Source organism: Dicentrarchus labrax, unplaced genomic scaffold, assembly GCF_905237075.1.
Source record: "Dicentrarchus labrax unplaced genomic scaffold, dlabrax2021, whole genome shotgun sequence".
NCBI lineage: Eukaryota > Metazoa > Chordata > Actinopteri > Moronidae > Dicentrarchus > Dicentrarchus labrax.
In genome coordinates this window covers 19,331,515-19,385,042 of record NW_026136708.1, presented here as the reverse complement: position 1 = coordinate 19,385,042, position 53,528 = coordinate 19,331,515, and the positions used below count along the sequence as shown (strand labels likewise).

General features: G+C 39.4%; 5 protein-coding genes across 6 annotated transcripts in view; 3 read left to right on the top strand and 2 right to left on the bottom strand.

Annotated features, from left to right (window-relative positions):
* Positions 1–15,057, top strand: part of LOC127368011 (serine/threonine-protein kinase D3) — a 42,609-nt gene extending 27,552 nt beyond the window's left edge. The window contains exons 6-19 of one of the 2 annotated variants that reach the window (XM_051408406.1): positions 658–850; positions 988–1,065; positions 1,598–1,781; positions 2,823–2,946; positions 3,465–3,542; positions 6,537–6,813; positions 9,069–9,121; positions 9,680–9,752; positions 10,059–10,165; positions 10,327–10,488; positions 11,259–11,357; positions 11,492–11,759; positions 12,437–12,522; positions 12,980–15,057. In XM_051408406.1, the coding sequence (XP_051264366.1) occupies positions 658–850; positions 988–1,065; positions 1,598–1,781; positions 2,823–2,946; positions 3,465–3,542; positions 6,537–6,813; positions 9,069–9,121; positions 9,680–9,752; positions 10,059–10,165; positions 10,327–10,488; positions 11,259–11,357; positions 11,492–11,759; positions 12,437–12,522; positions 12,980–13,153 (1,956 nt within the window). In that variant the 3' untranslated portion in view covers positions 13,154–15,057. The remainder of the gene's footprint in view (positions 1–657; positions 851–987; positions 1,066–1,597; positions 1,782–2,822; positions 2,947–3,464; positions 3,543–6,536; positions 6,814–9,068; positions 9,122–9,679; positions 9,753–10,058; positions 10,166–10,326; positions 10,489–11,258; positions 11,358–11,491; positions 11,760–12,436; positions 12,523–12,979) is intronic. The other variant, XM_051408407.1, reaches the window with a different exon arrangement.
* Positions 15,058–16,539: 1,482 nt separating this feature from the next.
* Positions 16,540–28,705, bottom strand: ndufaf7 (NADH:ubiquinone oxidoreductase complex assembly factor 7). The gene is made up of 10 exons (XM_051408415.1): positions 28,321–28,705; positions 27,207–27,367; positions 25,699–25,779; positions 25,042–25,152; positions 24,324–24,537; positions 23,558–23,616; positions 22,727–22,840; positions 18,686–18,829; positions 17,206–17,379; positions 16,540–17,043 (listed from the first exon to the last, which is right to left on the bottom strand). Exons 1-10 carry the CDS (start codon positions 28,397–28,399, stop codon positions 16,822–16,824), a joined length of 1,359 nt encoding a protein of 452 aa, XP_051264375.1. The 5' UTR covers positions 28,400–28,705; the 3' UTR covers positions 16,540–16,821.
* Positions 28,706–29,069: 364 nt separating this feature from the next.
* On the top strand, positions 29,070–38,329 carry cebpz (CCAAT enhancer binding protein zeta). Its single transcript, XM_051408402.1, has 17 exons — positions 29,070–29,322; positions 30,013–31,523; positions 31,676–31,907; positions 32,047–32,212; positions 32,539–32,627; positions 33,142–33,195; positions 33,377–33,479; positions 33,669–33,728; positions 33,862–33,928; positions 34,146–34,252; positions 34,506–34,566; positions 34,714–34,910; positions 35,066–35,101; positions 35,436–35,531; positions 35,664–35,731; positions 36,217–36,298; positions 37,622–38,329. Exons 1-17 carry the CDS (start codon positions 29,116–29,118, stop codon positions 37,780–37,782), a joined length of 3,297 nt encoding a protein of 1,098 aa, XP_051264362.1. The 5' UTR covers positions 29,070–29,115; the 3' UTR covers positions 37,783–38,329.
* LOC127368032 (protein CEBPZOS) lies at positions 36,566–40,366 on the bottom strand. Its single transcript, XM_051408439.1, has 4 exons — positions 40,204–40,366; positions 39,348–39,465; positions 39,210–39,254; positions 36,566–37,909 (listed from the first exon to the last, which is right to left on the bottom strand). The coding sequence occupies exons 2-4, from the start codon at positions 39,463–39,465 to the stop codon at positions 37,827–37,829; spliced, it is 246 nt and encodes an 81-aa protein (XP_051264399.1). The 5' UTR covers positions 40,204–40,366; the 3' UTR covers positions 36,566–37,826.
* A 5,122-nt stretch (positions 40,367–45,488) lies between these two features.
* On the top strand, positions 45,489–48,986 carry LOC127368016 (hepatocyte nuclear factor 3-beta-like). The gene is made up of 2 exons (XM_051408416.1): positions 45,489–45,641; positions 47,619–48,986. The coding sequence occupies exons 1-2, from the start codon at positions 45,567–45,569 to the stop codon at positions 48,822–48,824; spliced, it is 1,281 nt and encodes a 426-aa protein (XP_051264376.1). The 5' UTR covers positions 45,489–45,566; the 3' UTR covers positions 48,825–48,986.
* The last annotated feature ends 4,542 nt before the right edge of the window (positions 48,987–53,528 follow it).

Here is a 53,528-nt window from a genome sequence, read left to right as displayed (position 1 = left end):
CCTGATCATCATGTAGGCATTAGGGCAGTGTATTGGCAAGAATCTGATGATACGTACCACGATACAGTGGTTACAATTCAATATATTGCCATATATTGCGATACTGGGAGCAACACAATATATATTGTGATTTTAAAAAAAATCTAATTTTAGGCAAACATACATATATAGTACTAAGAACACACCACAATATACATAAAATCTGAGTAAAACAAATTCTGCTTTTGTTTGCGTTTGTATTAATCAGTCAGTCTCTGTAACAGCCAACATTATAGCCCTCTGTTCACATTTACAACACTGCTATCTAGTGGTTTGTCGTTTGAATACAAAAATCATTACACAACATATTGTAATTTCGATTTTTTAACACTCTACCTTCACTGTCTATCTACCAGAGAGCTTTGACAAGTTTAGTTTACTTCTGTCAAAAACACGGGACAAATTTAAGAAATAAAATAATGTTTGCTTATGTTGTGAGTTTATGAAAAAATGCAATTGGCTTGTTATCAGATACTTTTAATGCTCTCGGAATCATCCTAAAAAATCCAGTATCGTCCAGGCTATATCTGTAATAACTTGTTTAAAATATAAATTGTTTGAGTTTCTTCTCCATTTCTTCCAACGTTTTACCTTCCGTTTTTCCCTCCCTGGTTGAAGCAGCGCCCCCTCCTGGGTGCCGGGAAGCGTAACTCCCTGCTGAGCGGCCGTCCAATCTGGATGGAGAAGATGGTCCTGGGTCGGGTCAAAGTCCCTCACACCTTCTCCGTCCATACCTACACTCGTCCCACCATCTGCCAGTTCTGCAAGCGTCTGCTTAAGGGCCTCTTCCGCCAGGGGATGCAGTGCAAAGGTGATGATATATTCTAAAATATTTAATTTAAACTATTATAAATATTTTTATGTATAATTCAACCAAATAAGTTGGCTGGGTTGCCCCTAAAATTTATGATGAATGTTTGATTACATTGCTCATCTCTTCTACTTCAGATTGTAAATTTAACTGCCATAAGAGATGTGCGGCCAAAGTACCTCGAGACTGCCTCGGTGAGGTCGACTTTAATGGAGGTGAGTTTGTGCGCACCTGACACCAGTTATCCTCACTTTAATCTATACTTACATTATTACAAAGTCTAATATCACATCTGTAAATTTTGAATATATATATATTTATTCATTTTTAGTAAATTGCGGTGATATCTGTATAGAAGGATCCAAAAATGCACAGAAGCAGCAATGTTGTACGTTAGCCACCCAATAAAAACAAGAGCCGTAACTTTACCTTTTTTCTATTTGTCAATAACAAATATTGTATTAGTTACTGACAGCAACACATTTTATACTTGCAATTGTATATTTTCAGAATTACCATCAGGATTCACATCAGACGAAGTGAAAACCCTTAAACTGTGTGTGTGTGTGTGTGTGTGTGTGTGTGTGTGTGTGTGTGTATTCTGTTTCATTTTGTTGTAAAGCACTTTAAACCTGTGCTATTAAAATTAAGTCTCTGGAGATAATATATTGTGCCGTTTTCGTTCTTTTTTTGCAGCCATTTGAGGAACTGCTGCTCTAAAGTACTTTTGACTTTGTTTTTCCACAGAACCAGCCAGTCCCAGTTTGGACTCCGAGGCGACGATGGAGGTGGACAACTGTGACGTCAACAGTGACGGCGGTCACAGCATGGACGAGCAGGACGAACTGTCCACCCCCGACGACAAGCTCTTCTTCATCGAGGGTCCCTGCACGGACGGTGAGAAGGATGACGAGACGCTCAGAGCCATCAGGTGAGTTCAGAATATGATGGATGGATACTACTTAGAAAGTGGACACTTCAAGATGTCAGTTTCTTCAAACTATAAACCATTATAGAAATTCATTCATACTTTGGATCCAGTATTTGCACAAGTCAATTAGTTTTTTTAAATAATCAGCACTTCTCTCACCAGAAGAGTTAAGAAGTTAGAAATGTTAAAAGTAGAAGATATCATTTGAAGACAAGCTTTAAATTTAGTGGTCATTAAGTCAATCAGCTTTACTTGCTCTGTTATCAGTAGCTTATGGTGGCCAGTATTAGCTAATTGTATCCAAATATTGCAGTATAACGCATATTACTTAGTCAGTCCACTAACTTTATATTTTTAACTTAACAGAGTGCTTCAAGAATTAGTCCTAAAACCCAGAATGAGTTATTATTTTTGCACCTCCAGTTCCACTTGCCTCAAAGTCAATGAGTTTCTTGAATGTGCTTTTGGTTAGATGCCTGAAATAAGATCTGTGGTAAACACAAGCATAAGAAATAGTAACGTATAGTACTGATAGGTTGGAGATAAAGCAGGGGGAGAGGCCACAAAGAGCCTTAAAAGTAATCAGTAAAATCTTAAAATTAATTCTAAAACATACTGGGAGCCAGTGTAAAGAGAATAAAACAGCAGTGATGTGATCATGTTTCTTGCTTCTGGTTAAGAGCCTGGCAGCTGAGTTCTGTAGAGTCTGGAGCTGATCAATAGATTTTGGGTTCAGGCTGTCGCAATAATCCAGGCGTGATGAGATTGAAGGCATGTAAAATGATCTCTGTGTCTTAAAATGTTGAGAAAGATTGGATTTTTGAAATGAAGATGATAAAAAACACTGTTGCTGAAGCTGTACGGACAAGCAGGAAGAACTGTCCACATTCCCCATTTTGAAGCTCTTATGCGCCGTAAAAACAGCGTCTAGTGTGTTTAATGAGACGTCAGAGGTCATTAAAGGTCAGCACACCAAGATAGTTTTTTAATAAGGTGACTGTATTCTAAATTATGGTTTGTTGTTCATTTGTTCACATGCAGCCCGTGCACCAGCAGTAACATCCCTCTGATGCGTGTGGTTCAGTCCATCAAACACACCAAGAGGAAAAGCTCCACAGTGGTTAAAGAGGGCTGGATGGTCCACTATACCAGCCGCGACAACCTGGTGAGAAGAGATACCAAACATACAAACACAAACACAAAATATGTATGTGTGTGTGTGTGTGTCTGTGAATCCCTTGTGACTGTGTAGCCACTTTGAATTCAGGGCGGGAATGGCGGACTCCATTCTGTGAATGAAAACACATTGATGCAGACCATAATTATAACTATAAAATGGGGTTTGAAGGATTATAAGCATAAAAAGTGCTCATTATAATGAATGGCTCCTTTCAGTGATTATTATTATGAAAGTGGTACTTTAATGTTGCAGCTGGTCATGGTGGAGCTACCTTTTAATTATTTTTATATACTGTTAGGTAGAGTACTCTTAAATAATTCATAATATTTTATAAACTGATCACGTTTTGTTCGTAAAATCTTACAAACACAGTAAATGTAGTTGAGTAAAAAGTACAGTATTTAGTATAAAGTGAAATACTGACCAGTCCTGTGTATATGTAAATTAAACACTTTTGAATCTATAAAGTTTTTATCCTGATGAACTTAATTTTGTCTTTCCAGAGGAAGAGACATTACTGGAGGCTGGACAGCAAGAGTCTGACTCTGTTTCAGAATGAAAGTGGAGCCAAGTTTTACAAGGTAGGAGACCCAGTCAGAGCAGATCTGGTTTCAGCTGCTCGGCCAAACAAAGCAGCAACGTGAAGAGAAGAGTGGAGGGAGTCAGGTTCATGCAGTAACAGCCACGAGACATTAACACACATCACTGTTTAATTATAACCAGATCATTCGCTGTAATTATTCTTATCAGGTCTGGATGTTTGCAGTAAGTTGTAACCTTCCACTAAGGGAAACAATAGTAAAATTAACATTTCAATGCATTTCTAAAACAACATTATTTTAAAATAGTGATGTCCCAGCAGGATCCATTTAGTAGCTGTTCTGGAGCTTTTTTAGTTGTATTACACAGACTCACTCAGTAGATGGAGTTTGCCCAGTTGACATGAATTTTTCTGAGCTTTTTAAAATAGTAAATGGGCTTTGTGGTGAGCTTTTGTTAATATTTACATTATTTATTCTCATTCACTCAATCATGCAAACAAATATCAGGATTCAGAATTACTTGTTCAGTCACTGAAATCATAAAATAGAACAACAGAGCTCAATGTGACGACTTCAGATATGTTGTTTAGTCCAGCCAACAATCTAAAACCATAGGCTGCATAAAAGTGGACGTAGTCTCCGTGGTGTCACCCAAAGGTTTCTGAAGAAGCTCAGTGAGGTCACTCTGGCCGGCCCCTAATTATGCATTTCTTTAAGCCTTGATATAATTTCAATGGTTGAGTTATGTAAAAAATCAACCCCACCTACAGTCATGAACAAGGAAATTAGCTGTCGAGATCAAAATCATTCTTTGAACCAGGCTGTTAACATTTCTTCTTTAAAGTAAAGGCATTTTAATGGGGACTTATGGAGATTGACTTGCCTTTGTAGTGAGCCTCAAGTGGCCATTCAGGGAACTGTAGATTTTGGCGTTATTTGTCAGCCACAGAGTCTGCCGCTTGTCCAAAGCCAAACAATAATTCACAAAGCTATAAGAATATGGAGCCCGAATGGTCACAGTGGAACTAATTCTGCGTTCCCTTGCAATAACTTTCCCTCTAATCCATCCCTCTGAGCCGTATTATTAGCCAGTATTTTGTATTAGACCACTGCCGGTTGTGCCCAGAGTGCGATTGGGCACAACCTCAGCTGTGGCTGCTCTGGCTGATGGAGCCTCGCTCTCTCACCGACTGCTGCAGAGCCCGGTTCTGTAGCTGTGATGGTGACGATAGCAGTGGGACGACAGAGCTTTGTCTGTTTCTGTCGCTGTGATTGTGGCTGTAGTCATGGCGGTGCTTTCTTTGTTATCATTATAGCTGTGACACATTACTTTATAATGGCTGCAACAATAACTACATGCAGGGGTGGTGTGTTTACAGTGAATTGACGTAGTTATGTTGGCTGAGCATTGTGAAGCTACTGTATTCCTGAACTGTCTTGTGGTATATTGGTAACACAGCTGTTTATCTGATAGAAGCAGCGCGGGTTCATACTCGTATGGCTCAACAATGCTTTCTTGGCTGCTCTTTATAGCAGCAGTAAGATAAGATAAGGCCTTTATTGATCCCCAGAGGGGAAATTCAGGTGTCGCAGCAGCACAAGGACAGAAATAAGCACTGATAAAAAGAGAAAGTAAAAGATAATAAAAAGAAGTCACAGTACAGCTCCTGTAGCCATAGCATCGTAGATTCAATCACAAATGCAGCCCGAGCAATGATCATATCCACAGCTTCAACTTCCACGGCCAGGCAGAGCAGCTGTATGCTGCAGGAGGAGTAATAAGCAATAAATAAAATAAAATAAATAAGCAGGCGCTCATTATCAAACAGAGAAAATCAGCAAATTATCACATTTGAGAAGCTGGAACCAGAGAATGACTGGAACTTTTTTTATTAATGAATCAACAGTTCGATACTGTTGCTGTAATCACTTCCAGTTTTCTATACATGATTTTGAATGGTGGTTAAGCTGAATTAGTAGAGTTGTCCTCTACAGTTTAAGTGGAGACCCGCCAACCATTTAGAAACCTGGAGGAATTAAACAGAAGGTTTAAGATTGAACTAAAACAAAATCAGGTGGTAAAATTTTTCTGACATTTTGATCCAATTTAAAATTTTGAGAAAAGGAAAAAAATGTTTCCTTGAAATATCAAATGATCACATTTGAATTCAGGTCAGTACAGCTGCAGCTCTTTTCATTCTGTATCATTTTCCTCTCTCATACTCCACCTCCTTTCATCTTGTGTCTGCCGGCGACCTGCTGACCTTTACCACAAAGCGCTGCAGAGACCTTCCTTTGAAGAGAAAGCGAGAGCGGGTTGAGGGAGGGGGACAAGGCAGAGGGGGAGATTTGTGGTGGTTTTTGGGACCTCGGGTCGCTTCCCTGCCGTCTCTCTGGCCTGTCGCCACGCTGCCTCGTGCCCAAAGTGGCTGAGGCACGTCCTGCCTTTTAATCAGAGCGGCGGGATGAATAGATGCTGATCGGAGTTTGTGGTTAGGGGTGAGGAGGGGGGCGGCGGATGAACTTGGCAAAACACAAAACGTTCAGATGACACTGAGGGGCACGAAGACACCGCTGGGCCGATCGTGCTCCTTTTTATATGTTTGATCTGGCAGAGGTTTTGGAGGGGTGGGGTGGTTTTTTTGGGGGGAGGAGGGGGTGCACTCTGCCAGAAAAGGAAGGAAGGAAAGTTTCAAACACTGAAACTCAAAGAGCGTCTCACAGTTCAGCAGAGAGAGGAGAGGTGTTAGGATGGAGGGAGCTGGAACAGTGTCTTTTGGATAATTTCAAGCGCTTCTGGGTGCTTCTTATTGGAGGAAATGACTCTTAAGATGGTACAGTTTTACCAGAATTTGAAGGGGGGAGATGTACAAGCTCAGAGGTTTGGGTTTATGAGCTGAAAGTGGAGGTATGTCCAACCAGAAGAACATTTTTTTTGGTGATTATTTTGGTCTTTTTCGGGACTTTTATGACCTACGACAGCAGGAATCTAAATGTTCTATGTGACTTTTTATTTATCCTAACAAACAACAGGAGATCCCACTGTCCGAGATCCTCCAGGTGGAGCCGGCGCAGGACTTCGGCAGCCTGCCCCAGGGCAGCAACCCTCACTGCTTCGAGGTGATCACAGACAACATGGTGTACTACGTTGGGGAGAACAACGGCGGCCTGCACCACAACCCTGTTCTGGCGGCGACCGGCGTGGGGCGCGACGTCGGCCAGAGCTGGGAGAAGGCCATCCGACAGGCGATGATGCCCGTCACTCCCAAAGCGAGTGTCTGCACAGGGCCCGGCCAGGGGAAGGTCCACAGTGAGTAACTGCCAGAAACGTCCACTTTAGTCCAACTTCATGTTCTCTTGCTCTATTCAGTTTTTCTTCTAGCAAACTGAACTCAAATAGAAGGAAATTGTGCATTTGTTCGGCACTCTTTCGATTTTGTTTTACAATAAGACGCCTATTTACAATGTGTCCTTGGGGAAGCATTAACAGAACAAGACTGGCCCCAAAAATTATCCCTGAGGGACTCCACGAGCTGTCAGGGCTACAGGGGGGGATACTGTTAAAGGAGATTTAAAAAAAACATCTATTCTGATATTAATAAATGCAGATTTTGTTTTATTCTCATTAGAAAGGCCTCTCAGTTGAGCTTTATGAGGAACTGAACCCACAACACTGCATGTCTTTTACCCTTTGACACAGCAGTGGAGTCATTTCTCAAATCAGATTAGACTCTGATATGTTTTTATGGATGTATTTGTCTGGTAAGAGTTTTCAAATATTGTTTCAGGGGACAACTGTTATACAACACCACCACCTCTACACACACACACACACACACACACACACACACACACACACACACACACACACACACACAGAGAGAGACTGACCGCCTGCTGACATTTTAACATGATTGAAGGGATTTCAGAGGATTTTCCGCTCTGATTCATCTCAGGTTAAAGTGTCTTTTTGTCTGAAAATAAGAGTTTTAAGTTCCCAGAATGAGATCTTTAGCACTAAATGACTAAATGGACCTCATGGCTTTAAAAAAAATCACCATTAACTATTATGGAAGACTTTCATTATTATAAAACAGTTGTACTTAAGAGGATGCAGTCAGCTGCGTTTTCCACCTGTTGAGTAATTAATGTCAAGCTTCTGTTTCTTTCCAAAAATAAATGTTTGGTTTTCCATTTTCCATGAAATTACAGCAACACACATCAATAAGTTAATGGACAGATGATGTAACAAGGCTTTTTTTTTTAATCATCTCAATGCCAAACACTGCAATAGTACATAAACCAATGCACTGAATTTATACTATTAGTTCTTTAAGAATAAACAGTAAGGTCTACATATTTTTCCTCATCCAGGAAACTGTGGAAAAAGTGAGAATATAATAAACAATAAATTACAAAACATTACCCCAAAACACAGACTGTGGTGGATTGAAGGAAACAGACATTTCCTAACCGAGCATAATAAAATAAAGTCAGGACTGACATTCAGAATAATTTGGCTCTTCCTTAATGTTTTTGTGATGTTAAGCTCCTCTTAGTAAAATGTAACACTTCCTGAAGATGTTTCACAATTTTTTTTAATACTCTTTTTATTGGTTTTTCATTTTTATAAGCACAAACATTAGAAAAAACAACAACAAACAAACCAGACAACAAAACACACGTCCTGACTCCATCTCTGTACTTAAAGCCCACATGTGACATTGATATAAATCTTCTAACCCTCGGAAAGAACGTAAATAAGCATATTTCCCCAACTTCCCCCAAAAAACAATTCATTTCCTGCGACATATACAAAATAAAAGCACTCCAGGCAGATTGGTAAAGTAACCACAAACAATACCAACAGCAATCATATAAAAAGTCACAAGAAGCCTCTTCCATTAAGGTCAGTGGGGGTCCTGCAATTTAAGAATTTGAACTACAGATCTGGACTTCCCACAGTTTACATTTCGATCGATGAAGTTATGTAAACTCTCTGATTGATGACCTAACCGATGACCTGTTACAGCAGACTGTTGGTATCGATCGCAGAGGGATGACCCGATCAAAGTCCGACCAGCGATCTGAAATCATTATCAGCTCATCAGTGGAAATTCACTCGCACACCAAACGCGCCTTCGGCCTTTTAATGTCATGCCGAATTAACATTAGCAGCAGTTTGTGAGCGTCTCCTTTGTATTTACACGTAATTAAACACAGAGAGAAAGAGGGAGACAGGAAATGGAAGCTTTAATTATTGTGAAATCTGGAAAATGATTTGGAGGTCGTCGTCGCAGCTGGAAACATCCTCATGTTCTTTCATCATGTGTTGAACAAACAAATCTGTAGGTTTGATCTCAGCTGGAAATCTCCTCTGTCGCCTTTTTCTTTAACAAACAAGGAAACATAGGAAATGAGATTTTAATGATTTGAAGGTTAGAAAAATAAAACCTCACACGTGTCTGCTGTAAGTGAGGGAGTTTACGTGTGTGTGGTTTATGGGTTGCAGTATCTGTGGCTTGTACATTTTTATAATGTAATGTGTTTTTTTTGTCTCCTCAGAGGAATTATCTATCAGCATATCAGTGTCCAACTCCCAGATACAGGAAAATGTGGTAAGTCATCACTTATATTATCTTCTTACAGAAGATTATTATGTGGTTATGACAAATGTCTCATATGATGAACCAAACCCAACATGTTCTGTGTTGAATTTTCTATTTAATAATTAATCATTTAAGTTTGGTTAGAGAGATACCAGTGGTTAGAGTTTTCTACAGCATCTGATTTCTGAGTTCAGACAGATTTTTTTTCTACTTACGGAGTCCTAGAGCGACAAACACTCAAACATTTAACTGAATATATATATAATATTTACTGTAAAATGGGTTGTAAGAACAGATGCTTATGTTTTCTTAACATCCAGTTTAAGAAATAAACAAGATTAAAGTCTACAGGCTTTGATATCGACCCCATGAGACTGTAATGCTCATTACACTGATTCTTTGCGGACATACAGCCAATATAGTTTACCAGCTTTATAGACATCTGGTGTAAACTAGCTAGCAACGGACTCACAGACCTTTTATGTCATTAGTGTGTCATTTGTCAGGATGAAGACATTTGGATTCACCCGTTTACATATGTGTTTGTCTGATGTCTGTGTTGTTCAGGATATCAGTTCAGTGTATCAGATCTTTGCCGACGAGGTCCTCGGCTCTGGACAGTTTGGGATCGTCTATGGAGGTGAGTCACATGGCAGAAAACTTGGTCAAATTAAACACAACCGCACTGGCAGCACTTACAGTTCAGACCAAATGAAAACAGTCTGAGTCTGATGCAATCATGTCATCCTCTTAAATCTGCCAAAAAGAGGCTCACAGCGTTTTATTTTGACAGATTGACTCCACCCGTCTGTCTGAACATGTGGGAAATGCAGATTACGGCATTTGTGGATCATCATTGTGTTTCCCTTTATTAAGTTAGCCATTGCAGATTAATGAAAATGTCAGTAGAGAGCTAAAATGTTAGCTCTCTCCTCGTCCTCTGCAGGTAAACACAGAAAGACCGGCAGAGACGTGGCGATCAAAATCATCGACAAAATGAGGTTTCCAACGAAGCAGGAGAGCCAGCTGAGGAATGAAGTGGCCATTCTCCAGGTGCGACGCTCCGAGTGATTAAAATGATATAAAATCTGATGAAATCTAACTGAAATTCATCTTTGATTTCTTATTTTACATGCAACTGAAAATAAAGTATTCAGAGAAGGAAACTGTACTAAAACTATGTTTAAATTTCCTCATTATTATGTTTCTGACAGAACCTTCACCACCCGGGGATTGTCAACCTGGAGTGCATGTTCGAGACGCCCGAGCAGGTGTTTGTCGTCATGGAGAAACTTCACGGGGACATGTTGGAGATGATTTTATCCAGCGAGAAGAGTCGACTGCCTGAACGCCTCACCAAGTTCCTGGTCACACAGGTCAGTGACAACCAGGAACCTTCTGAATGATGGCGTCCAACATTTGATTATCGTCCCTACTCTGAAAGTCAAAGTAACAAACCCACAGAGTTGCGAGCACTATAAGTATGAAAGTCTTTCTCGAGCTGAGTTTCTGGGGGATGAAGTTACACCATTGGTTGGTTGAGTGTTGGCCATTGCTCTTTCAAAATGAATAGGTGCCAACATTATTTATGTATCATAACTCCAGATTCCGTGAGTACAGCCGCACCCCTCTGAGGCAATCTCTAGTGGGTTCATCCCCTCATTATCACAGCACTGAAGACTTTTAATTTACACCCACGTACTGTGTGGGCCCCTCCTCGGTCTCACAGTGCGCACAAGTTGGACCGAACAGTCGGCTCCCAAGAACAGCTTTTCCTTCGGCGAGTTAAAGTAACCCAGTAGGGCCCACAGTTTAAAGAGGCTTCGTCCTTTAAGGCGGGACCCACAAGCACAAACACACCCGCTCTACAAGATATCAATAACCAGTCCATACCTGCCCATCGGGAACAACCTGAGGTTCGGTGTCTTGATCAAGCCAGAGATCCAACCGCCGGTTTTGATGCAAGAGAATTTTGACAATCATTAGTCATCAGACATTTTTTTTAAAGTTTTTAGAGTCTGTGTGTGTGTGTGTGTGTGTGTGTGTGTGTGTGTGTGTGTGTGTGTGTGAATGACCATAAGATCGATTACGGTTCAATGCCCCAACTGTTGTGTGTAAAATCAGCTTGTACATGTTGTGTCCATAGATCCTGGAGGCCCTGAGACATCTGCACTTCAAGAACGTCGTCCACTGTGATCTGAAGCCTGAGAACGTTCTCCTGGCCTCAGCAGAACCCTTCCCTCAGGTTAGAACAAATCGCCTCAAATCATCATCGTTTCTTCTCTTTTTGTCGCTTTAAATGTTTGATGAGACTTCAGAGCTCAGCAGAACAAATCACAACTTCAACAAACTTCAACATTCGCCTCTCTCGTCCTCCAGGTGAAGCTCTGTGACTTCGGCTTTGCTCGTATCATCGGGGAGAAGTCGTTCCGTCGCTCGGTGGTCGGCACTCCGGCCTATCTGGCGCCCGAGGTGCTTCGCAGCAAAGGCTACAACCGATCTCTGGACATGTGGTCGGTCGGCGTCATCATCTACGTCAGTCTGAGCGGGACGTTTCCCTTCAATGAAGACGAGGACATCAACGACCAGATCCAAAACGCCGCCTTCATGTACCCACCCAACCCCTGGAAGGAGATCTCAGAGGAGGGTAAGTTTGGGCTCTCGTATGATAAAGTTTGTGACAAAACTCCTCAACATCCAGCTAATAAATGTGGAGCTGCAACGATTAGTAGATTCATTGAGCGACAGAAAATTAATTGGCAACTGTTTTATTAATCAATTAATCGTTTAAAAATCCTCTGGTTGCAGTGTTTTTCTCAGTTTTATATTATTGTAAACTGAATATCTTAATGTTTTGGATCTCGGGTTGCACAAAATAAGACGTTTGATGACGTCAGCAAGTAAATGTTTTACATTTTACCCCAAAAATGAGTCAAGAAAATAGTCTTCGGATTAATAATAATTGTTGCAGCCCTAAATAAATGCAAGTTTATTTTAGTACCAGTGTATCTCTATGTGTAGCTGTTGTCCTTTAAACAGCTTGTAGTGCTGAAGAGAAAAATAAATTGAGACCAGAACAGATAAGTTGACTAGATCTCAGATTTACAATTAAACTCAACCTAAACGTGAAAAAGTGTTTATGTTTTTAACGATACTTATTTTTAAAGGTTTTAATGTTGTTTTTTAATTAATTAAATACATTTCTCCTTTACTTCTCCCCTTGAGACATGGCTTTAAGGCTTTAAACTTAAGCTTTAAACGACTAAAGAAGCTTCCAAGCGAAGAGAGAGGATTTTGACTCTGAGTGTTTGTTCTTCCTCACAGCCACAGACCTCATTAATAACCTGCTGCAGGTGAAGATGAGGAAGCGCTACAGCGTGGACAAGTCACTGAGCCACCCGTGGCTGCAGGTAACCCAAGCTGTTTTTCTTTTTTTTTTTTTTTTTACAAACCTTAGGCTGCATCCACACTACTACGTTTGCGCTTTTGTCATCAAGGAATGACCTGTATGTACTCAAATAACAAGGTTAGTCAGCGAAATCACACCTTAGTTAGAAAGCAATTACTTATTTATCTGAAGTGTTGCGGTGATACAATATGCTGCTTGTGTAAGAGCACAGTTTTTCCTTACAGGGCAAAGTCTCATGCTCACATGCTCATACAGTATGTAAAAAGCAGATTAGATACATGCTTACATGTTTACATGACCAAGAAATCTGATACGTTTAGTTTTAATTAGTTGTTTGAAGCTATAAAAAGGGGCTTCAGAATCTCACCTTTAAAACTGCCCACTGTGAGTGTGATGTTTTTACCACTCTTTGGGTTGAAGTTTGGGGCTGTTTGTTTACTGTCCTCGTCATCTTGCAGGACTACCAGACCTGGCTGGACCTCAGGGAGTTTGAGACGCGGCGAGGCGAGCGCTACATCACCCACGAGAGCGACGACGCACGCTGGGAAGAGCACGCTGACGAGAGAGGCCTGCACTACCCCAAACACTTCATCATGTCGCCCAACCTGGACGACATGGAGGAGGACCCCTAGAGACCCACGGAGGGTAGACATTTCACACAAAAGGAAGCAGCAACACCGAAGAGTCCCTCAACGGTTGCGTCGGACGAGTCCATGGAAACTGTCACCATGGAGACTGCGAGCTTTCCCTAAGATGGCGGCAGGAATAACGTTTGTTCGTGCATCGCCAGGATGCGGCGGTCAGGCAGCTGTGTGAGGACATTGTGACATGCTCACTGCGGCGATAATTCAGGTCCAGAGAACTTTAATTTTAACACATCTTAACTTTTTTTTTCCTGTTTCACTGCATTCTTCAATAAGCCAGGAAAAACACCCTGGAGGCCAAAAGCTGGAGGGACTTTTTCTTTTCCCAGAATTCCACATACAATAAATGTCTGCCATGCCAGTCAAGCCACAGAAGGGCTAGCTAAAGACAAATCGAGAGCCTTTATATACTTTTTCAGCTGAGATAGCATATTTTTATGACGCCGTTGTTACATTTTAGATCTCATGTAGCGATTAGGTATTTTTCACATTTGTTAAAGTTGTCCTACGTGACGCTAACTGGAACTCAGCAGAAACAAACATGTTTAATGTATCGATTATGTTTTGATTCTAATGTTTTGTTTTCATCCTTTTCGTTGTTCTTCGTTAAGATGTCTTTGCACTATTGGGAAACTCTTTTAAAAGGAGAATTTCAATGATAATAACTTTTTGTTTGTTCATCTGCAAAAATGGTTGAAAACAGAGTTATCTGGATTAATGAAAAAACTTTCCACTAGCCGGGAAGTAATTGTAAAGTTTTGAGGAAAGGTCATCTTACCAAAATCAAAACGGTTCATCCTCTGTACGGTGGCCTTTTTAGGACATCTCGGACTCAGCTTGTCAGACTCAACTCTGCACAGATTCAGCTTTCATCGGTCAGAGCTGAATGTTAATGTTATGATACAGAATATTAACGAGTGTGTGGTTACCATGCATACAAAGTATTAGATAGTAAATGAAAACGTCCACTATTCTTCACCCTGGGTTTTATTTCTAGCTCACAACCTCAATTGAAGCGATTCGGGAAACCGTCAAAATGTTACAGGACAATTTTGGTATTTTACAACTTGGGTCTTGTTCTCATAGTTGTGGCGGTTTTTGACAAATATGTCATGCTAATTTTGCAACACAACAATCTAAATAAAAAAACCCACAAACATATCGTGGCAAGCAGCGTGAGCGTCCTAAAACGTTCCTTGTCTCCAAGTCCAACATTGAAAGAAGCCTCCCAGATTAGCTTTTTATACTACTTGCATAGAGATTTACTTCCAAGACTTTTTTCCAGCAAATCTAATAAGCACAGAAATCGTAGCTAATGTTAAAATGCTCAATGTTAGCTGCGTAATTGATGTCAATAGTACCCTGTGAAAGTGGAGTTTAGCATATTTGCTAACATTTAGCATTTTAGTGTAACATGCTTTTTGTATGTTAGTATTAGTCATTAGTTTCCGAGGTATTTTTAAATATTTTACTTTTAAATTTTAGAAGGAAGAATCAGTTATTAAGTTTCATCCTCTGGGGACTGTGAATGTCTGAATCAAAATACATCTCTGTTAATCTCATAACCAAAAATAAAGCTTGAGACCCATAAAACTCTATTTAAGAGCAGACACCAGGCTGCTGCCTGTAATACTTTTGCAGAGAGACAAATTCAGAGTTGTTTTCAGAGTGATTCTTTCTGAACCTTTGGATGAAGACGAGCTGAGTCGAGCTGCTATTGTCTTTCTTTGGAAACCTGCCTGAGAAAAAAAACAACTCAACTGTAGAGCGTTGTTGATCTGATCTGACTCCAGCCTGAGAATTTATTCCACACATTTTATATTTTTGCAAGAAATGTTGTGTCATGTGGGTGACTTAAAATATTAAAGCTGAATGGTTTACTTTGGGAAAAATCGTACTTATTTAACTCCGATCCTCCGTCAGACATTACAACCAACAGCAGCATCACTGATCTATAATTCACACAAATCTTTAATTCTCACAAATCATTTTTTAAAAAAAGATAAGAGAAGTTGGAAGGGAAGGAAAACAAAGGTAAGGTAAAGTCGCCAATCAACTGCGTTACTTTTGAGATGTTCATATAATGTGGAGTTAAGAGGCTCTATGGCAGGTAAAGGGTGCTGTTAGTAAAGGTTCCTGTTGAATGCAGATGGTGGAAGGAGTGTAGTGTCAACTATGTCAAAATTCTGCTAATCTTTGTACTTTTTTTTACCCTGCTTATCCTGTCGAGTTAATTATGGATTAATGGTTAATAAAGTATTGAGCGAAAGGACTGCAGCCGGCAGCTGGCTTCAGGGCATTTAACAACTAAAAGTGATTGTCACTGATTTGCTCAGATTATTATTATTATTATTATTATTATTATTACTATTAAGTATCTGATAACATTTTAACTTTTAACCAGAAACAACACCAGACTCACTGAAAGAAAACCCGGTAACTTTAACTTGTGGTCGATTAGTTTGTGTAATTGTGTAACTTTGCTAAGTTCAAAATAACTTATTAAAACACAAATAGTTTGTTTTGTTTTTTTTCTGGTGGCTTTGAACAGCGCGAAATAATGGCTGTCTCTGGTTAAAGGAAAAGGATTTTACTCTTTATGGAAAGGATCCTTACAGACATAGAGCTTTTCGTTAATGTTGTCAGAGACTTGGAACAACAATGTGAGTCAGTGACTCGATTGACTCGATTGTAAAACACCACAGTTACCTTTTTACAGAGCGTCTAATCCCAAACTAAAGTCAGATTTAAAGGCACAACCCAAACCATCACTTAAACATCAGATTTTTTGGAAGTGGCGGTTTCCAGGTGAGAAAGCTTTTTAAACATCTTCAGCTGGACGGGGTTCAATAAAATCTTTTAACTCTTTCCAAATGCATGAGTCAAACTCATCAAACCTGGTCAGAAAAAAAAAAAAAAGAACAGACCCTCCTGAATCAGAGGAAAAGCTGATAACGATCCACAGCAGGATGTTTGGAAACGATCATTTAATTACCAATCCTGAACATGATCGCCTCGCTCCGCCGCTCCTCTGGAGGACGGCTGCTTGTTTTGGCAGCGGCGACCCCACCACCCCCCTCAACATGTGTAACTGAATCTTTTAATTGCTACCGGAGGAGCGGCGGGCTCGTTGTGAATGGCTGCTGCACAACTGTGAGCTCAGCTAACTGCTTCAAGATGTGGACGAAGGCTGACGGGCCCGAGCGGCGGCAAAACAGGGAGGGGAAGGGATCCTTCTGCCGCGGGATGACCTCTGACCTTAAGTGGTGTCACAGTTTTCTCCCATTGCTCGGTATCCGGTGACATGACCGGGAATTTTGAAGCCATTTAGACAATTAGGAATTTGAAAAGCAATACAATAAATGTAAAAAAAAAAAAATACACAAATGTTTTATTTTTTTCTTTTTTAGCTCAAAATCTCTTTATAGTTCACTTCATGTTTCACATATAAACCTGTTACGGCAAGTTTCTTCTTTTTCTCTACATTAGAGACACTCTCGTCCTTCTGCACGAATACGGTGGGTTTTTTTAACGTCAGCTGTAAAAACAGAATCGTCCGATGAACATGATCTTCTGAAATATCCTGTAACGTCTGCCCGAGCTACAAAACCTCTCTAGAAATGTCCGGACTGTTGATTGAAGTCTCCAAAGCCCCCTCAGGAGAAGCTGAGCTCTGTGAATCCGGCCACAGGCAGCGGTGCGGGGCTCTTCTTGTCCATGTTCAGCCCCTGTACCGTCTTGGGTCTGGCCAGCCGGCTGTGCTGCAGCAGGCTGAAGAAATGGAAGCGGTCGCCCATCTCGGTGGGGTTGGTCAGCATGTTGTAGCTGCTGATCAGCTGCTTCCTGGTGGACGCGTCGCTGCAGTTCCTCAGAAGAACCTGAAGAGAACAGCAGGGGAGTTAAAACATCTGAAAGGTTTCTGAACTCCTCCACCAGGGTGCCCAGGTGGTCATAATCTTCTGACTGTGTGGATAAATAATCATTAAATTATGATATCTTAAAACAATCATTGTCTCCTCCTCCACCGGTGTCAGACTCACCTGCATTCGGGAGTCAATACCCATGTTTTTCAGGAACGTCCTCTGAGAGATGGGTCCCACACAGGCCACGTCCCGTCCTGCTATCCTCCGCAGGTAGTTGAAGTCCACGTCGGCGGTGAGGTCAGCCGAGCCGGGGGAGGACAGGACGTCGTGGAGCTGGTGATCTTTAAAACCCTGATGAATAAAAAATAAAATAACAACTAAAGTAGAGCCTCAGATGTTTTCATTTTCTCTCGGTTTGGAAAAGAACAGATTCAACGTCAGTCTGCTGTTCGTTTCAGTTCTCTGAGCTCAGAAACCCACACATGTGATTAAAGCACCATCACATAAATGCAACAGGTTTTATGGCCATTACATATATTCCCATTATTATATTTAGCATCAACAATTCTGCAGAAAATGGCAGTACGGATGTAGAAAATAATTTCCCGTCTTGAGGATATTCAGAACTGATTCAGAATTAGTTAAATTCAAGTTCAAAAGTTTAAATTTATGATATGAAAACTGAGAAAATGAAAATGTCAGAGGCAGAAGAGGAGTCGGGGAAGAGGAGCAGCGAGCCCATCGACCCTGGTTTCCTCTCCGCCTGCAGCCCATGCTTCCTACATCTGTTTCCTTCAACTGTAACTGAAAAGAGGGTCTGACAAAATGTCCTTGCTGACCGAAAATGCCCTCACTTTAAAGTCCGACTGGTTTGTTATGATGTCTAATATGTTCAGTTTTTATTGACACTGTCATAAAGGTGATAATTCAATCATATGTTTTTATGGTGTTGTACTGGACTGCATTCAATGATGATTCTAATATTCTGCCCTCTCGCTTGTATGTAAATAGGAAGGACAAAAAATTAGAAGCTCAATATATGAGATAAAATATATAATCTCTCAATATAATGTCCTGGAAATAATCTGTTATTCTGGATTGTTTTTGTATTTTAGGCCCTCACTCAGCTAATCTACGTAAACCTGGGTACATATTTTGTTTGAAACTTGACTGTTGGTTGGATATACTATATGACACTTCAAAACAGCGTTACCAGAAGCGAAGTGGAACTGACTTGCAGTGGTCTTTTCGGGATCTAGTCTATTTTTTCCAAAGCTGTGAGCGAAATTCTCTTATCTACATGCATTCAGCCTATTAATGGGTGGTTGCTGTGGTTGATAAATACATATGAAGATGATTTATACGTGCAATTAACTATTTAACTTTCTAGAAGCTCAATTTACTGTAAAATAATATAAATTCTACTTGGTTCAAACTGTTACTTATGGGCCACATTAATGTAGTCTGTGCTCTCAGTATTGTTAAGAAAAACTGCTGGAAAAGAAAGAAAAATGTGTTTAAAATAAACATTTCTGACATTATGAGCTTCTTAAACATACCTGTTATGAGCCGAGCTGTGGTATTGGGCTACACTAGATTGTACAGGTGTCCCTAATAAGGTGGCCACTGAGTGTAAAGTGTTACTTTCTAATCTTACTCTGAACGTGTCCATCTTGGTCCCATTGTGGCCGTAGTCGGCGATCAGCGCTGCGCCGCCGTCTCCTGCGATGCGCTGGGCTATCTGGTGAATGATGACTCCGCCCTCCGCACACACCTCCACGTGACTCCGCCTTTCATCTGCCTGACACACACACACACACACACACACACACACACACACACACACACACACACACACACACACACACACACACACACACACACACACACACACACACACACACACACACACACACACACACACACATTTAAATTATTTGCCTTTTTATGCTGTTTTTGTGAGTGATTTCCTACTAGGGCTGCACAATATGGTAAAAACATCATATTGCCATTATTTTTCACAGATATTCAGATTTCATTATGATTCATGATTAGGTGGAATGATCTTTTTATGTATCCAAACTGTACTTTTCACTGAAAAAGCTATTAAAATGTGTTGGGGTCCGTAGAAAACAAACAGGAGAACAAGACTTGTAGACCAGGGCATCTCTTCAGGACAAGAGAAGTTCATTATGATGCTGTTTGTCAGGACACTAACTCTTTTCTGAGTGAACTTTTCCTCGTTTATTGTTACCACATCACATACTAATGCCTCTTTGGATCTAGAAACCAGTTAAAACGGCCCATTGTTTAAACCTTTAAACACAGACGACCTCAGTTTCGACATTAATCCTTTTTTCCTGCAAACTTACTTTCTAAAGTTTCACGTTTTTTTGTCTGGTTTGATGATACGGAGGCTGAACTCTGAGCTCCAGCCCCTCAAACTAGATTTAAGAGCAGGTTCTTCATCCAAACAGACTGATGAGGATGATGATGATGATGTCAGGCCTCTGGCAGGATGTTCAAAGTGTCTGAAGTGAGCCAGAGAGGCCAAATCAAACAGGCTGTGAATGTATAGCTGGTATAAATGTGGGCAATAAAAACCAGATGGAGGCTATAAAACAAACCGCTAAGAGTTTATCTGAGGAGTTCATTTCCACAGTGTTTAAAAGATTAAAGACATTCTTCATTCTGTACTTTAAAGTTAAAATTATACAGCTCTTATGAGCGCTCTCGAGTTAAGTTAAAACCGCCTCTACGTTTGTATTTCTAGGTTGTTGTATTTTTTTTTTATGAGCGAGTACACCTTCTTGACACTTCAACAGGACAAGAAAGACAATAATTACAACATTACAACAAGACACCTTGAATAACATTAAAAAGAAACTAATAAAAAACAAAACAACTGCTGTTAAATTACTGTTTTTATCTATGGAGTCTGGTGGCAAGCGATAGTGATGTTATGGCTGTTTCTGGTAAAACAAAAAGGATCTTTACTTTAGTCCCCAAGGATTAGCAAACGTTAGCTACGTGGCAGCCTTCGCGGTCTGTTCACGGCTATTTTCTCATCTAAATGTGAATTATGTCAACTGTTGTTGGAACAGCGGAAAGACTCAGCGGTGAGTTCCTGCTCGAGGTTGAATGAAGTGTGTTTTATGATCTGTGAGGTAGAATTGTTGGAGTCTGGTGGCCTGTAACGCTTGCTTGTTTGTGTTGCTCTGAGATGTTGTGCTCTAATGCGACATATAGTCGTACAGAGCACCTTTAACATTGGGGATGATGATGCCGAGGCAGGTTTCCTAATCCGCCCAGTCCAGATCCATTAGCTTACATCAGCTCAGGTCTTACTCACAATCATGTAGCATGTGCATATGTACTTTGGAATCAGGTTATTAATCTATTATTCTATTATTCATGTACTCTTTAATGGGAGTCTGTGGGGCACCTAGCCCATTATCAAGTCTATGAGAGCTGAGGCTGCACTCTCCATTGATATTAAGTCCAGGAAGTCCAGCCAGTTATGTATATTAACGCAGTCCAAGGTTTGTAGAAGTCCTCTTTACAAAGAGGAAGTACGTTGTGTCATTCTTGCGTGTATATTTTCCGTCCTATATCCCATTATGCAACATGACATTTAGAAATAAGAAAACTCATTATATCCTGTAAAACTACAACAACCGAGCCAATTCAGAACTATTTTAAACATATACGGTCTAATATAAGCGCTGTGTATGACATTCATTTAAATAATTTTATATCTTACACAGTTGGACATAAATATTGAATGCTTTGGTATTGAGTCCCATTGATCTACAGTAAGTGGGTCAACTAATGTCTTGCTCTCACTGTAATTTGGAGATAGTGCTGTGAGGAAGAGATAGGGATAGACTGTAGCAGCATCCCTTAATTTGCCATCGTAACAATTTAAGATCTCAATGTGATACCCTTTGCTGTGAGATTATTTAAGATAGATCTCAGCTGTACAAATGCAGAAACTTTCAGGCCAAGCTGCATTTTCAGCTCATGGAATAGTAGAACATCTTCATCCCTGGTAACCGGTCCAATCTGAGTAATATTTTGGTGTTTTCAAGGACATTTTCTTTGTATTTCAGTATAATTCTTCATCTACACTGGAATTCAGTTTTATAACACCGGTACAAAAGGTCTGAACAAGGAGCTCTAAAAAGAAATATCTGAATATAACTTTTATCTGAATCATTTTTCACAGATTTATTAAAAAAAAAAAAAAGTCATTTGAAGACATGAGGTGATAGAAAAAGGGTCAACATTTTTGATAATCAGCTGTTGAAATGTGAGGATTTGGCACTTTAATCTTTTTTATATCTTTGTAAATTGAATATCTTGAGTTTACACTGTTGGTCAGACATAACAAGAAATCTGAGTGAGTCACTTTTAATATTTTCTTTATTCTTATTTATTTCCTGACATTCGATTGACTGAATGATTGTTAAAAAATAATTATAATCTTTGTCAGTTTTGACAAATGTGTTCCTTTTCTAACAATGTAATGAGACAGAATTCAAAATGTCCAACATGCTCCTATATATATATCTCAATTTAATTTATTCTTTACTCCTCTCAGCTCCTGAATGTGCGTTTGTTTCCCACTCATCATCCATAACGCTGATCATCTGTTCTTTGTGCGAAAATAAAACAACACAAACTAAACTTCTGAGCTCGAGTGAGTCATGTATTTGTTTCGGGCCAGTGGACGTCCTCATTAGTCAAGTGTGCCCCAGTGAGCTCTGACAAACCTCCACATGCTTCTGGTTTTAATGGGCGCTGCGGCAATTACCGAAAAACAAGTAGGCACTTGACTAATTGAAAATACAGTAAGTGTGGGTATTTGGGACGGACGGCCTGGATTCTGATTGTTGATTCTCTTCCTATTTCAGAATCTTGCTCTTATTTGATTAGGCAGAGTTATTCTACAGAGGCTGTATTGTGATATTTAAACAGTCAGTTATAGGTCACATGTTCCCTGAGTGTGACTTGTGCAAGGAAACGTCAATCAAAGGCGAATCAGTGAATATCTCCTCCTGGTTCGCTAGAAAATAGGAAAATAGGAATCATTGTGTTTCTGTTACCTTAGAATGAGCCGTTTCTATCTACAGAGGAAGTGGGTCCTCTTCTATGGAGCCATGTTTCTACAGTAGCCCAGAATGGACAAACCAAACACTGGCTCTAGGTTTTCACAGCCACTGTAGATTCTCCTTTGAGTCAAAAGGGTCTCGGTTGGTAGCAATCTGCAATCTCACCACTAGATGCCACTAATCCCAGACACTGGTCCTTCACCTGGAGGCGTCCTGGTTGATCAGCCACTTTTTCATATTTCGGGGTGTAATGAACATGTTGCTGGATGCTAGAAGAACCTTAAAACGTTGTTAAAAGTTCATTCTAGAGCTTGGAAAGCTGTTCTGGAGCTTTCGATCGTATCACACAGTCTTCATCAACGGATGAGGTTTGGACTTAAGGAGTTCATTCTCGACCTCGGAAACAAGACGAGAAATCCTTCAACCTGCTCAGAAAAATTTACATCTACGATGCTGTGACAGTTGAGCAACTCTCCGCTGAGGAAGACGTGGTCGAAAGCTAAAGAACAGCCACTAAAGGGCCCTGTGGTGAGACTGCTGTTGCTCCAGGTGAGTCACAAAAACCGAGCCGCCCGGGTACTGACCTGTATGAGCACAGACGAGGCCGGAGTGGGAGACGGCGCCACGACAAACCTCAGCTGGTCCGGCTTCTCTGGGTCGATGTCCACCATGACCTCCCTCCAGCCTTTCTCCGTCCTCTACCCAAAACAAACAAACATAAACGTATACAGGCCGCTGTGTACAAAACACCCGAGAGCGGTTTCTTTGTATGAGGGCCGCTGAAGGTTGCACTAAAGACTCCAAAACACCACAAAAAAACACGCGTGGGAGATATGAGAGCAGCTACCAGGACATCTGTCTGTCTGAAGGGTTTTTTCTTTATATACAAATAAGTTTAAAAAAGACAGAAAAAGAACATTTCTTTAAAGCTGCCAGTTTCTTACAGGTTTTAAAAGTCAAACTTAATTCAACGTGTGACAAACAAACTATAAAAATATCAATAAAATTCTTTTTTTTTCATCCTATCACACAAGAAAATCATATGGAGATGCAAAATTATTATTTTTTCTTTCTTTAAGTGGTCCGTTTGGACACAATTCAGTGTGGAAACAGATATAATAAAAACCCAGCTGTTCAGAAATTCACACTGAAACAAATGCAGCTACAGCCTGCTGATACTGTAAATCATTTTAATATTTCTCTATATATTGTTACACGAGGGGTTGGACTTGACACCATCTGGTGGTAGTATAATACAATAACACTATGGTACAACAACCCAGAGCGGCTGAGATGAATGGGCGGAAAGCTGAACACAATCTTCACCAGAACATTTTTATTTTTTCTACAAACACATATTAATAAAAGGAGATATGATCACACAAGGATTATACACCCAGTGGCTTTAAACTAACCTGAAACTTGTGGATCGGCAGCGCGTCGAAGAACTCGTGAGCGTAAAAGATGCTGAATCCTGTGAGAAGAAGACAGAAACTGACTGTGAGATAATTCACCCAATGACTAAAACAAATACATTTTTACTTCCTTATGGCGTGAATAAAAATACTCTAAACAGGATCCCAGGTCCCACGCACCCACTGGTGCTCCCTGTGGGTAAAAAGACTCATTTTAAAAATGAAAAAATAGTCGGGACACCTCATGAAGAGCAAGAGTGTCGACGTGTGTTGGTGTATTTTTATAACTTTCTATTAAAAGGATTTAACGTCACTGATTTAGCATTTAAAAAAGTCTGGAAATTGATGCAGCAGAACCAGAGATATTGTCTATTTTATTCCACACATTCTTCTTCCTTGTCAAAACCTGCCGCGCACATTACCCACAATGCAACTCGACTGCTAACAGCTCAGGCGTTGATGCTAGTAGTGGCTAATGTAGGCTGGAGCCTCTAGCACGCAGCAGCTACAGAGGTTTAGTAAGATCACTTCTTTTTAACTCCACGCCAACAGACACTTGTCGTCTTCAACCAACGCTGACTCGAGTGACATCACTTGAGGACATTTATCAGCCTTCACGCAGCTCTCTCTGGAAGCACTGACGGTTGAGCATGAACATAACTTCTTACGTGTTACATTACTTGTATTAAGTCTTCTGTCCCAAGCTTGACAGATAAAATCTGCCCGATAAAGATTCACTCTTTCCGCAGTCTCTGCTTCGGTGTACCTGTGGGGACGTCGGCTAAGCGGCGGTACCAGGACACCGGCAGCCCGGCAGCAGTTTCACCGCGGCGGTAGACCGGCTCATCCTCTGCGTCTGCCTCCTGGCTGCAGTTCCCGGTCAGAATCTGGGCCTGGAGACGACTCAGAGTCGGACTCACCTCGACCAGGTGGAGAGACACCGAGGCCTTGCCGAGCACGGGCCGCAACTGACTGAACACCTGCACAGAAAAATAACACAATTACTGAAATATAGCTGCAGCGATTAATCGGTTAATCGACTCACCAACTATTTTGATAATCAATTAACTATTTTGAGCCATTTTTAAGAAAACAAGTGCAAATTTTCTGATTCCAGCTTCTCAAATGTGAATATTTTCTGGTTTCTTTAGTCCTCTGTGACAGTGACTTTTGGTTGTGGACGAAACGAGACATTTGAGAACGTCACCGTGGTCTTTGGGAAACAGTGAACGACATTTTTCACCATTTCACTACCCTCATGTTTGTATAGTAAATGTAAAGCTACAGCCAGAGATATGCTATGTGCTACGCTCATTAAGGACCGGACTCAAGGTAGTCGGCTGCATGAAAACAACCTCAAACTTCTAAAGTGACAAAAAGGGAACCCATTTCTAAAACCTCCTGACTTTCCAGCTGTCTAACAGATCTAATGATATTCCCTGATCAGCATGAAGTCCTGCTGCTGTACTAAATCAAGTTCGTACCCTGAGGATGTCGCTGGCCAACGATCCCTTTCCAGGTCCGAGCTCGACCAGCTTCAGCTGTTTGGGTTGACCTGCTCCCATCCACTCGCTGATGATCCACACACCGATCAGCTGGAACAGGAAATACATTCGAACACTTCAAACAAAACAAACAAACCTCATCTAACTGAGAAGAAATATTCCTATTTTCAAACTTTGTTATTCGGCTCTCCTGCTAAAAGACGTAAAATGTGTCTTTTGGGATTTTCAGGATGCAGTTGGACAAACAGAATTACGTCTGAAACAGTTGTATGATTTGAGAGTGTGATGTTTAATCAATCAGCTTAAGGAGTGTTTTTTTTATTTTTTTATTAATGATCAAGCAAAGAAAAAGATCTGATGCTGGAATTTATATTGCCCAGGTTTTGAAGTAAATCCAGGATTTCCATGTGTTTGAGGGAATCTTTAAGCTTGAATCTTGAAGCTGAAACAGCTGATATTTAACAACCATTAACAGTAACTAACAGTAATGTAGCTGAAACTGAAGTCACTGTAGATGAGGTGGAGGGTCGGGTGGATACAAAATGTAAAATAAAGCATTTCATCTCAAATAAACCGAGAAAGAGGACACACTCATCAGATCAAACTGTGTATCAGAGTGTGTGGAATTTAACTCACCTCTCCAAATATCTGACTGATTTCTGGTGATGTGATAAAATCTCCTTCAGGTCCCAGCATGTTGTTCCTCACATAATAACCCTGAAAGAGAACACTAATCAGTCTGGATGAAGGACGATGAGACAGTTAGAGTATGTTAGATAAGCCATTTTACACAAATCAGATCATCAGATCTTTAATCGGCCCCAAATCCCTCACCAAAACCACAGACAGTTTCCACCTCACCATTGACAACTCCACCCTGTCTCCATCCCCCCGCAGTCGCAACCTCGGAGTCATCTTTGACAATAACCTCTCCTTTGAACATCACATAAACCAAATCACCAGAACTGCCTTCTTTCATCTCAAGAACATCGCCCGTCTTCGCCCATCACTCTCCTTCTCTGCTGCTCTCCACGCCTTCATCACCTCCAGAATCGACTACTGCAACAGCATCCTGTACGGCACACCCTCCAAAACTCTACTCCGCTGCACGTATGCTCACCCACGCCCGCACCCGTGATCACATCACTCCCGTCCTCCAGAACCTCCACTGGCTCCCAGTTCCACAGCGCATACAGTTCAAAATCCTCCTCCTCACACACAAAGCCCTCCATAACCAGGCGGCTCCTTCCTGCCTCACTGACCTGCTCCATCGCCACAATCCATCCCACAGCCTCCGCTCATCTGACGCAAACCTCCTGACTCCACCACCCCGGACCAAGCACCGAACCTGGGGCGACAGAGGGTTCTCTGTAGCTGCCCCCTCCCTCTGGATCTCTCTCCCCAAACCCATCCGTGACTGTACCGACCCTCCAACATTCAAATCACTGACAAAAACTCACCTTTTTAAAATGGCTTTTAAAATCTAGCTCAGTCTAAAGTGTTTTTAACGTATGTAATGTACTGTTTTATATTGTTTTACTGATTGATGTTCTTGTATTCTTCTTATATTATATTGTACAGTGTCTTTGAGTATTCAGAAAAGCGCTTTTTAAATAAAATGTATTATTATTATTATCATCATCAGACCGAGATCAATTATTGGCTTTTAAAAACGGTTGTTTTTAATCAGAAAAAAAGAGTCAATAGTTGAATCAATATTTTCATCAGGATGCTATGTGGCTATGTGATTTGTATGGTGATTGTTGCTATGTGGTTAACGGGTGGTTGCTAGGGATGGAAATTATTATTATTACTTTTCAAAATAAAAGTAACAAAAGTGCTTCACAATAAAAGCAACTAAATATCAGGCTGAGGATAGTAGTGACTAAGGAGAAAGACTGGTTGTCTCTGTCGCCCCCCAGTGGCCAAACACAACAACGACAGAGGGGGGAAACTGATTTATACTATACATTTGTATTTCAGTGTTATTGCAAAATAAAAGTAAGAACATTAATTAATTTAAATGCGGGTCAAAGAATTAACAACATTTTAACTTTATAAGATATTTTAACTGATTCAGGACCTGCAGACAGTCTGGTTGTTGTTATAATAATACTGTCAATGGTTTACTGATCATCACTTACTGTCACAGGGTTGGTGAGCACCTCTCTCATGTACTCTGCCACTGTAATCGGACCTGTGGCTTTTATTTTGGAGGTCAGGTGTCGCAGCATGGAGGGCCGGGGCTTTTCCTCTTCTGTTGGAGGGCTGCAGAAGAGTCTGGTCTGGGCTGCTCGCCATCGCACTGTTAAACACAAACATTGAAAACAATTAAAAACACTTTTCTTGATTAAGATGTTCAGTAGTTTACAGACACTGATCACTCTAATAATAAAGGAAACTTATTTATTCACACATGATCTGTTCAGATAGTTTAAAACTGACGTTGCAAAGTTGTGTGGTGTTTCTTTTTTTTTTTTTTTAAGAGTCATGCTCCTGGCACAATGGATTTTAATGTTCTGATTAAATGTTTTAATTTACACATAATAGAGTTAAAATCAATTTATAGTTCAGAAACTAAAAAATAAAAACTAGTAAACAAAAACAATACAATTATTACAATTACACCAGATAGACTTTATTAATCCCCAGAGGGAAACTGGGTCGTCATAGCAGCCAGGTACATTAAAATACAATAAATAGAATAAAATACAACAATAGAATAAAATACTTAGATAGAAAAGATAAAAAAAAGATAAATAGGTAGATAAGGTGCAAAGAGTTGTAGTTGTTGATGGTGGTAATAGTACTGATGACATGATGGTAGTGTTATTGATAATAACAGTATATAATGACAATATTAATAATAATATAATAATAATATGTATATATAATATGATGACTGAACAGATACACATAGATATTTTACATTAATATTGTAAACATGTGGCATATATTCAACACTACTCAATAATAAGGGATGCACCTAGGAAACAAACCAACAAACTATGATATATTATATATATTATATACTATAATGTGAAATACAAACCACAAAACAGATCCTATCACCCAGAAAAACATGCAAACATCTGATGACATTTAGGATTCACAGCATGAACAGTGTCACATAACACCAGGGATGTTTTCCTTGCAGTTTAAGTGGAATATTCTTAACTTCGGGGTGTGTTTGCACGTTTAATTTAGATTAGATAAAGTCAGATCAGTGTGTTTATAATCGGATGTGTCTGCTCTCACCTGCTGCTGATGGACGGACAGGATGAATGGAGACTCTGTGGATGAGCTGCTGAGTCCTGACACCCACACAAACCCTCATCCTGCTGTGTGTTCACCCTGAAGCACAACTATAAACGCCTCGGTGACATTATTTTGAGTCTAATGTGAAGTTCAAACCACATGGACCAACTCTCTGCTCGCTGACAGGACGGCGGCCGGCAGGGTCACGTTAGTCGCGTTAGTCACGTTAAGTTAAATAACGTCTTGTTATTCGGGTACAAATGATAGAAATGTTTTAAAATGTTAGTTTGTGTCTGTCGGTCGTTTGAAAGCAGCTAAAAGTTGCAGAGTCCTTTGTGCTAACGCTAAGTGGTAACACACCGCAGTGACAAATACAACATCCGGCTAGGTTTCACAATAAAAGTTACACAATAACACATATTTTATTTTTTTATATGTTTATTGTGCCGAATAATAATATTTATAACTCATTTTAAATCAATTTAAATCTGAAACACGGTACTTTTTTTTGTTTTAAATCACATTTTAACTATTTGTTAACAGTTTTAATTTTTTAAGGATATCATTTTTTAACACTATCATGTAATATGTGTGTAATTTAAGAATAGAATTACGATACAAATTCACTTTATAGCCTTAAACACTTAAATTAAACAAGTTGATTTTCCGTCTTTCTACAAGAAAATGCTCCCTTTCGCCAGACTATATTATTTTGAAAAGCTACTCAGTGAAGACACGCGGAAGTGACGTCGCCTTCCACATCCGGGTCACCGCGTCCTCATGCTGTAAGCAAGCATGGCTGCGAAAAACAAGCACCGTAAAAAACCCAGAGCGACCAGCAAAGTGACATTTCAGCCCCAAGAAGACGACATGGAGGCTGAGAACGGCGGCGGGGAGGAAGACGGAGATTCCGCCGCCGAGGAAGGTGAAGCCAGAGCGAAGAAAGGAGAAGTAGAAGAAGAGTTCAGCCTGGATGAGGTTTTACGGCTGGGAGGAACACAGGTGAGTTTACCAGATAAAACCTCAAAGTTGATGAATTAAACCGGTTTGTTTTAAAGTGTGAGACTGTCATATTATTCCAATTTAACTATCTAATAAACGCGAAGTAACGTCAGCGTCAACTAGCGTCAGTTTTCGTGTGTTTGAAAGGTTAACTGGGTTTTATTTTTGCTGCCAATATCCTTTTATAACCACAAAGTAACCAGGACTGCAACTAGGGACTGTGTTTATTAATTAATCTGATTATCTATTAATATTGTAGTCAGTAAAATGACAGAACATAGTGAAGTTCAGCACAAGTTCCCAGAGCCCAATGATCATTTATATTAATATAAAACATCATTTGAGGACCAGAGTAATGCTTGATATTGTTTGTTGATGATTATTACATTTTCAGAATACCAGTTCTCTATCAGTTGATTAAACACTAATGTTTAAAATTATATTATAAATTGTAAAATGTCAGAAAATAGTGAAAACGTGTCCGACCAATAGTACAAAACCCAAAAATACAATTGAAAACTCAAATCAATGCAAATAATTGCCAAGTAACTTCTTCGCCCAACGTTTTTTCAATTAACAAAACATCCCAAACTTTACTCAAATACCAGCTTTCTTTTTTAGACTTATTTTGTTCAGACATTTATCATTTGAGAGCTGTTTTCTTATGTTCTTCTTCTTGTCCCTCTGTAGGCCGACTACATCCTGCTTGCCGGCCTGAACGACTCCAACGAGCTCGTCGACGGAGGAAAGAAAGGAGCCATAGACGACCTGGAGGAGGGCGAGCTCGAGAAATTCATCACCAAACTGGGCATCAAGGCGTACGCCGGACTGCAGGTCATCGCGGACGAGCCCGAGGGCGACGCTGCAGACGCCGGCGAGAAGGAAAGTAAAAAGGCCAAAGCCAAGAAAGCTTCAGCCGAGGAACCAGCGTCCAGCTCTCAGCAGCAAGTAATCAACAACCAGACGGCGGCGGACAAACAGACGGCGAAGAAAAAGAAGAAAGATGCTCAGACGACCGCCGGGAAAAAGGCCAAACAGAACATAAATGTGTTTGAGTTTCAGCAGAGGCAGGTCCTGCTGATCAAACCTGGAGGGAAGTGGTTCGACCTGGACTACACCGCCGAGGGCTCGTCCACCGAGCAGGATCCCTCACTGGTGTCCCAGTACAAGGCGCTCGCTCAGCAGCTCTTCGAGGCCGAGGTGGCGCTCTACAAGAGCAAGAAGAACCTGCAGAAAGGAGCCAACTCCAACTGGATGAAGTCGGTCGTCTCCTCCGGCGTGTTGGCGGACAGGATGGCAGCCATGACGGTTCTGATCCAGGACGCTCCGGTGCATACGCTGGAGCACGTTGAGAACTTGGTGTCCATGGTGAAGAAGAAGGGCAGCCGGCGGATGGGTCTCATGGCTCTGGACACACTGCGAGAGCTACTGCTGTCCGACCTTCTCCCGGAGCAGAGGAAGCTCCGCCACTTCGCCCAGCACCCGTTCGACCAGCTGGAAGAGAAGGCCAGTGGCAACCGTGACGCCCGCGACCGCCGCCTCGTCCTCTGGTACTTTGAGCACCAGCTGAAGCACAATGTGGCCGAGTTTGTGATGGCTCTGGACACAGTGGCTCACGACACGGTGGCGGCCACCAAGGCGAAGGCGCTGGCCACCGCCCACGAGATGCTGTGCAACCGTCCGGAGCAGGAGAGGGCGCTGCTGATCCAGGTCGTCAACAAGCTCGGAGACCCCGAGTACAAGACGGCGGCCAAAGCGTCGCACCTGCTGGAGACGCTGCTGCACAAACACTCCAACATGAAGGCGGTGGTGTGCTGCGAGGTGGAGCGGCTCATGTTCCGGCCCAACATCAGCCCGAAGGCGCAGTACTACGCCGTCTGCTTCCTCAGCCAGGTGATGCTGAGCCACGACGAGGCCGAGCTCGCCACCAAACTCATCACCATCTACTTCTCGTTCTTCCGCGCCTGCGTCAAGAAGAAGGACATCGAGTCGAAGATGCTGAGCGCGCTGCTGTCGGGCGTGAACAGGGCGTATCCCTACGCCGGCACTGGGGACGATAAGGTGAAGGAGCAGCTGGACACGCTGTTCAAAGTGGTTCACGTGGTGAAGTTCAACACCGCCGTGCAGGCGCTCATGCTGCTCTTCCAGGTGATGGACTCCCAGCAGACCGTCTCTGACCGGTACTACGTCGCTCTGTACAGGTAAAAACATCCTCACCTGTCAGCTCGTCCCAGCCTTCATCTCATCAGTAACTACGTTTGCATTTTCACTGACCATTAAAGCTCCAGATCCCAAATGGAATATAATATTCACAGGTAATCTAAATGTTGACTTTTCTTCTTCTTCTCTGCAGGAAGTTGCTGGACCCCGGGCTGTCGTCGTCCTCCCGGCAGAGCATGTTCCTCAACCTGCTGTACAAGTCTCTGAAGGCCGACATCGTGCTGCGGCGGGTCAAGGCCTTCGTGAAGCGGCTGCTGCAGGTCAGCGCCGAGCAGAACGCCAGCTTCGCCTGCGGAGCGCTCTTCCTGGTGTCGGAGGTCATGAAGGCCAAACCGGGCCTCAAGATGCTGCTGCAGGAGGGCGGGGTAAGAAGGTCCCAACGTACCGGCGCCAATAACTCATCAGAGCGTTCATTTGAGACGTTAGTGTTGGAACTGAGAGCTTGAACTCTGTTTTTAGCTTTTCTTCTCATGTGTCTTCTATCTGTCTTCTGTGTGTATTCAGGGCGGCGAGGAAGAGGAGTTCAAAGACCTCGCTGAGGAGAAAGATGATGATGATGATGATGAAGAGGAGCGCTTTGTGGATGCCGACAAACTGGAGGAAGGAGCGAGTGTAGAGACAGTGGAGGCAAAGCCCGCAGCATCATGGGTACATCACCAGAACCTGGAAGGTGTGTGAGCAGCTCTGAGAGTTTTTGTTTTGTTGTTGTTTGTTCAGTCACAGACAGTTATGTAATATAATAGATGAGAATCAAAGTACAGATTTTTTCAAAGATTTCAAATGATGACATTAGTGTTTTTAAAATGTAAAATTAGGATTTTTTTCTTAAAATTACTATTTCCGCTGTCGCATTGAGAGTCACAGCTTGGTTGTAGTTTTCCATTAACATTAACATTTTAAAGATACAGTACCAGCAGATACATTATATAGCTTTGTTCCATGTTGTTTCCATTCTCTTTTGAATATTGATTTTTGTTTTCCCTTCTTGTTTTCCAGGAGGGAAGAGCGTGCAGAACTACGACCCGCTGCACAGAAACCCGTTATTCTGCGGCGCCGACCACACGACTTTATGGGAACTACAGAGGGTGAGAAACAAACAAACAAACAAACAAATCTTTTATCGCTTTTAATTTGCTGTAGTTTGATCATTGTACTGTTTTGGTATCCAGTGGCCAAAAGCCCTAAAACAAGAATCCTGTGATAAATCCTGCCCTTCATGAAGCTTATAATGTTCAGTTTGTGTTATAACATTTTAGAAGATGTATTCTTGTGAACATTATCGGGTTACCATCGCTGCTCTCTGATGAGCCGGGCAGGATGGGCCTACTTTGAATGGTGCACAATAGACCTTTTTAAATGCATAAAAACATGTAAAAATACAATAAAATATGAAGGCAACATTTTAAAATAATTGGCTATCATATAGTTGAAACCCCCAATATGATAATATGGCCTTACTATAAATAGAAAGAACAGGAAATGTTTTCTTTGACAATCATAAATAGTTTAGTTATCTGTCGGCAGGGATTAAACCTTAAAAGACGTTTCTGATCTCATCTGAACACTTGTTGAATGTTTCTTCTGTTTGTGTGTCTGCAGCTCTCCCTGCACTTCCACCCCTCAGTGTCCCTGTTTGCCAAAACTCTCCTGCAGGTAAAACTTTACAGCAAACCGTTTCATCGCATGTAAACAAAGAGCTTCTGTATCTGTGGAGCTGGTGGATGGAACATTTCTGCATCCATTTTCTCTTCACTTTGCTTCACACCGTTTTTGGGTGGATGTTTGTTTCCTCTGTAAACATGCTGTATGGTAATCAGAAGTGTTGTTTCCACAGGGAGGGTCCATCCAGTACTCAGGCGACCCTCTGCAGGACTTCACCCTCATCAGATTCTTGGATCGATTCGTCTTCAGGAACCCCAAACAGCTGAAGGGAAAACGTAATTAACACAGAAAACATAACCGATTAAAACACATTACAGCAGAAGAGACAGTATCTGACAGTATTTACAGTGTATATTAATGTTCAACTACAGAATAATAATTCATATCTGACAGAAATCTATGAATCCAGTCATCAGATAAAGAAAAAAAACATAATTTCTGCTTTGATATCTTTATTTTCTTAGAAAACACAGACACTGCAGCGCTGCAGCCCAAACAGAGGTCGACTGTCAACTCTTTATCAGGTGAGGTTCAACAAAAAAGTCAGTCTTTTTTTGGGTTGATTGAATATCTTATCGTTACATTAAAGGTCTCCATCTCCACTTTGTTTTTAAATTGTTATTTCAGTGAAGTGAACTTGTTTTCTGTCTCTGTCAGTGAACTGTGAGGAGTTTCTGGCTAAAGAAGAGAGTCAGATCCCCGTGGAAGAAATCTTCTTCCATCGGTGAGTTCAAAGCGATTCTATAAAGAGAGAAAAAAATGTATTCCTCAAATTATTTCTTTGTCTTAATACAAACACAACAAAACTAGTTTGTGCCCACAGCGTGGTCTGCATTGTCTCAGAACATTCGAATACGTTACAATAGGCCATACGGCATACAGAATGTGTCAACGGGTCGATGCCGTTTTAAGTCAGTTTGTGATTTTTATTCTTTCGACAGTTTCTTCAAGAAGCGGCAGCAGGAGAAGAATCTTCGTCGGCCGCGAGGAGACGGCGACAACGAGAGCGTGGAGGATGTGGACGATGACGAGTTTGAGAAAATACTCGGTGAGTCGACGGAACAGGTTCAACTTTCAGTTCATGTTTGCTGACTTTAGCTCCCAGAGTGTATCATGTTTTAAAAAGTTTAATACTGTTGTACTTTTACTTTGAAATTCAAGGATCCATTTTTTTTTACTGACAGTATTTTAGTTTGTTTTCAGCAGAAAATCAAACTTGTTGTGCTTGTTGTAAAGCTCTTCTGTTCTTTTTTAATGAAATCTAACTCATCTGTAACTTTATAACTTGTTTTTTTAAACAGATTCTTGTGAGGGAGACTCTTACTTCACTGATCTGCCAGTAGATGATCTGGACTTTGCAGGGTGAGCAGACCAGTTCTCAGCTTTATTGTTGTTTGTTCTATGAAAATCTGAAGTGGCTCAGACGTCCAACATTTGGTGAAAAATGAGTTCCTCAGCCTCCGAAAGAGAGTTTGCAGTGTGTTGATTGACTCCCTCCATGTTTGTCAGAAATGTGAAGAGTAAAAAAGGAAAGAAGAAAGCGGAGGACTCCGACTCGGACATGGACGACTCGGACATGGACGACCTGGACGACGAGGAGGTGTCTCTGGGCAGCATGGACGAGGAGGACTTCGGTGATGAGCTGGAGGATGAAGGAGGGATGTTCATGGATGCTGACGGAGGCGGAGATGAAGATGACGATGAAGGTAGACAACATTGAGTCCAAATGGCGTCTTTTATCTTTGTCTTTCATGTTTTGTGTCAAGAGTTTGTGGAGTTCATTAGTATTTCTTAAAAGGATAGCCATTTAAATATCTTAATTTCTTAAAATTGATCTGCCCTTTTGTGTGTCTTCTTTCAGTTCCAGAGCTGGAGGATGACGACGCTGCATTTGGTGGTGAGTTCACAGACAAACCTTCATCACAGTTTGATCCCGTTACACAGATAGGATCATATACACATACATTATATAATAGTCACAAAGTAGGCCTTTTAAATACAACATACAGATGTCTGTGCGCACACAAATAATGAAAACTATCACCATTAAGAAGACTTGTTGGTAAAACCACATCAATGCACCAAACTACATTTTCATATGAACATCATATAAATATAGAAAGATTAACATTTAAATAAGAAGCCTTTGTTGTCATATCTGTAAGACAAATGTGTTACTGAGTTGAAGAAAAGCTTCAATAAAGACATAAAACCTTTTGATCTATCTGCAGATTCAGACGATGAGATGGAAGCTCCAGATATAACTCCACGTACCAGGAAGGGGAAAAGGAAATCCTCAGAGGAACTCGACTTCGGTGGATCTTTAGGTTTGTTTATTATTTATCTTTATCCCCACTAATTAATACCTTTTATTAGAATGTAGTAATCTTCCTGCTTTTGTGACCATTTTGAAAACTTCCCGCTGCTGTCGTGTTATTGATCACTGCTCCTTCTCACAGGTTCCAAACAGGGGAAGAAGAAGAAGAAAGGAAAGAAAGACGCAGCCGTGTTTGCTTCGGCTGAAGAGGTGAGAAGATAAAAATACATTGTTTTTATAATTTGTTTTTAAATTGAAATAGTACAACTAAGAAATACCTTGAAAGTTTAAAGGCTTCTGGAAAAATATCTGAATGAAGATTTGATGGAAACCAGGAGGAACAAACGCAGAGCAGAATAATCTCTTACCTGTAATCAGTCTCTGCTTCAGTCTCTGCACACACTGTAGTTGCTGTCAGGTGAAAACCTTGTATCTCCCAATGGTGACATTTATGCCGTCAAACAACTTAAAGCATAACTTGCTTCTTCTTGGTTTTAGGACTGCAGCTAATGATTATTTCCACCATCAGTTATTCTGCCAATTATCTTATGAATCTTTTTGTCTTTTAAAAAAAACCCACATAAAACCCTCAATAAATAGCAAAACTCTGTCATTCAGCCAAAACACAGCTGACGTTTACTGAAGAGTTAACATTTTGGAGGTTTCTGATTTTTGTGTGGTTTGTTATTTTTCAGTTTGGCTCTCTGTTGGATGAGAACGCCGGCTCCAAGTTTGACAACATCGGGCTGAACGCCATGGCCAACACTGACAAAGCGGGTAGGTACACCAAGAACATCAGCAGACACCAAATAAGACATAAAATACAGCCCCTTATAATATGTCTGATAACACAACTTTATATTAAGTCTTTTGTATTTCTACAATAATTCTACAAATAATTAAATAAAAATAGAAAAAAGTACCTTTTTGTGTATAAAAAGAATGAATGTTTTGAGAAGGTTCATTTATATTTGTTTACAGCCAGTGGATCTGAAAAAGTTATGAGCATCATGTTTTATTAAAAATATGAGATGAAGCCAGAAATCAACAGGAAGGTTTTTTTATTCAGTTTGCTGGATACCAGCCAGGTTTAATAACTTCTCCACAGAGACAAAATCTCTCAGATTTCCAACAGTTTGCCATAAAATGACTCACTTTTTATAAATAAAGTCATTTAGAAAGTCTTAATGGATTCATACTTGAAGGAGCCTCATTGTCATATTTCTGTCTGTTGTGATTATTGGTCATGATAACGTTTTTACTCTCCAGCTCTGTTGTTAAAAGACAAACGAACACTCACTTGAACTGAAATCTGAACGTATCAGACTTCAAGTAAAGGCTTAAGGGTTAAAACATTGCAGTCAAACACAAATAAGACAAATATAACTCCTCCTGTAGGACAACCATAAGTAGAGGCTGCTGTTGGAACCGACGTCTTAATAGGAGAAGTTATAATTCTGGATAAATACTGTACATTAAACGGCTTATAGTATAGTTAAAAGCCATTTATTAAATATTCATACAGAGTTTAAATATCCTAAGTAAGGGCTCTTAAAGTGTTTTAATGTTTATCCAATTCAGAAACAGAATATCTTCTCTCATTTGCACACACAAATCTGTTCAGTGTTTACTTTTTACCCAAAATGAGATTCTTTCTTTTAAACTGAAGTCTACTGGAAATCTTTTGGAGGCTTTCCCTCCTTTTAACGTTGTTCCTGTTGTAGTCCATGTTTTCCCTAAATCTCTCCAACAGAGATGGTGAGAGAAACGTTATCATGACCAATCAGTCAAAATGGACTAAAATACGAGAATAAGACAAATACTGGAGCTTCCCTTTAGATACATTCTCTACAATAAGTCTGGTGATATTTTATGTTTCTTATCGTAAACAAATCCCATAAAAACAACAACTAACAAGCCTTCGTCTGTGCCGTAGAGGCGGTTTAAACTTCTTCTCTTTTCATGAGATTTGTTGACCATAAGAAAGATATTCAGTCACTCCTCATCGTTTGAATCGTTTCCTCGCGTCATCCTGAACACTGGAGGCAGGAAGTGATGCCGACTTGTCTCCTCTAACATATACCCTGTTTGTCCCTGCAGGCCTGAAGCAGCTGAAGTGGGAGGCTCAGCGAGACGACTGGATGCAGGGCCGTGACGTGAAGACGCTGCGCAGGAAGAAGGCGATGTTCAACAAGAAGAAGGTGTTCGGCCGAGCGAGGACGGCAGGGAAGACGTTCGGGAACAAGAAGAGGAAGAAGTAGCGGCTGCTGTCCGTTTGTTGTTGATTGTTAACTGACTGACAGCTTCAGTCCTCTTTGGCCGACCAGGCTTCGTGGTCTTTCTCCCGGATGCCGTAGACCCCCGCCCACTCGTTGGACTGGTAGTAAACTGGTTGGAAACAGACGAGGAACTGGTTTTCAGACGGAGTCGGCTGATTAAAGACACACGCTGTCTGACTTTTCTCTCATTAACAGGACGAAATATGATCTGAAGAGGAGCCGTGTTTAGTGTTTTTTTTTTTTTTGTACAACTAAAGACTTTGGTATACGGGACATTGCGTTGGCATGGTTACGCATTTCTGTCTGCAGATGATTATGTATACATTTAACAATTTTAATACAAAACAGATTTTCCTGTATCTATTTTAACTCTGTACAGAGTTCATATTCATTCTGCCCCTGTGTTATATGACGACATGCATCAAACATTAAAGTTAGTTTCTGATGCAGTTTGTTTATAAGAGTAATTATGTAAACAAATGCCCATATTTTCAGTTCTGATCAATTAAACACTTTGGTCTTTTCTCTATCTGTGACTAATTATTTTGTGCTTTAGTTAAAACTACTCCCAGCTGTCTCTTTGTGAAGGTTGAAATGTGACTTAACATATATGCAATGTGGAGTTTTTCATCAGAACGATCAATTACGTAGAATAATTAGTTATAATCACAAAAATGACGTAAAGCACCCTGATGTTTGGGCTCCCCTTCAAAATAAAACTTTTTTTTGTCACAAATGTAAACTTAGATTAATACTGATGTACAAAAATATTGTGGAATTTAAATCTGTAGAAGCTCCACACCTTACAGATAAACATATTTATATTAGAGCTAAACAGATGAATCAAATAGTTGACTATTAATTACTGTAGAACTGGCAGAAATTAACTGTCTCCAGCATCTCAAATGTGAATATTTTGCTGCTATTCTTTGTTTTCTGTGATAATAAACAGACTAACTTTGAGTTTTCAACTGTTGGTTAATCAAAACAAGACTTTTAAGGATATCACTTCGTTCTCTGGGAACTTGCGATGGGTAATTTTGCATTATTTTCTCATATTTTCTCATATTTTTAATCATCAGTTGCAGACTTGTTTATACATTACTGCTGTGAAAGTCAATGATGGCAGGGAAACTACCTGGAGGATCATCTATAGTTTTTAAGAATTACGTAGAGCGACAGCATCCTGAGAGATTATTAAACTTCACACACTATAAATTAATTAACAGAAGCTCACGGCTAAATTAATTAGATCTGTTCAAAACAACAACGTGACTCACAATAAATCCATTACATTTAAATAACTGGATTATTGATTAAAAAAACCATCTGATATATTGTATTAAATGTCCAACATCAACACCTTGTAGCCCTAAATTTAGTTTAATAGAGGACAAATATCTGCTCACCTTCCAGCACTGATGGAAACCGCCTGTTCACGGTGTTCCTGAAATCTGCAAGTGGGGGAATAAAAACATTTTTAGAAGATATAAAGTCAGTGAACACAGGTTTAAGCGTTTGTCTGTCACTGATTACTTTACTGATACCTCGACTGTTGTTCATCATGTGAAACAGACCGTACGCCCCGAACACACCCAGAAGCTCCAGAGCGATCACTCCCTTCATGAGTTTCTTGGCCAGAGGTTCCAGAGGTTTGGGAGACATCTGAGGAGACATCAACACATTCATTCATTCATTCATTCATTCATTCATTCATTTTCAGGACGCTTTTGAAAGCTAACAAAGAGTTAAACTTGTTTGTGAGAGATAATCAGACTGATTATCTTGTGTCATCATTTTCAGAGGAAGTAATTTCTACCAAAGCAAATTATAAATAAATGAATTATAAAAAAAGTGAATAAATATATATATTTGATTATAATGGCTGACAGTGAGGTCTGTGGGCACCCTTTATAATGTCTGATTCTTTTCAGTCTTTTATCCTTTTGTAAAGAGAAATCAGTGCAGATTTTAAAAAGCATCATAAACAATTATTTTATTCATTCTTCAATCTTATTTTATTATAAATCATTTTATGTTCTACTGAATGTGCCTCTCTCACTGGAACCTAACTCATGTAAAACACCCAGTAACTTAGTTTGAAAGGTTTATAATTCATTTTACTGTGATTATAATTATTATTATTATTATTATTATTATTATTATTATTAGTCCTGAATCTACAGTCAGTAATTAATAGTTTTCAGGTTGTTGAGCACAAACATTAATCTATTTCACTATTAATCAAACAACATTCAGACAAACTGTGACTTTAATCACGAAAAACAAATAAATAAAATAACATTATTTATTCTCTTCACAGTTTCGGGACACAACATAATATAATAATAAACATTAAAGCGAACAGATCCTAAAACGTCTCTTTAACTTTTATTAACTTACCTTCACATCCGCGGTTCAGGAAACAGCTTAAAGAGTGTTTAAGGATGAATTCAGATTATAAATGTTGTTAAAATAAAACATCAAACACTCTTTGTCCTTGTGTTGCACAAGCAAAGCTAACAGGGTACTACTTCCTGGTACGGAAGCTCGGTTGGTACAAACCACTGCAGCGACAAAACGCGACTTTTTCACTTATACAGTAATTAAAATGACTTTTAATAGCCGGATAGCTGTACGTTATTAGTACTATTACTACTACTTGTATTTTCTAATGTGCTACTGGAAGTTTATTTTATTTTAAAAATAATTAAAATATTATTTTACAAGAATTCAGTGGTCTCATTTTTTTTAAATATTAAATTTTACAGTGGCACACTCCTGACTCCTTAATATTACAAGTGAAAGAGTTTAGGTGTTGAACATTTATACTGTGTCATATACATTAAAAATCTCCATAATGAAAGGAATCAGGATGAGAAATAAATAAATAAATAAATAAATAAATAAATAAATAAATAAAGTCAAAGTTTGTGGGGTGATAGGGAAAGGCAATAGAACAGTAACAAAACAAATGAATAAATATGTGGGTGATAATTCATAATTGGCTGAAACAATGCAATTTATTGAGCTATTACACGCTCAGGTAATAAAGCTTTACCATTCAATAGATTCTATATTTTATCATACGAAGGTTCACAACTTCCCTTCGTAGAAACATTTATATGGGAATAAATAAGATTATAGTTTATGTCTGTTAAAGCAATAAAAATAACAAAGTACTCTCTTGATTTGAGACCTTTTTGTCTTTAAAACATCCTGATGAAATTACAGAATTAAAGACCAAATCATCATCACACATTTGGAAAAAAAAAAAAGACTGTAATCCAACTTCATACACAGGTTTTATTCTGTGTTCCTTCTTTTATGTCACTAAAAACAAAAATAGATTTAGAATAGATTACAGCTGTAGCTGCAGGAGCTCTCCAGTAGGTGTCAGCCCACAGCTCTTGTTGATGTCTCACATGAGAGGAACAGTGAGTTCTGTGATATTTACCTTCAAAAACTGAAAGAGAAGAGACAGATTTAACTAAAAAAAGTCTTCAGGTAAGAGACAGAGTGAGGATTATCACCGGTTAGTGAGAAAAATAGTTTTTTTTATATATAAATCATGCACAAGAAGTCAAATCAAATCGCTGAATGAATTCATAAAACATGCAAAGATCTCTGTTTCTTGGGTTTCCTGAGAGAAAAACACCAATTTCTTTCATGTAGACTCAAGTATTCTCTCAGGTGAGCGAGCACCTGCTGCAGGTTAGATTATTCAGTATAGTGTGGACAGTCTCACAGCTGCAGGTCTCTGCTGTTCCCCTCAGGACTCTCAGGAACCTGCAGCTGCACGAGTCCAAACTGAGAGACAATATTTGTTCACCTGAGTCACAAACACGTGAGTTTACAGCAGCAGGTTGAAGTTTGGTGGCTAGAAGAAAAATAATCTGACTTTTTAAAAAGATAACGTCTATGTTTCTTCACACAAACACTCACACAGTCCTAATATAACAATGCTGTTGGATTATTGTCTGACTCAATGTCAGTTTTCAATGTTTGTTTGGTGTGTTAAACACTACAGTACCCATGAGCCTCAGCAGCCAAGAGAGAAAGCAAAGTAAGCCAACACAGCTATGAAAGGTGTTAGACTTTATTTTAGAGCCACAATGATTCGTCGATTATTGGATTTAAAGTCATTTTTTTGCTCACGTTTGCTCTTACATGAGACTAAATTGAATATTTTGGGGGGGTTTGGAAACAAGAAGACATTTAATGATGTCACCTTGTGCTCTGTTTTTTGCATTTTTCACTGGTTTTTGATCAATTGATCAAGAAAATAATCTTCAGATTAATTAATGGCATAAAATAATTGTTAGTTGCAGCCTTAATTTGTTTAGAATAGTTCAATATTGAATTTAAAATAACACTCAAACACCTGAAGGAAGCTTCAGAGACAGTCACAGTGAGCTGATCAGAAGCAGATTTCTTCTCATCAACGATCATTAAAGATAGAAGATAAATGTTTCTCAGCTGACAGTGGAGGTAAAATTTACTCAAGTACTGTACGTCTGTGTATTGAATGAATACGTGTTGAAAATGTGAAACTGCCACAGTGGACTGACGCGTGTATTACACACTTTGTTGTGATATTGATTGCCTAATGGTAACTATACATGCATGTGTTTAGTTATTTGTATATGTGTGTGAATGGATGGATAAGGAGACAGGGGGCCAGTAAGACCACACTTGCACAAGATCCAGATTTTTGTGCTAAAGCTTCAGATTTTGTGTATTTTTTTTTTTTTTTTTTTTTAAGAAAATCTATTTGAAACTTTTTTTTTTTTTTTTTGTGAAAGCAGTGTGAGCACATCTTAAAAGCCTCACAGATATTTCAGCCCTTCGTGCCTGACAGTCTCGGTGTGCTGTGAGACACGTTGAGCTGCTCTGGGCCACAAAAGAGAGAAATATTTTGGGTTTGTTTGACGTCCACACGGGGAGGACAAGTTTTGTGTGTGTGCAGAGAGCATGGTGGTCCGACGTCTCTTGTTCCTTCACCTCGGCTGTGTGTACCTTCTGTCCTGTCGTCTTTTCAGATTCATCACCAGGTAAATACACTCGGGCAGACCACAAACAGTAAACCCTGCAGCCCGAGAGGAGGAGGAGGAGGAGGAGGAGGAGGAGGAGGAGGAGGAGGAGGAGGATCTCAGACTGTCTCCCCTTTTGCTGTAGGACAGAACAGGAATAAAATGTTAAACAAAAATCACTCTCAAACTGGGGGAATGTCCATTTTTCACTTGTTTAAGTTCAGATTGTAACTATCATACAGGGAGAACAAACACAGATCCATTTCTACATCTACAAGAGCATAAAGTAGACCACAATGCATTGCAGCAGGAAAATATTTACGGGGGTGTTAGGAGTCATTTCTGGGAAAAGCAGGGAATTTAACTGCAGTGCAGATAGACAAGGAAGATTTAAGGAAAGGTTCAACGAAAAAGTACATTAAGATTAGATTGTTTTCAGTTAACAAAGTCAAAAATGAACTTTAAAGTTTAAGATTCTGAATATTTTCATTTTCTGCTGCTTTATACATCAACTCCACCACATTTCAGAGGTAAATTATTCTACATTTTGCTGCTCTGCATTTATCTGACAGCTGCAGCTACTTTACTAGTACACATTAAATGAATCCTAGAATCAGCTCATAAAACTGTAATTACCATCATTTGTTGGCTTGTCTTCACAAAAAAACGGCACCTGGTTGTGTCTGCTTGTCACATTTCAGATGTCTGTGAGATGTTAACTCTTCACGTTTCATTCAAATAACTGTTTGAGGTACAAAGAGGCAAAATTATCTGATATTATATTTTGCCAACTAAAAACTGAATACAGATTTGCATATCAGAACTTTCTTCTTTCCTCTCAATCATCTTCCGACCCCTCAGATGTGATCTGGTGACCCTTTGGAGGGCCCTGAGCCCAAGGTTGGGAACCAGTGGACTGAACTAGCTAACTGTATGTAAAATAGTTCAAACCAGCTCCACCTCAAACAAACAAACAAACAAAGTGCTATTCTATGCTATGTATATAATCTATTACATTGATGCATCAACATATATTAAAATCAAATTTATTTGATTAATATAATTTTTTTTGTGAAATATTGGATTATTGGATAATATTTGAAGTTTAGAGGTTAAAAAAAAGACGTCTAAGCTGAAACATGCTTGTCAAAAATTTTGTAAAGTTATCAAATAAATGTAATGCAGTAAAAAGTACATTACAATAGTTCCCTCTGTAGTTACAGAACGTGTTAATACTCAAATAACTGGATAAAAGTAACATCACATTAGACAGGTAATGACATTATCAGCAGATTAATCAAATGGTTCAATAAAACTGATCTGGCTGACAAATAAATCAGGTTTTCAGTTTCAGAGAGTGGATCAGCAGCATTTGTCAACATCATGTAAACATCAAGTGTCAACAATCACTAAAGATAGAAGATAAATGTTGTTGTATGATCAACATCACTGAAAGTGGTGGAATGTAAATGTTAACTTCAAGATATTTGTACTTTGTACCTTTGAGTCCAATATCAGAGAGAAATATTCTACTTTTCTCTTCACTACATTTATCTGACAACTTTAGTTACTTTACAAATTAAGATACACCCAAAGTACAGAGATTAAAAAATATGATGTTTTGTTTGTTGTAAATTAAAGCACCCAACAGTTGAAACTATTAGTAATTAGTTAATTGGTGAACAGAAAAATGGAAACTATTTTGTCATTTTCATGTAAAAACAGCTTTTCCTTTTAATTATTTTGATAATTTGAGTTATTTTTTTTTTGTAGGTTTGGACAAAAGAAGCATTGTGATTACAAACCAAACAATCAATTAATGGAGAGAATAATAAGCAGATTAATCCATAATGAAAATAATCGTTATGGTTTCACTCCTACAAAAACCAACAGTAAAATCCTTCTTATTAACTTAATTTAACGAGTCATAGTAATCTAATGTTATCATAACCTATATAATATAGTTATTACTATATTACCATACTGTGTGTATGTATGTATGTATATTATTTATTTATTCATTGTTTTATTGGGTTATTTGGTTATTTATTTAATACATGAACAATTATTGGCATTATAAGTATTATAATATATAATATATATACCTTTTTCACTCTCCTTTTGCCTTTTAATTATGTTATTGCTCTCCTCCACACCCCCACAGACACTCTGACTGCCTTATTGTTTATGTTGGAATTGTTTGTAATTGTTTGTCTTGCTGTATGTTGCTTGTATGTGTATTTACTTTAATGTCGCACTTGTCACCAATGTATCATGTTTATCACCAATAAAAATAAATGAACAAATAAAAACTATATCATACATAACTGAGACATTTCCCTGCATTTAAAAGTACTTTCAAACTTTAAGTACATTTTTTTTTACTTGAGGAGGATCTAAACACATCCTGCTCGTGCCGAGATGTTGATAGGATATTCAACTCAGTACGTGAGCGCGAGCAGGAGGGGGGGCAGAGGGAGACAGCTGATTGGACGCTGGCTCCAGCAGGAGCGCGAGCGCAGGTGCCAGAGTCGCTCATTGAGCAGAAACCGTCTCCGGTCACAGTCGCTGCTCAGGTATGAGCCAGTCCCGGTTCTGAAACAGTCGGGGATACACCGGACCGTGAACCCCGCGCCGCTGGGACGTGCGGTCCTTTTAGTTGTTTTTTTATTATTATTATTTTCCCGCCTCGCGTGAAGGTTTTTTGGATGAATTGGTGTTGGAGCGTGCACGATGCTGAGCGCCGTTAAAATGGAGGGACACGAACATCCGGACTGGAGCAGCGGCGGATACTACGGAGAGACCGAGGTCGGTGCACTTTACACCGGGATCTGTCTGAACGTATCAACCGTAATTAACTGTGTGACTAACAAACTAAATAGAAACTAAATTAACATTATTATAAAGGCCTGTTAACATATTATATGTATATATATATATCTATATATATATATATATATATATATGAAGGCCCAGTGGTGTTTTACTCGTGTCCTCCTAATTTTAACACTTAAATAAGCTACACGGAAATATTTTTTAATCAAACATAGTCACTATTTATATTATTTGTATAGTTTACGTATGTTTTTTATGAATAGATGGTTTATTTTTTAACTTTTAACAACTTTTATCCCTGCATTGCATCACAATCAGAGGCTAGACTTCGGTTAAAAGCATTTTCGATGTTTTGTGGCAAACAAAAAAGTAATAATGCTGTAAAAAAGGTTCAGAATGAACTCTAAAAAACCTGTTATCTTTTAATTAAAGTTTTCATTTAAGCCTTTACATTTTAAAAATTATAATTTCAAATCGTTTTTTATTATTATTGAAATAATTCTTCTAATTTCCAGTTCAGGTACAGACAGGGAACCATATTGAGACAGAACTTGGTTTGTTCTGGAAGTTAAATTAAAGTAAAATTTCACTTTCTCTTTATACTTTTATGGTTAACTAAAAGATTATTTAGAGGGTTTAAGCACCAGAGTTTAATGTAAAGTGACTAAACTGTGAAGTCTAAAGTTTTTTAGAATAAATGTTAAATATAAAATATATTTATGAAGAGCAAAAAACATCAATCAGAGAACATCATGACCAATATCAAGGACTCTTCTGTCATTATGTTACAACAACTAAAAAATGTATTTGTTTTTATTATTAATAATAATAATAATAATAATAATTTATAGCCTAAATGACCAAAAAGCTTCTGTTCAGGCTCTAGACAACGAGGTTTCTGCATTTTTCAACAACAATAAGGCTGATTCCTGTATTTTAGATCCAGTATTCTTTTATTTTTTTCCTCCTGAGCTATTAAACTGAATTTATTCCTTCATATTGAGACAGAAAAAGTTTACAGGCCTGTAATTTTGTCCTAGGAAGTTTCCTGGAGAGAAATGTGTAATAAAATATAAAATAATTTTAAAGAAAGTTCTGAGAGTTTAGTTATTGAGTTAACATTGTCACAGGGATCTCCTTGAAAGAAAGGCTAAATGTGTTAGTTATCATTGTTGGTATGATTATAAATATAATAGAGAGGCTGTGTGTTTAGGTCCTTCACAGAGTTTATTATACAGCAGTAAACATAAAGTGTTTGAGGCAATAAGTCAACCTTTATGGGGAAAAAAGACTAAATTATATAGTTTATTGTGTAATAAATAGGCAATTATCCATCATTTAAAAACTGGTTAGATTTATTTATTCATGCAACATATAAGGTATTATCAAAAAGACAGAACATTTATAATAATAAAGGGATATGGAATCAATCTCTCTGGTTAATGATAGATGTGAACTAATGACACAGGAGCACAGTGTGCATAAAGTTACAACGATTGGTTAATAAGAAAATTAATTATTAACTATTTTGATAATCAAGTAATTATTTAAGTCATCTTTTAAACAAATATAGCCTATATCAAACATTACCATGTCCCAGCTTCTCAAATGTGAAGATTTTATAATTTCCTCTGTCTTATGGGATATTGAACTGAATATTTTCTGGTTCTGGACAAAACAAATAAACTGTGATGGTCATTTTTCACAATTTTCCAGACCTTTTTTAGACCAATAATCGAAAAAAGAATAAAGTAACCATAAGCTATTTGCAGCCATAGCTTAATGTAAAATATAATATATGTAGTTAATTATTGGTATTATCTGTGTCTGTGCGTTTATGTAACTGTGATCTTTGTTTTTATTATTTAAAATAAAATGAAGGCTAAAAATCCTTCTAAATCTACAGAGCTGATAAACAGTTGTACTAACTTGTGTCTCTGTGTGTTTCAGTGTTACACCACAGCGGGAAACATGAACTCCGGTCTGTCCATGAACTCCATGAGCAGCTACATGAGCGCGCCTGGCATGTCCAGCAGCGGTCACATGAACGCGCATTATGTGAACCCGGTCGGGGTCAACCACTCCTCGATGCCCGCCGGGTTGTCGCAGAGCCCCGGGGCTGTGATGCAGTCCGGGGGCGGGTTAACGGGCCTGGGCGCCGCGCTGCCGCCGAGCATGAGCTCCATCAGCCCGCCGCCGTACGGGAGCATGGCGCCGGTGATGAGCCCGGTGTACGGTCAGGCGTGCGGGATCCGATCCAGGGAGCCCAAACCGGCCTACCGGCGGAACTACACGCACGCCAAGCCTCCGTACTCGTACATCTCACTGATCACCATGGCCATCCAGCAGTCGGGCAGCAAGATGCTGACACTGAACGAGATCTACCAGTGGATCATGGACCTGTTCCCGTTTTACCGGCAGAACCAGCAGCGGTGGCAGAACTCCATCAGACACTCGCTCTCCTTTAACGACTGCTTCATCAAGGTGCCCCGCTTACCGGACAAACCGGGGAAAGGCTCCTTCTGGGCCCTCCACCCAGACTCCGGGAACATGTTTGAGAACGGCTGCTACCTCCGGCGGCAGAAGCGCTTCAAGCTCGGGAAAAGAGCCGGTGGAGGTGACAAGGAGTCGGCGGGGAAGGCGGGCACGGAGGGCGGCTCGGTGACCGCCACCGGCACCACCACCGGCACCAGCAGCAGCAGCGGCTCCGACTCCGACTCCCCGCACTCCTCCTCTTCTCCCCCTCCGTCCTCAGATGGAAAGGGAGTCGGGGTCGACCTCAAAGCGCACCGGGGTGAACAGTTGCCCTCCAGCCCCGTGCGCGTGCCCTCCCCGCTCGCGCACAGCCAGCACCTGTTCTCCCATCCCCATCACCACCACCACCACCACCACCACCCGCTGCTGCTGCACGAGGCCGCACACCTGAAACCGGACCACTACCACCCCCACCACTACTCCTTCAACCACCCGTTCTCCATCAACAACCTCATGTCCGAGCCGCAGCACCACAAACTGGAGCCGGTGGTGCAGTACGGAGGCTACGGCTGCCCGGTGTCCGGAGCGCTGGTGGCGGCGAAAACCGGTCTGGATCCCGCGTACACCGACACCAACTACTACCGCGGCGTGTACCCGAGGCCCATAATGAACTCCTCCTGAAGAACCGACGGACTTTTTACACTGAAAACATTTATAAATGTGAGGAAAAAAAGGCTTAACGTGTTTTTTGCAAATGTTTTTTTTTTTTTTCCACACTTCATCATTTGTCAGTTGTGTTGTTTGTATATGTGCAACAGATAAAAGTCTTTATATGAAAACCAATTTTTATGTTTTATGTAATTTGTTTTAAGCCTAAAACTCCTATTTTTGACTGCAGCTACAACAGCTTCGGTTGCACACAATGGAATGAATCATAAACATTTAGGCCTATTGGCTGTATATGTTAATATGAGATAAAGTCTTTGAAAGTTCCTCATTAGCACTAAATGGTTTATCAGCTGCAGAGTGACAGAGGCGCATGAAAGCATCAGCAGATAACAACAAGAACAATGACACAGTGACAAGGTGAACTGTGCTCCTCTTAAAGCACATTAACATCTGACAGACATGATGTTTAACAGCAGATAACAGACTTCACAGCTCATAGCTCACACTCAAGGAGGCAGGGAGGGTATTTATCTGCCTCTCTAACACCGTGCTGCTCAGGCCTGTCAGCTTAAACACTGTTTTTATTAGAGAAATCTAATAAACAATAACTTTGTCCTTGGTGTGACAAGAAGGACACAATGGGAAGTCTGTTTCTATATAATTGTATTATTGTTATTATATAAATGATAGCAAAACATCACAAATAAACATAAATACACACAAAACGAACAATAAAATAGCCTAAATAAATAAAAATAAGAGCCATAAGTAATGGTAGCATACTGGTACAACATAGGTCAGTTCATAAAGAAAAGATGAAAAGATACAATTGATTAACAGAAAACCAATCTGCAACCATTTGACTCATTTAGTCGTCCAAATCGTTTAAAAAATTTAAATACTACTTAATTTCTCAGTTGTTTAGTCCATAAAATGTCAACATTTATGAACAATCACAGTTTCCCAGAGCCCAAGATGACGTCTCAAATAGCTTGTTTTGTTACCAACTGTCCAAAACCAACTTTTATAACATTTACAATGATATAAAATAACAGAAAAACACCAAACCGTCACATTGGAGAAGGTGGAACCAAATAATATTTTGAGCTTTAACTGTAAAATGGAGATTATCAAATAAATTCCTGATTTCTGGACTTTGACTAATTGATTCATTGACTAATTGTTTCAGCCTCTTGCTGCAGACTTCTAATATTCGTTGGACTCCTGAGGGATCAAACAAAACAAGACCCCCTAAAGATACAGTCGTACATCTCGTGGACCAATCCAGAAAATAATAAGCAAATGAATCAACAATCAAAACAACCATTGCAGATGAATCTATACACTCTATTTGATTTTGATTGGTTTAGTCCAGGATTTCACTCAGTACTGGTCGCCACGAAATAGTTTGTCATTTATCTTTGAAGTAGCAGTGAAACTTTTCATTTAAACATGGCACACAGATGGGGGCTGATGGTGCTCGGTGGTGGAAAAGTTAGTTTCGATTATAATATGCAGGGAATTATAGAAGTATACGTGAGTTTTCTTTGGTTTGATATCAGCATTATATATCGTCCATCGTTCACCCTGATCTCTAAATATCAGTAGTTCAGCTTAATGTCTGATTCCTACAAACAAACCTGTCCTGGTTGCATTTTAATTTCAATTTGGAAAGTTAAACTAGTGGAAGGTCTCTCTGCCAGAGGTCCTCTTCTTTGTCTGAAATCTCTCAACCAATATAAAATGGAAATGAAATATTTCAACAGTTATTATTAGACTTTATGTTCCCCCCTCAGAATGAATGGAAATAACTTTGATGACTCTTTAAGGTCACAATATTGTTCATCCAAAACTTCAGTTTATAACTAAAAACCTGTAACAGTAATGACATTCCCATCAGCCTCAGCTGTGCTGTGTATTTATTCCTCTCAGCTAATCTCATGCTAACAAGCTAAACTAAGATGGTGAACATGGTAAACATTACGAGCACGTTAGCATTTAGCTCAAAGCACCGCTGTGTCTAAGTTCAACCTCACAGAGACTCTTTTAGGATTGTTGAATTTAAAACATTGTAAAGGTCTAGTATTTAAATACCTAAATAAATACTCTTGACACAAAAACTGAGCAAAAATAAGACAAAATAAGACGTTTGGAGGACATACAGTTATCAGATAAATAATGTTAACGAGGAAAGAGACAATAAATATATATCTATTTAAAACCCTTTGAGGTCCCTTTCAGCTCAAAATGTGATATTAAACATTTGAAATCTGAAAGGACTGCTTTATTAAACTAATTAATTGTAATTAACTGTTGAAATGATACGAATTATGTTCTTTGGTATTAAATATCTAAAGAAATCTCTTAAAATTTAGATAATTTTACAGATTTGAAACATGGCAGGACTGTGATATATAAGCTTATAAGCTTCTTCAGATGTTGTAATGAGCATTTGTTTTTATTTTAGAAAATTAGATTGAACATTTAAATGTTGAATTGTTGAAATTTATTTTTGGGGGAAGTCACGTTTAATCATTTCTATAGCAGCAAATGTAAACTGCATGCTTCAGTGATAATCAATCCATCCACGACCAAAGACCCATCTATGTTAACTGACCATGATGTTTATCTTTCACAGACAGACGGAAGAATGACAAACAGACTGTTATTAAAGGGTTGCTGTAGACTAACTAACTGAAGTCAGTTTGTTAAAGAAACTCATTTTCAGTTTTAATAATGATGGACTAATAAAGTCTCACTAAAATAGGCTACTTAATGTAAAACAATGTAATCTCAGCACTTATGAGTCAGACCATGAGAGGCAGTTGAGCTTATTAGTTCGATTTATATACATTTTGTTACACATTTAAATGTGGTTATTGTTGTACATATATGTCTGACATATAAATGTACTGTACTGAGACTGAAAGTGTTACATTATCTGAATTATCTATGAATCTAAATAGCACCAAGAGTAGCTTCAACATTAGAATGGACATATTAATACGTTCATAAGAAAATATAGTATATACATATTAAAGTAATATAACATTGCAAGGGGCCATTCTGCAGCCTATTGGGATACTTTAAGTACATTTTGTTGCTAATACCTCTGTATTTTTATTCAAGTAAAGTTTTAAAGGCAGGACATTTACTTATAGAGTAACAGAATATCTCTACAGTATGTGAAAGTACTGATGGTTAATAATATGTTTCTGTTTTTATTGTAAAACTTAAGCCTGCTATATCTATACATTGAGTCAAAATAACCATATTTTAGTTAAATAAAATAAAGTAAATAGCCCAACAGTTAACACTGGGTCAAAACCGTCCAATACTTGGAATATTGATATTATATATTGATCCAAACCATTTTTAGTGTGTATAGATAGCATAGCAGCAGTATTGAATTACAATATGAGTACTAATACCTGTTACTTTAACAAATTACACAGAATTTGGATCATTAATTCACCCTTTCACTCTTACACTTCTATATACAGTTTGTGAACCATGACTTACTTCTTTAATTGTCCTTTAAAGTCCATCAAACACAGGACTAATAGTCACAGAGCAGCAACTGAACACACTGAGGACAACACAACTACATGAATAATAAACACAGTATCATGTCCAGGCTATAGGAAGCTGCAGGTTGAACACGACCCCAGGTGACCTCTCAGATTCAAGGAAACAACAACAGTGATGATGATATATGCTGACCTAAAGAGGAAGAGCCTCAAACAAAAAACTTCTTTTATATTATATTTATGAGGTATTTTAATATTTCTCTTCTTCGTCAAGAAATTAGAAGACCAACAGTGAATGTATCATTCACCGTCCTGCTGCCCCAAAATACTCACTAGCACAAAATGTGGATTAATCCGCCGCTGTAAATAGTCCCCAACAAATGCACTATTTCCTGCTGTTGGTTCGATAAAAACTACAGCAGCTGTTTTAGTTGTTGTTGAAATTACTGAGACTTTTTAAAAAAGTGAAACAATATATTAATGAGGTGTGTTTAATGATTTACGCCTTCAGTAGGAACCAACAGGATGTCATGAAGAGATGAACTAACACTTTGTTGGTTTTGTTTACAATTAACAGTATTTCCATTTTATGCTTCTGCTCCATTATATTTGACTAAATAATTCACTTTTTACTCCACTACATTTCTTTCATAGCTTTAATTTTACATTCTAAACATCTGACTAGCTTACTGATCAACAAATACATGACAAAAAATATACATGCATTGAAAAGTAGCTGCACCTCAACATTAAAATGCTCAATAATATTGAATATAGTACATTAAACAATCTGTACTTTTACTTCTGATACTTAAATAGTTTACATTTTGCTTTATTGCTGTAGCAGCAATAGCAGCTGGGACATGAAGCTGCAGTAGGACCCTCGGTCTGATGGGCCTATATGTGTGGATACAGTGCAATAAGTCAGCAGGATGTTTTCTGCAGCTGTGCCTTTTAGTTTGAACTATGTTAATTTTGACAGTAATGTACCAAGAGCTAAAAAGAAATCATAGTTTAGTATTTTCATGGTGCAGATTTGTTTGATCCTCCAGCCCTGTGGAGAAATGTGGAGAGTCTATAATATTCTTTTAATATTCCAATAGTTTGAAATGTGTTGTCTGTGCTGCCACACAGCTTCACAACTGTTACGGGCAAACTAGTTATTAATATAATCGATGTAATTTCA

Bases quoted from the DNA above. Each gene is read 5' to 3' on its own strand.
- cebpz (XM_051408402.1), top strand. From the start codon at position 29,116: ATGGCTGCGAAAAACAAGCACCGTAAAAAACCCAGAGCGACCAGCAAA. The intron at 31,524-31,675 runs GTAAAAACATCC...TCTTCTCTGCAG, and splicing joins TACTACGTCGCTCTGTACAG to GAAGTTGCTGGACCCCGGGC. The intron at 33,196-33,376 runs GTAAAACTTTAC...TTGTTTCCACAG, and splicing joins TTGCCAAAACTCTCCTGCAG to GGAGGGTCCATCCAGTACTC.
- LOC127368032 (XM_051408439.1), bottom strand. From the start codon at position 39,465: ATGTCTCCCAAACCTCTGGAACCTCTGGCCAAGAAACTCATGAAGGGA. The intron at 39,255-39,347 runs GTATCAGTAAAG...CCCCACTTGCAG, and splicing joins CATGATGAACAACAGTCGAG to ATTTCAGGAACACCGTGAAC. The intron at 37,910-39,209 runs GTGAGCAGATAT...GTTTCCAACCAG, and splicing joins GTTTCCATCAGTGCTGGAAG to TTTACTACCAGTCCAACGAG.
- ndufaf7 (XM_051408415.1), bottom strand. From the start codon at position 28,399: ATGAGGGTTTGTGTGGGTGTCAGGACTCAGCAGCTCATCCACAGAGTC. The intron at 22,841-23,557 runs GTTAGTTTAAAG...TGTTTTGGGTAG, and splicing joins TGCCGATCCACAAGTTTCAG to AGGACGGAGAAAGGCTGGAG. The intron at 17,044-17,205 runs GTGAGTCTGACA...TGTTCTCTTCAG, and splicing joins GTATTGACTCCCGAATGCAG to GTTCTTCTGAGGAACTGCAG.
- LOC127368016 (XM_051408416.1), top strand. From the start codon at position 45,567: ATGCTGAGCGCCGTTAAAATGGAGGGACACGAACATCCGGACTGGAGC. The intron at 45,642-47,618 runs GTCGGTGCACTT...TGTGTGTTTCAG, and splicing joins GATACTACGGAGAGACCGAG to TGTTACACCACAGCGGGAAA.